Raw genomic sequence first — 57,043 nt, 5'->3', positions numbered from 1 at the left:
CTTCAAGGAACCGCCAGTTTGGACTTGTTCATCCTTGGTGTAGGTCGCATTGGCTCTCGGATCTTTGTGATGGGAACTTGGGCGTAGGTGAGGATGAAGGAACCAGCATTTCTCCTTAGTATGGTTCTTCCTCTTGCAGTGCTCACATCCTCCCTTTGGCTTCCGATCCTCTTGCTTGAAGACACCTTTGTTGGCTGTGACTAGCTCCCCCTTACCACTAAACAAGCCGAGAGAACCTTGTTCTTTGAATCTGTGCGCATACATCGTCGAGGCTGGGAAGCTTGTCTGACCTTAGGATGTGCTTTATGAGGTCGTTGAAGGTTGGGTTGAGGGTGAGAAGCAAGGCGAAGACCTTATCTTGTTCCCTTCGCTCGTTGAGTACAGCCGGATCCATGGTGTTTGGCCGGAGCATCTCGAATTCAGCCCAAAGTGACCTGAATTTCCCAAAATGTTTGTTAAACTCCATATCCTCTTGACTCAGGTCGTTGATAGACTTCTTGACTTCAAAGACTCGGGTGAGGTTGGAGATATTGCCGAAGACATTTTTGAGTGTCTCCCATAGTTTGCTGGCCGTTTCACAATAAGAGTAGGCTTCAAGTATGGGAGCCTCAAGGGAGTTTTGAAGTATGGAGAGGACAGTTTGGTCTTCTTGAAACCACTTAGCTTCTTCTTGATGCTTAGCCTTTTCTTCATCTTCTTTGATGGTTTCTTTTCCATCTCCTTTGGTGACTTGCCTTGGAACTCTTCCACCTTTGATGTGGTTCCAAAGTCCGCGGCCACACAACGCTGTTTTGGTGGTTCTTGACCACATAAGGTAGTTTCCTCCTTTGAGGACAGTTGGTAGAACAAGCGGCTTGGTGTTCTCCATGGTAGAATGCTATTGACCGCCGGATAAAGCTTTTGACCGGTGGGTAAAAGAGAGAAAACGAACGAGAGTAGAAAGCGAACAACAACAAGAATGAAGAATCGGATTTAGAATAAAAGAGAATGAAGCTAGTTTCGTCAAGAACAGAAACCTGGCTCTGATACCATGTTAGAATTGCGGAATTTACTAAAGTAGAATCGAGAGAATACTTAGAATTGATTAGAATTGAATACATCGATTGTTTGTTACAAGGATATATATAGGGAGACTATGAACTAGCCGTTAGGCATACAAAGGGAAGGAAAGAAGATATTCTCATGGGATTAGTCTCAATCTTCCTTAATGGTGATAGCGACCTTTCCTTATTTGGTTGACTCGACTTCACTCGTCCCCAAGGTAAACATGTGATCTTTCCTTGAGATATTTTGCTCTTCTCTTTCTTCTAGATCCTTCTCTTCTTATGGGCTTCTTATTGTTAAGGCCTCTCCTTCTTATACTACTCAACCTCGGCCTCATTGCTCCCTTGTACGCACAACCTTCTTATAGTTGTACCAACAGCCTTGGTTTCAAGTCTCCTAGATCAATACACTTTTAAAAAATCTATATATTTTATACTATATGAAGAAGGAAAAAAAGAAACTTCTAAAGTACTTTATTATGAGATGATAATATGAATTATACTTTTATTACGTAGACTATTTTATTCGATTTGTCAATATAGTAGGTTTACTAGATTAGGAATTCATTTTATTCATATTGCACTTTTTATATAAAATATAATTTATGTGATTGTTTAAAAATGTTTTTTAGACAATATGTGGTTGTCTATAACCGTATCTGTGCTCGTACACGGTTAAAATCTAGTAATTAAAATCAAACCGTGCTCTAGCACCTTGATGACTGAATTTTTTTTAATGATTTTCCAATCCTCTTTTGTGAGAACTTTCTTTAATTTCGTAACATCCTCATTCTTCACTCCTGCTTGGATTATGTTACCCTGTAAAAAGAAGTATAATCGGAAATCACTCTTAATCTGCGGAAGAGTGATTAAGTTTTGATATTTTTTTACCTATCTATGGTTAATTAAATATTCTTTGCAGATTTGATGATATTATTTCGAATATCCTTTTTAAAAGATCTTAAATCGAGATTTAATTAATGATTACAACCTATATAACATATAAACTATCAAATATCAAATAATTAATTTTATAACTCATATTATATAGTCTATAAAAAAAAGTTGTGTACTTTCGTTTTATTATATAGAGAATTAAGAAATCATTCCAAACCAAATGTTAGTTACTACAGAGATGCTTTTTCGATTAGTAAATTAAAATTGGATCCACCATTATAATAAATTAGAGCACACTTTCGATACTACCTGATTGGAAATACTTGGGCTTCATATCTTCCCACGAGCAGTGGTTGGGAAAGGACCCTTCGTGTGTCTCTTCAAATTAACTTACTTCGTGCTTATTCTTTGTGTAATTGCTCAATTTCATTGCTCTTAATTTTGTTTATGTTGTTGAATTTTTTTTGTTTTTCTTTGTACTTCTCTCAGTTGTAATCCTGCATTTCTTTTTTTTTTTTTGGGTTTTTGAAACATCTTAAGTAATCCTGCATTCTATAAATTGAAGCAAACCCTTTAACAAAAAAAAAAAAAAAGTTATTCTGGGGTTTTGTGTTCCACAATACCAACTTTATAACGTGAAAAACCTGAAATAAAAATTTTCAAATATCATTATATAAGTAAGAAAATATATACATACACTTATTTTTACTCTCCTTCTTGTTTTTAGTTTTTTTTTTCTTATACTAGCTAATGAAAATCTCTATATATGTCATAAATTAATATATGTAGATATGAATCCTAGCAAATGTCAGTTTTGGTTTCATATTTTTTTTTCTTTATGTTAGGATTCAGGTATATACATATATAAATATATTAATTTATGAAATGAAACCAAAGCTGAAATGTATTTCGTTTTTTTTACTTGTAAAGAAATCCGAATTGAAATAGCTGAACTCAAGATTGGATTGGAACAATCATACACATCCGTGGTAGGAGATTAGATTTTTTTTACTTTTGCCCCATAAAAGTTTGAATGTTTGTATAGCTTTAGCCTTTGTGACTCCACCATTGTTAAATGGCGTCATGTGTCATCACAAAGTGATAATAGAGCAATGGGTAAAATGTCTAAGAAAAGTGTGTAAACAAAGTATATCGATCTCATGTGTAAACAAAGTAGTTGATAACAAATAGGTCTATGGTGTTTTCGATATATATCGATCGTGTGCTGATCCAATAATTACCGTTTACGTTTATGTTTTGAGAATCGGAATGATCCGGATTCAGTGAGTATACGATTATCGAGAATGTAACCTGCATAAAACCATGAGATTGCAAAACTTTAATGTGTATATATATATATATATAGCCATGAGACATGCAAAACCTTAATGTTTCTTCTATATATATTATATATACTGTAATCAACTTTGTGAAGGTGAACAAGGAATCAATATATCTATCTATATATATAAAGTTAACTTTACTCATTTCTGGTGCTGCCACATCATCAACTCATTTTTTTTATTTGGGCTTAATCTTAAACACTAATCCACTATATAGCTCTTAAACACTAATCCACTATATGGATTTTCAAAACCCACCTCCTCCTCTTCCTTAAAGCTTCTGAGCTGGAACTGTTGTGGGCTGGGGAATCCCATAACAGTCCAGCGTCTCCGGGAGATCCACTCTAAGGACTCTCCGGAAATCATTTTCCTCATGGAGACCAAGAATCCTGATGAGACTGTTTTAAAAAAGCTAGAGTGGCTCCATTATCCCAATAAGCACCTATTCCCCCCTCACAGTCCTGGTGGTGGCGGCTTAGCACTCTGCTGGAACCAGGAAACTGACCTTACCGTACTGTCGAGTTGTCAAAACTTCATCGATACACTACTAAGAGTAAACGGCAAGAGTTTCTTTGCCTCCTTCCTTTACGGCAATGACAGAGAAGATCCTTGGTTTCTAACATGCGACTTTAATGATATTATTGATGCCTCAGAGAAACAAGGAGAAATTTACAGACATGAGGGCACATTTGTTGATATCAGAACTTTTATGACTGAATGCGATCTTTTCGACCTAAGACACTCGGGTAATTTCCTGTCTTGGAGGGGGAAGCGGAATGATCACCTTGTACACTGTAGGTTGGATAGAGCGATGTCAAATGCTGCTTGGGCTGTAGCCTACCCTTCGAGCTGATGCGAATACATGAATTTTGAGGGTTCTGACCATAGACCACTCTTCACTCACCTAGATCTGAGAAAAAAGAAGAAGAGGGGAGTGTTCAGATATGACAGACGACTTAAAGAAAATGAAGAAATTAAGAGGATTATTAAGGCGGCTTGGTCCTTTGATGAAGAGGAAATGGTGGAAGAAAGAATTAGTCGGTGTCGAACTGAAATCATCTCTTGGACTAAAACAAATTACCAAAACAGCAAGAGGTTAATTGAGGAACTCAAAGTAAAATTAGAGGAAACAATGTCAAGCCAAGTCACAGATCAAACCTTGATATCCTCGATCAACAATGAGCTGCTCCTAGCTTACAAAGCAGAGGAGGAATTTTGGCAACAAAGAAGCAGACAATTGTGGTTAGCTCTGGGGGATAGGAATACGAGTTATTTCCATTCCATGACCAGAGGGAGAACTACAGTAAATATATTTGCAGTGATTGAAGACAAGAATGGTCAACCTACCTATGAAGAGGAAGCAATCCTGAAGGTGATCTCTGAATATTTCTCAGATCTTTTTTCATCCCAACCTGGCGAGAGACGTCGACTAGTAGAGGATTCAATCTCTTCCTGCATATCAGATGAAGTCAATAAGAGGCTTATAGCTCATACAACCCTAGAAGAGATAAAGAAAGCTTGTTTTTCCATCCATGCAGATAAAGCACCCGGCCCGGATGGTTTCTCTGCCAGCTTCTTTCAGTCTAACTGGGAAGTCGTGGGTCCAAATGTGATTTTGGAGTTTCAATCTTTCTTTTCTTCATCATGCCTATAGCAGAGTATAAATAAAACTCATATCAGATTGATCCCTAAGATACAAAGCCCACAAAAAATGATGGATTACAGATCTATAGCCCTCTGTTCTGTCTTTTATAAAATCATTTCCAAACTCCTTTCGAGAAGGCTTCAACCTGTGCTGCAGAACATAATCTCGGAGACTCAGTCTGCGTTTGTTCCAAAGAGAGCTATCTCTGCCAATGTCTTAATTTCTCATGAAGCCCTACATTATCTCAAAACATCAGGTGCTACTAAGAGATGCTACATGGCGGTTAAAACCGATATGAGTAAGGCATATGACAGAATTGAATGGGAATTCATAGAGCTCGTTATGGAAAGAATTGGATCCACCAAGCTTGGATACGGTGGATTATGCAATGTTTCTCTACGGTCTCCTATGCCTTTCTACTAAACGGATCTTCTCAGGGATCAGTTCTACCCGAAAGAGGGATTAGACAAGGAGACCCCCTATCCCCCAACCTATATATCCTATGTACTGAAGTACTAGCAGGAATGTGCTCAAAAGCTCAACAAGATGGAAGCTTACTTGGTTTCTGTGTGGCACTAGGTAGCCCCCGATTTAATCACCTCCTGTTTGCAGACGATACCTTGTTCTTCTGCAGATCAGATGCCCAGAGCTGTTGAGTTCTCATGAAGATCCTACAAAAGTACGAAGAAGCTTCTGGTCAGATGATAAATAAAGCCAAATCTGCAGTCACATTCTCAGCCAAGACGGAAGAGCATATCAAACTAGAGGCTCAACAAATCCTTGGTATCCAAAAAGTTGGTGGTTTAGGTAAATACCTTGGGCTTCCCGAAATGTTTGGACGAAAGAAGAGGGATCTTTTCAACCAAATAATCGACAGGATAAATCAAAAAGCCAAAAGCTGTTCCACAAGATTCTTTTCTGCTGCGGGGAAGACTATCATGTTAAAATCTGTGCTGTCGGCTATACCATCTTACTCCATGACCTGCTTCAAACTCCCATGATCTCTATGCAAAAGAATCCAATCAGCATTAACCCGTTTATGGTGGGACTCTTCCCCAGAAAAGAAGAAGATGACATGGATAACCTGGTCAAAAATGGCAAAAACAAAGAGGGATGGAGGTTTAGGCTTCAAAGATATCTCAACTTTCAATGATGCTCTTCTGGCAAAAGTAAGCTGGCGAATACTTACAAACCCAAAGTGCTTGTTGGCACGAATCTTCCTAGGCAAGTATTGTACCAACTCATCTTTCCTGGAATGCCAAGTCTCCTCCACGGCTTCCCATGGGTGGCGTGGAATATGTATTGGTCGAGACCTTATTAAGGCTCAACTGGGGATTGCTTTAGGGGCACAGATCCGTGGATTTCTCTTTCTTCCCCTGTAACCCTAGTGGGCCCACCAACGGAGCATAACAAAGAGATGCTAGTCAATGACCTCTTATGCCTGGAGTCCAAGGAGTGGAACTTAGAGCTCATCCGTAAAACACTTCCCCAATATGAGACTGGGATCTTATCACTCAGACCTAGCAAGCTGGGGGCCTCAGACAAACATATTTGGTTGGCTACAAAGAATGGTGAATATAGTGCAAGGACCGGATACCACTCAACATTAATGATGAAAGATAACTTATCCCAACCATCCCAACCGCCAACCCATCACAACTTTAAGTGGCTTCAAGGGATTTGGAATCTACAGTGCGCACCAAAGATTAAACATTTCTCTGGAAAGCAATGAATAACGGGCTACCAGTGGGAAAGAACTTACAAATCCGTGGCATTACCCAGGCTGCTTTCTGTCCTCACTGCGGCAAGGAGCAATCACTGCTGCATCTTTTCTTCCAGTGCCCTGCTTTCGAGGAGATCTGGGAGCTGGTTCCCGTTGCGAATCATCTCAACCTTTCACAACTATCAAACTTCCAACAGGGACTAGAGGAGGCGAACAAACTGATTAGTCTCCCCCCGACAGGATTGTTGCAGGGAACGATTTCCCCGTGGATCCTATGGGCAATTTGGACTTCTAGGAGCAGGAAAATTTTCGACCAGACCCAAACACAAAGCCGGGAGTTAGTCACTCAGGCGATTAGCCAAGCCCGCAGTTGGGTAAACGCTCACCTCCAGCCCAAGAACCCCATTCCTCAAATCCCAGCAAGCCAGCCAAACACTTTCAACCCATACACGATTCGATGCTTCTCAAATGCAGCGTGGAAAAAAGAAACAAATCAGGCGGGATTTGGATGGATCTTCAAACATCATCTCCCCTATTTTGAGATACAAGGCAAAGCGGTGGCATCAAATGTGAGCTCTCCCTTAGTGGCGGAAGCTTTGGCCTTGCTTCATGCTCTTCGACATGCTCGAGAGCTTGGTTTTTAGAAACTTTCATTTGCTTCAGATTCACAGCAGTTGATCAAAGCACTTAATTCGGAGTTTCAGTCGAAGGAACTCCATGGGATTCAACACGACATCCTTGCTCTCTCTCTCGATTTCATAGTTTGCGATTTCATTTTTGTTAAACGAGAAAATAACTTTCGAGTCGATAAGGCAGTTAAAGAGGCACTGGTGTCTCTCTCTATTGTAACCGGTTGATTAATCTTAATCTATGCTTTGGCAAAAAAAAAAAAAAGAGATAAGCTACTTAGATGCAGCTGCTAAATAGGTGAAAATAAAAAGGGACTTTATTAGTGCCACAATACTGCAAAACAAAACAAAATAAAAAAGGGACTTTAGAGTATTGTTTACTTTGCTTTCAACTTGTTTTGGTCACAAGTCCGTCAATAGCAGAAAACAAAATTTGCAACAATAAAAATAATTTTAGATACTTCAAAATGGTAACATATTATATTATTAATTAGCCCTTGAGGCTTAAACATAACCTAGAGAATATTGTTGGCCTTTTACTTAAAATTGTGGGTGTAAGAACACCAATGGTAATGTGCCCGGCCTGCTTATGACTCGAGAGGTGTACAACTAAAATTTAAAATTGGGCTTTTTAACTATTTTATAAAAATAAAATAAAAAACTTAAGCTCATCTAGTAGTTTTTGTAAAATGAAAATTATTAGAGTTGAGAAACAATGTACAATCTTTTGTATCAGTATAAAATAATATAAAAGATGAAAATGTGATTAAAAAAATCAATTTTTTATTTTTGAAACACTAAAACATAAAAACTAACCAAATAAACTTTACTTTTTTTTTATATTAAATGTGGCCTAAAAAAAATTATGATTTTAGGATGTGGCCTAGGGATATTGCCCAATTTTTCTAGTAAGCAAGCACCACTATGGGAAATGACTATTGAAGTACCAACTAAGGCAATCTCAATGGGGGGTTATATTTTTGGGGCTCTTATAATTTTGAATTATATAAGATATACTTTTAGTTGAATAAGAACTTTGGGAAGCATAATTAAAAATTTTCCCTCCAATAGTGGGTTCTTATTTTGAATCTCTTAATTTGATTTTTTTTTTTTTAAAAAAATTAAAGAAATTAAAGGAGAATATGAAATTATTGCATAGTAAAGTATATGTTTATAAAATTATTGCATTTCATAAAATTTTAAACATTGAAAACATTAAAACATAAAAAAATAGAAGTACAATTCATGAAAAGGGAAAATGGTTAATTGTATCCTCCAAATTTTGCCCAAATATTCTCAACCAAATCATCTTGCAACCGTTTATGTTTTTCTTGATCATGAACACTCAAACGAATGTTCATCATACTGGAGACACATGAAGGCCTGGTTGTTGGTAAGGTGAAGTCCACTTCTGAAGTGCAGTTGGACTCCATGTGTGTGAATTCAGATGCATTAAACTGAGTGTACCCATCTCTTTCATCTTCTACTATCATATTGTGCAGTATGATACACGCTCTCATTATATTTCTAATTTTTACCTTATCCCAAAGAAGAGCTGGATTTTTGACTATGGCAAATCGAGCCTACAAAACTCCAAAAGCATGCTCGACATCTTTACGTACAGCTTCTTGATGTGTAGCAAATAAAGAGTCGTTTGGAGTTTGTGGCATTGGAATAGATTGGATAAAAGTAGACCATTTTGGATAAATACCATCCGTGAGATAGTAAGCCAACTTGTACTGGTGTCCGTTGACACTGTATTTAACTTTGGGAGCTAGACCGTTTAAAATATCATCAAACACAGAAGAGCGATCAAGAATATTTATATCGTTTAATGTACCTGGAGGTCTGAAAAAAGCATGCCAGATCCAGAGGTCTTGTGAAGCTACAACCTCTAAAACGATTGTTGGCTTGCCAGAACCACGTGTATATTGACATTTCCATGCGGTTGGACAATTCTTCCACTCCTAATGCATACAATCGATGCTTCCTATCATCCTTAGAAATCCGCATAGTTCTCCAATATCGAGTAGTCGTTGAAGATCTTCTGGTGTCGGTCTTCGTAAGTACTCATCTCCGAAATAATTTATGATTGCTTTAACAAAATGCTCCAAGCATGAGTACGCCGTGGTTTCAGAAATTCGGAGGTATTCTTCAACCGCATCAGCAGCCGAACGATATTCCATCATACAAATTGCTGCTGTACACTTTTGTAGTACTGAAAGCCCCAACCTTCCTGTAGCATCTCTACATTGTTGAAAGAATGAAATTTGATTTTTTCATCGCTCAACGATTCGCATGAACAAGAGCTTGTTCATTCTAAAACGGCGTCGGACAATAAGAGGAGGGTATTGCATCTTCACTAAAGTAATAGTTCCACAAGTGGGCGTGGCCGACTTCACGGTTTCTTTCAATGAAAGTTCGCGGCTTCTTTGGTTTGGGTGGTTGTTGATGTTGAACAGGTGGAGTAAGAAGATATTGCCCAACTTGATTGGAAATTTGGTCACAAACTTGATTTAAGCATTCATCAATGGTGTCATCAAAATAATTGTGAGAAGAAGATGCCATTTTAGGAGAAAAGTTAAAGAAAAGATAGTGAGTTTTTGATAGGTTTGTGAATTGGTGAGTGTTTGATAAGTCCATCTCTTCATTTTATAGATTTCCATGGTCAAAAATATGTGGTGTTCAATCGTAACAAAGTTTGTGGTATGGTGAGATAAAAGAAAATATGTACTTGTGTGTAACTTGTGGTGTGTGTCACAAAAAAACAAAAGAAGTGTACTTCTGAAAATATATGTGGTAAAAACTTGTGGTGTGTGTCACAAAAAAACAAAAGAAGTGTACTTCAGAAAAAAATATGTGGTAAAAACGTGTGGTGTGTGTCACAAAAAAACAAGTCAGGTACTTGTTACAAAATTTTAAATTACATAAAAGGGAGACTATTGTGTATGGAGCCTCTTGTGTGGAGATTGTTGTGTGTGGTCAATGTGGTTTACAAGCACCATCATGATGCTATATCTTGAAACCGTAAACACAAGAGTACATAAGTAAAACCGATTACATAAGAGAACAAACTTACTTAAAGCCGATTACACGTTTCATAGAACAAACCGATTACACATTTCATTGAGTTAAAGCTGATTACATAAGAGAACAAACTAAAACCGAGTACATAAGTAAAACCAAATAAGGAACCTAATACAAGACTTCACGATTACATAAGACCGAGTACATGCTAACCATCAAAGTCACAACCATCAAAGAAACCGATTACAAGGAAGTGATTCAAACAACTATTTAAACACCAAACCGATTCAAACTGATGACAACATGTTATCAATAAGTTTGTCCTTTAAAGCTTTTTCTGATTTGGTAAGTGAATCTTTTTTTGCAATGAGATTTTCAAGCAGCACATGCTTACTATGCTTCTCTTTCATTGCAAACTCCATCTCTTTCATAGCAAAATCTTTTTGCTTCATCTCATACATCCTCGCAACCTCTTGCATCTGAAACTCCAACCAAGTTTTCGGATCTCCCTCAACCTCCGCTTGTGTGTTGCTGTTTTTCTTGGCCTTTCTCTTTGCAGCCTTAACACCAGGAGGACGGGTCATCATTGGTTCAGCCTCAACATCCACCGGTTAGGAACTTGAAAGATCTGCAGAACCATCTACCCGTGTCCTTTTCACCCTAGTCCCTTTAGAAGATGTGGACAAGCACCACTTTTGATCATATCTAAGCTCTCACCAAGCATGCTCGAAGGTGAATTTCTTGTAGTGATCATAGAAGTAGATCTGGTTTGCTAGCTTCATAACGTCATCTTCATTCTGCCCACTTGTTTTCTCCCTTGTCGCAGCCTCATAGCAACCTACGAACTTGCACACAATGTCGTTGATCTTACCCCACCGCTGCTTACAAAGACAGGACTCTCTCTTTGGTCGGCCTACAACATTCAGACAATCTGCAACGTAATCTGTTATCCTTCCCCAGAAGGCTCCACGTCTTTGCTCGTTTAAAGTTATAGGATCCTTGCTCGTTGTAACATCCGTGAACCGAAATCCTGGTTTGGGAGTTGCGTCGGTCGACGCATATCTTGCGTCGGTCGATGCAAGGTTAAGTTCTTGCGTTTTGACTTAAGTCAAATGCTGCATTTTGGGTGAAAGAAAACCCTTAACAAGATTTTTGTCTCATTCATAGTGTTGTGGCCGTTTTTGAGAGAAAACGAAAGAGAGAAAAAGTTCTTGAGAAGTTTTGGAGATTTTGGGTGATTTGTGGTGTTTCTTGGGAGATCTAAGACTTAGAACGTTGTAGGAGCTTCCTAGAGGCGTTTTCTTCTTGTGTTTAGGTTTAGATTCGTCTTGGCAAAAGTAAGTGCAGGACCATGGCTTATCTAAGCTAGAGAACTCTTTAATCTGCTTGTTTTGTGTTGTTAGACTTGCTAGATCGTTGTTCTGGATGTTAGGAAGCTTTCTTGTGGCTTGGGATCGAGTTTTGTGGTTGTAGGAACGAAGATCCGGTGAGAAGCTTCGAAGGAAAACGATGCTCGGCATTGCATCGGTTGATGCACTTTGTGCGTTGGTCGATGCAGATGCGAGGACGGCGCGTAAACTCTAGGGTTTTCTTGTTATGTCGAGCATGCGTCGGTCGATGCATTGGGAGCATCGGTCAATGCAAGTTAACCTTGCATCGATCGACGCAGATCTTGCGTCGGTCGACGCAACCTCCATTTGGTGTCGGTCGATGCATGTTGGTGTCGGTCGATGCAGAGTCCTGGTTTGTTTATTGTTGTTTGTTGATTGTTGTTGATGGTTAGAGATGACTCTATTTCTTGTGTGTATAGCCCAGTATATGGGAGGATTGCCTTACTGAGTGTTTATAAAATACTCATGCATTGCAATATGTGTTTGTGGTGCAGGTAAAGGCAAAGTGTGATTGTGGAATCAAGGCAATGAAGAGGAGGATGTTCTAGAGACTCGGTTTTATGTTGTCTGGCATTGCTAGGTTGCTAGAGTTGGGTCATTAGAACATTGCTAGGTTGCTGGTTCTATGATTTCAGTTATTTGGTTATTGGATATTGCTGATGTTATGAATATTGGATATTTATATTTATTGGATTATTATTTATTGGATATTGGTATTGTTATTCCGCTGTTGGTTGTGATTGTGGTTAGGTGGCTAGTGGATATGAGGCCACTAGTTGTAGTTTATTTATTAAATTATATTTATTATTTATTATTAAAAAAAAAAGGTCGGTCCTTTCATTTTGGTATCAGAGCCCTTAAGGTTCTAGGTTTGGGTTCACTAGGTTTCTGTAATGATGTTTGGGATTACATGTCTTGATTGATTATGTGAGTTAGTCAATTATGTGTGGCATGGAGTCCTAGAACATCCTCTTCCAGCCGACTGTGTGATTCCACGGTATGTTTATGTTTCTGTGTTAAATAGTAATTGTTTGCTTAGTCTTCTGTTCATGGTAGTGCAGATGGCTAGAGGTGATGCTATGGCTGGTCGTGGTCGTGGACGCGGACGTGGTCGTGGATGCGGACGTGGTCAAGGACGCGGACGTGGTCGTGGTAGGGGCAGAGTCCTAGTGGTTAGTGAGACCGAGGACCAGAGTGTGACAGCTGAGGGTGTTGGCGAGTCGCAGGATATTCCGGGGGATTCCGTGAGTGTGGCAGGAGGGCGCGGTGTTGATGCTCCAGTGGCCGGTGATGCTATGGTCCCGGGTATGGGAGCCCAGCGGGTGGAGTCCCTGGTACTGACATTGCGGCTATGCTAGCACAGTTGTTGGCGCGGTTACCACCTGTGGTACCAGTGCAGGCTCAAGTAGTGCCACCAGTGATGGCGGAGGAGCAGCAGCCAGTGGCTGCGGATGTGGGAGTCCATTCTCATTATATCAGCATGCTGACAGAGATGAGCCGTATTCGTACCAAGCAGTTTTTGGGAGGTACTGATCCTACCGCTGCGGAGGCGTGGAGGACGAGTGTGGAACGTAACTTCCATACTCTGAGATGTCCAGAGGAATTTTGGGTGGATATTGGGGTCCACCATTTGATTGGTGATGCTCAGTTGTGGTGGAGTTCTGTGGCAGCTAGGAAAGTGCAGAGGAAGATGTCTTGGGCTGACTTCGTCTTGGAGTTCAACCGCAAGTACTTCCCTAGAGAGGCACTGGATAGATTGGAGGTGCAGTTCCTTCAGCTAGCTCAGGGAACTCGGTCAGTGCGGGAGCTTGACTTGGAGTTCAGTCGACTTCTGAGGTATGGGGGTTGGGATATGGAGTCTGAGGAGGCTCATATCAGGAGGTTTTTGAGGGCCCTACGTGATGATTTGAGGGTTCACTGTAGAGGGCGGAGTTATGCTACGTGTGTAGAGTTGGTTGAGACTGCAGCAGGGATTGAGGAGGATATCCGGGCACAATCAGTGGCGATGGCTCCAGCTATTCAGCCTAGTAGGGCATAGCAGCAGGGGCGGTAGGCCTGCACAGGGAACCAAGAGGAAGTGGGAGGCTACGCAGACGTAGAGTGGTGCGAGTTGCTTCAAGTGTGGGAGCAAGGATCATAAGGTTGCTAGCTGTCCCAAGAGGAGTGCTCCGACTGCAGGGCCTCGAGTATGTTATCATTGCAGGGAGCCAGGGCACATCAGGCCCTTGTGTCCCAAGTTGCAGCCGGCAACAGTGGCAGCGTTGCAGCAGGTGCAGCCTGGAGGTCAGCAGGTGGCACGGATTGAGCAGGCGCCACGGGTTTACACGACAGCAGAGACTGGTGGAACTAGTGCCGGGGCGATCACAGGTATATTTCTGGTACTTAAGCTTTGTGAATTTTTAGTAGGTTCAGATTTTATGTTTTCCTGTGATTAAGTGGTAGGTTCTCAACACATAAGGTTTGTGTAGGGACCTTGTTGGTGGGCGGGTTTAAGTCCCATGTCATGTTTAATTCTGGAGCTTCTCATAGCTTCATTACTTCGGAGTGTGTAGAGTGTGCGGGGATCAGCGGGGATCCTGGAGAGCATTCAGGAGTTGTCAGAGTTGCGGGAGGCGAGTTCCTGAGAGTGATTGGAAGAGCTAGAGGAATTGATATTAAGATCGCAGGAGAGTCGTTGCCAGCGGATTTGCTTATCAGTCCAGTGGAGTTATATGATGTTATTCTTGGGATGGATTGGCTGCATCGGCATAGGGTGCATTTGGATTGTCATCGGGTTAGAGTGGAGTTTGAGCGCCCAGGAGAGAAGTTGGTGTTTCAGGGTATTAGATCGACTTCGGGGAGTCTCGTGATCTTAGCCATTCAGGCTGGGAAGATGATCGAGAAGGGCCGTGAGCTTATCTGGTTACTATATCTATGCCAGAGTCAGTGGGGAAGTCTACGGTTAGCGGTATTCCGGGAGTGGAGGAGTTTGAGGATGTGTTTCAGCCTTTGCAGGGATTACCACCATCTCGGTCGGATCCTTTTACCATTGAACTGGAACCGGGGACGATGCCGTTATCCAAGGCTCCTTACAGAATGGCTCCAGCAGAGATGGTAGAGCTGAAGAAGCAGCTAGAGGATTTGTTGAGTAAGGGATTCATCCGTCCTAGTGTACCACCGTGGAGAGCGCCGGTGTTATTTGTCAAGAAGAAGGATGGGAGTTTCAGGTTGTGCATTGATTACCGGGGTTTGAACCGGGTCACTGTGAAGAACAAGTATCCTCTTCCTAGGATTGATGAGTTGTTGGATCAGTTGAGGGGTGCTACTTGGTTCTCCAAGGTAGATCTGGCGTCGGGTTATCATCACATACCGATTGATGAGGCAGATGTGAGGAAGACGGCTTTCAGGACGAGGTATGGGCATTATGAGTTTGTGGTGATGCCTTTCGGGTTGACAAGGAAGGATGGTCCTTTTGTTTGGTCAGAAGAGTGTGAGGAAGGCTTTGCAATCCTAAAGGAGATGTTGACTAATGCGCCAGTGCTGGCTTTGCCTGAGCAGGGATAACCCTATGTGGTTTATACAGATGCATCTAGAGTTGGTTTGGGGTGTGTTCTGATGCAGCATGGGAAGGTGATTGCCTACACTTCGCGGCAGTTGCGGGTGCATGAAGGCAACTATCCTACTCATGATTTGGAGATGGGTGCTGTAGTTTTTGTCCTGAAGATTTGGAGATCTTATCTTTATGGTGCAAAGGTACAGGTGTTCACAGATCATAAGAGTCTGAAGTATATATTCACTCAGCCTGAGTTGAATTTGAGGCAGAGGCGGTGGGTGGAGCTTGTGGCAGATTATGATTTGGAGATAGCCAATCACCCTGGTAAGGCTAACACGGTTGCAGATGCTCTGAGTCGGAAGAGGGTAGCTTCGGCTCAGGAGCAGGAGATGGAGTCTCTCGTAGGGGAGATCAGTGCTTTGAGCTTGTGTGCTGTTTCACATGAACCGTTGGGTTTGGAAGCAATTGATAGAGCAGATCTTCTGAGTAGGGTGCGGTTGGCTCAGGAGAAGGATTTGGGGCTAGTGAATGCCTCTAAGGATGTGGATTCAGAGTATCAGGTCTCAGATAATGGTACTATCTTGGTGCACGGTCGGATTTGTGTGCCCAAGGATGAGGAGTTGAGGCAGGAGATTTTGAGAGAGGCTTGAGCTCTCGGCCAACTTTCGAACGGTAGAACTTTCCTCGGCAAAGGTTCTAGGCTTCGGATCTAGGCGAGAAACAAACGAGGGAATCAGAGTTTGAAGTGATTCAAACGAGCCGTTTGGAAATACGGTCGAGAAGCCTCGAGCTGGTCGATCGGATGGTACAGATGCGGTACGAACGACCGATCCATTGCGGTGGAAACGATGAGGGAGACGAGTTGAGATGTTTCGGTGGAGAACTCGAAAACTTGTGGAAGAGGACTCGAGGTTGCGAAGGGGAAATGATGGAAGCGAAGTGAGGGGAGACGAGAGTGGATCAAATGACGACACAAGAGAGTTGATTCTTCTCTTGATACGGTCGCTAACAAGATCGAACCCGGTTCGAGTCTTGCTAGGGTTCTCTCACTTAGACAATCCCGGATTAGACTAATGAGAGGATATAGACAAGTCAAGAATCTCTCTTGAGAAAAGTTTTTATTTTCATTCAAGTCTATTGGAGGAACAAGGGCTTAAGAGGAGTTTAAATAGAAAGGTTTAGGTAGGGGCTTAAGGACACGCGGATTCATCTTGATCCACACATCATCCTTTGACGTGTTTTGTTTGCAATGAGAACACGTCACCTCCTTTTGACTAACACGCTAGCCACAAACTCTCTCAACGTCCATAAGTAAAGCATCACGAGAGGAATATTCCCCAATGTTCAAATTTAAACCAAAATAAAAGAGAGAAGAGAGATAACCGCCTTGGCCTTGCGCATGAAGCAACTTAGCCTTTAGGCGTTGTGCACCAAGCTCCATGCCTCGTTAAAACCTCTCTGGTAAACCCATTGGGAAAAACCCAGAGTAGGGAAAAGAGTACACATCCTTGCTTTGGCGACTTTGGTGTCTTCACTCTTGGGTAAGAGTGAAGACCGGTCGGACCGAGTCTTCGAGTTCTTTTTGGGACGTTGTCCGAGGGACGTCCGATCGTACGAGGAGTTGTTCCGGGGCTGATGATATTTTGGCCACATCGTTGACTAGCGCCTTGGCTTCCTTTAACGCATATTGGTTCCGAGCTTTGGTCAGGTTCGGTGGTCCTAAGTTGTCTTGGGCGTCTTGGTCGGGGCTCCTTGAGGCGATTTGTTTGTGGCCGGTGCATCCTGGTTTGGTGTCTTGGGATCGCTCTGCGTGTCTCGGTGGTCTTGGCTAGGCTCCGTTCCCACGATCATATCATTCCTTCCCCCTTGAAGAGGTTTTGTCCTCAAAACGTTGTCGACTTCACCTGCATTGATCAAGACGAGATCAGTAGCGTCGAAGCGAGTAGAAGTGTTATGCTTACCTAGGGGTTCGGATTGATAATCGTGATCGCTGAACTCCTTGACGACTTGGAGTGGATCGTCTTCGCGCTGAATGACTAGGCTTCCTCTCCTCGGTTGGAACCACTCAGGCCTTAAGCCCGTCTTAACCCATTTGCTTGACTTGGAGAGCAAAATCGCCAGCCGCTCATCGCTATGATTCTTGTCGCATGGTGTGTCGTTCGCCATCTCCATTAGCCGGCCTTCCATGCTTCTTGAACTGTCCAGGAATCGACTATCAACTTTGCAGATCAGCTCCGATAGTGCTCCCATAGCTCCTATAAATCTTTCAACCACAACATCTTGACAACCAGTTAGTAAGAATTGGTTTGAGTCCTTAAGGGACGTTCTAGCGATATAGGGTTGAATTAAGAGGTTCGTTTTACGGTCCGAATCCTTAGACAGTGTTGATTGCATCTCATAGACTTGTGTAGGACTCAAGGGTTTCAAACAAATGCGCATATTATCATGGACAAAGGAATATTGGTTGGTGTGGCCACAGTGAGTGGTCCTTTTGTGAGACTGCCAAGGACGCCCCAATAATAGGTGGCCAGCCTGCATAGGAATCACATCACATAGGGCTTGGTCCTTGTAGGGTCCGACCCTAAATGGGACTGTGACCTGTTCCTTCACATGGATCACAGCCTTATCATTCAACCATTTCAAGCGATAAGGATGAGGGTGGTTTGTTGTCTCTAGAGACAATTTCTTGACAAGACTAGAGCTTGCAACATTGGTGCAAGATCCTCCGTCTATAATCAAGCCACACACTCTTCCACTTACAGTGCATCTAGTGTGGAAGATGTTTGCGCGCTGGTTGGTGTTCTCGTCGGCCGTCGTGTTGGTGTTGTGGACGCGTATGATCATCAAGAGTTCCCCAACCTCTGGCTCGGCTACGGCTATTTCTAGCTCGGCTTCGCCTTTAGCTTTCTCCTCGGTCGCCTCATCTTCAAATTCGATCTCACCGGCTTCGGTAAGGATCATTGTGCGGGCGTTCGGACATTCGCGCGCGTAGTGGCCTCTCCCTTGTCACTTGAAGCAGACTATATCGCGGCTCCGAATGTCATTGAGGTTGCGTCGCGGGTCTTGTCGTTCGTTGGTGGACGGCTCCCGGGTCTTGAAACGTGAGTCAGCACTGATTGCCTTCGACTTCTCCAGTATTCGGTTTGAAGGAGATGCATTAGGAGTCCAGGTCGAAGCTCCTTCAGTGCGAGCACGAGGAGCGGAGGCGCTCTTCTTCTTGATCTGGCTCTCTATCTGTATCGTGAGGTGTAGCAACTCCTCGAACACTTGATACGGTTGGATTTCGACCTTGTGTGTGATACGCTCTTGCAACCCGTCCAGGAATTGAGCCATGAGGGACTCTTTGGAGTCGTCGACTTGCAACCGGTTGCGTAGGTGTTCGAACTCCTCATAATATTCTTCAACCGATCGGTTGCCTTGTGTGAGTCGCTGGAATCATTTTTGTTGCTCTGGGTGATAGGTCGGGGGCACGAAGCGTCGACGCATCTCAACTTTAAGAACTTCCCAATTGGTGATAGGTTGTTCTCTGTTGCGACGCTGCTCCGCTTCAAGGCGATCCCACCAGGTGAGGGCGTGATCGGTGAACTGAGCCACGACATATTGCACCTCGAGTATGTCTGGATAGGCATGACACAAGTATAAGTGCTCCATTCTGCTCTCCCAGTCGAGGTAGGCTTCGGGATCAGATTTGCCAGCAAACGTGGGCGCGACCATCTTGTGCGCTGGCTCAAGGTGCCTCAGAGCTTCATCATAGCGATCGTCTCGCCCGTGGCGTTGTATAGGCTTCAGCTCGTAACCTTTTTCGGAGTGATTGCTCTCCGTCTCTTGTCGTTGACGACTTGCGGGTTGAGGATCTTCCCTTGGAGGGTTCAACAGCTCAAGTCGGTTCATGCGCTCTGCCAATTGCTCTATGCCGTTGCGTAGGGCTGCAAGCGTAACTCCTATTTTGGGTGGAGGAAGAGGATTCGCTGGATGTTGCTGTTCGGCCATTGATCGGGCAGACTATGACGTGTCGCGTGTCGCGTTTGGATTTGAACCTCGTAAGACAAAAGTAAACACCACACGCGTGAGTATCACTCATTCTAGGACCACACACAAGCTAAATAATTGAGTCATCAACAAAAGGAATGTTGCTGACAGCTAATGATTAAATCAAACCTATGACTAAAACAAAAAGCAAAAGCAAAAGTGCAAAATGACAAGACTACTTTATGACCGGAAACAAAAACGCGTAAACAAAAACACACTCCTAGCTTTATCGATCTAAAAGTAAACAAGCAAGAACACGGATGAACAGAGCTATGAATGCGAAGAACGAATTCACAAACTAACAACCTAGGAAAGCAATGAACAACCGCAAACATGCACCAATTTAAACCAAATGAGCAAACGGAACCTATGGAACTAAGAGATGCAAACTTTACTACTAAAAACTCAAGATTAAAACTTTAAACGAAATAAGAAAGTTCTGGAAAGAAACAACCTCGTAGGAGCTTTGAAGCTCTGATACCAAGCTGATGTGACCCAGAGACGCTGTCGCGGTACGGTCGCGGTACAGTCACGGCTTGAACTCTCGGCCAACTTTCGAACGGTAGAACTTTCCTCGGCAAAGGTTCTGGGCTTCGGATCTAGGAGAGAAACAAACAAGGGAAACGGAGTTTGAAGTGATTCAAACGAGCCGTTTGGAAATACGGTCGAGAAGCCTTGAGCTGGTCGATCGGATGGTACGGATGCGGAACGAACGAACGAACGATTGGTTGCGATGGAAACGATGAGGGAGACAAGTTGAGATGTTTCGATGGAGAACTCGAGAACTTGTGGAAGAGGACTCGAGGTTGCGAAGGGGAAATGATGGAAGCGAAGTGAGGGGAGACGAGAGTGGATCGAATGACGACACAAGAGAGTTGATTCTTCTCTTGATACGGTCGCTAACAAGATCGAACCTGGTTCGAGTCTTGCTAGGGTTCTCTCACTTAGACAATCCCGAATTGGACTAATGAGAGAATGGAGATAACCGCCTTGGCCTTGCGCATGAAGCAACTTAGCCTTTAGGCATTGTGCACCAAGCTCTATGCCTCGTTAAAACCTCTCCGGTAAACCCATTGGGAAAAACACGGAGTAGGGAAAAGAGTACACATCCTTGCTTTGGTGACTTTGGTGTCTTCACTCTTGGGTAAGAGTGAAGACCGGTCGGACCGAGTCTTCGAGTTCTTTTTGGGACGTTGTCCGAGGGACGTCCGATCGTACGAGGAGCTGTTCCAGAGCTGATGATATTTTGGCCGCATCGTTGACTTGCGCCTGGGCTTCCTTTAACGCATATTGGTTCCGAGCTTTGGTCAGGTTCGGTGGTCCTAAGTTGTCTTGGGCGTCTTGGCCGGGGCTCCTTAGGCTCGCTATGACTCTGGTGAATTCTTTCGAAGCCTTGGCCGCGTTCGAATGAGGCGATTTATTTGTGGCCGGTGCGTCCTGGTTTGGTGTCTTGGGATCGCTCTGCACGTCTCGGTGGTCTTGGCTAGGCTCCGTTCCCACGATCACATCAATCAGGTTCCTGGCGATTTACTAAAGAGTTTACCCATTCCTGAGTGGAAGTGGGATATGATCACCATGGATTTTGTGGTAGGATTGCCAGTGTCACAGACTTTTGATGCTATTTGGGTCATCGTGGACCGGTTGACTAAGTCAGCACATATTCTGGCCATTAAGAAGACTGATGGAGCAGTGGTCTTGGCTAAGAAGTATGTGAGAGAGATAGTCAGATTGCATGGGGTGCCAGCGAGCATTGTGTCTGATAGGGATTCTAAGTTCACTTCGGTGTTCTGGAAGGCATTTCAGGCAGAGATGGGCACTAAGGTGCATATGAGTACAACTTATCATCCCAAGACAGATGGACAGTCTGAGAGGACTATTCAGACGCCGGAGGACTTGCTGAGGACGTGTGTGTTGGATTGGGGTGGCCATTGGGCAGATCACATGAACCTGGTAGAGTTTGCTTACAACAACAGTAATCAGGCGAGTATTAAGATGGCTCCTTATGAGGCTTTGTATGGGAGACCATGTCGTACACCATTATGCTGGACTCAGGTGGGGGAGAGGAGCATGTTTGGTGCTAGTTTTGTTAAGGAGACCTCAGAAAAAATTCAGGTTCTCTGCTGAACATGAAGGAGGCTCATGATAGGCAGAGGAGTTATGCCGATAGGAGGAGGAGAGATCTTGAGTTTCAGATAGGAGACAGAGTGTACCTCAAGATGGCCATGTTGCAGGGTCCGAACAGGTCATTGTCAGAGACTAAGTTGAGTCCGAGCGGGTGGGACCAGTGGCATATAGACTGGAGTTACCAAAGGTTATGCGTGCATTCCATAAGGTTTTCCATGTGTCTATGTTGCGGAAGTGTCTCCGTGAGGGTGAGAGAGTGTTAGCTAAGATTCCTGAGGATCTTCAGCCTAACATGACTCTGGAGGCGAGACCAGTGAGGGTTCTTGAGAGGAGGATCAAGGAACTTCGGAAGAAGAAGATTCCTTTGATGAGAGTCCTGTGGGACTGTGATGGTGTTGAGGAGCAGACTTGGGAGGCTGAGGCAAAGATGAAAGCAAGGTTCAAGAAGTGGTATGAGAAGCAAGCCGCAACTTGAGCTTGTTTAGCCTGGTTCCATATGTAATCCGTGGCTGGAGCGGGAATGGAGTATTCCAGCCCATCTCTCTTGTTACTCGGTTGCTTGGGGTGGTTGGTTGCGCGACTCAGTAACAAGATGAGGTGGTGCTCGGGGTACAAAGTTTCCGTGAGGCGGAGTTTCTGGAGGAAAGTTTCCTGAAATAGAAGTTTCCAAAAATGGAAGTTCCAAAATGGAAAGTGCTAAACAGTGACGGTCCTTCTGGACTGATGGTCCTTCGGGACAGACGGTCCTTCGGGACAGATGGTCCTTCGGGACAGACGGTCCTTCGAGACAGATGGTCCTTCGGGATAGATGGCCTTTGTGGCGGGCTGTTTAGCCAGAGTGCCTGTTTAGGCGGTCCTCTTTAGGACATTTGTTTGGCCTTGGTGGCGGTCCTCTTTAGGACATTTTTTTGGCCCTTGTGGAATGTATATGATCCTTGTGTGGTCATGGGGTATTCCAGTGAGGGGATATGTGGTTGGTAGGACATTGAGATGTTTTACGCGAGCCACGGGAAGGAAACCTGGATAGGGATAGGACTCACACGCGTTCAGAATCGTTTGCTCGCGACTCTTGGGGAACTTTGGTTCTCCTAGTACTGCCATATTCGGAGACTTTGTGACTTGGGAGTATGGTTGGTATATCGACTTCGGACGACGGTCCGGAGGCGCGCTGTAGGGTGACGACCCGAGAGACGAGTTGGATTTTTCCTTATATATTATGGCATGCGGGCTTAGGCCCGATGAGGAGCCAACATTTGGCATGCAGACTTCTGATAAGGAGCCAATAAAACTCAAGGTTTAGGCCCACGAGTAAAGGAAAGTCCAAAAGTCGAGAGCAAATGAGGCCTGGAGCGCGAGTCTATCGCCTAGAGGTGACCTTCTGTAGATCGGTCGGAGGAGTGTGGGCCGTGGAGACGGTTGCACGGGAGTCCTTGGCTGATGGTTGTTCAAGATTCTAGGATGAATCTAGATTGGTGGGGGAGAATTGTAACATCCGTGAACCGAAATCCCGGTTTGGGAGTTGCGTTGGTCGACGCATATCTTCCGTCGGTCAATGCAAGGTTAAGTTCCTGCGTTTTGACTTAAGTCAAATGCTGCATTTTGGGTGAAAGAAAACCCTTAACACGATTTTTGTCTCATTCGTGGTGTTGTGGCCGTTTTTGAGAGAGAACGAAAGAGAGAAAAAGTTCTTGAGAAGTTTTGGAGATTTTGGGTGATTTGTGGTGTTTCTTGGGAGATCTGAGGCTTAGAACGTTGTAGGAGCTTCCTAGAGGCGTTTTCTTCTTGTGTTTAGGTTCAGATTCGTCTTGGCAAAGGTAAGTGCAGGACCATGACTTATCTAATCTAGAGAACTCTTTAATCTGCTTGTTGTGTGTTGTTAGACTTGCTAGATCGTTGTTCTGGACGTTAGGAAGCTTTCTTGTGGCTTGGGATTTCACCACTAGTTTACTTTTAAGACAAGTGGGTTTAGGTTTTCAAATTTAAGTTTTTACCTAAACTACAACAACCACACATTTATCACATTATAACAACCAACAAACCCTACACCATCAAACAATAAATATGATGTAGAAGCATTCATCAATGACTGACTCGACAAGTAACTCCCTAAACAAGTACTAACCGTATTTATCACAACCAACAAACAAAAAGCAATCATCAATGACTGACTCGACTCTTACCTAAACTAACACCAAATTAATTAAGAAAGAAGAGGATCATATATAAAACAAAACATATACAAATTTAAAATAAGTTTAAAGACCTCAAACTGACCTGCTTTAATGGCATCGGAAACAGCTTCCTCAGGTGACTTTGTGTATCCTTGGTACTCAAAAATGGTTGCCACAGCATCACACTCAGATGTAATGTACCTATAAGGATACAACAATCTTTTGATACTTTCCTCGCTAAGTACTTAGCCACGGAGACAGATGAATGAATTGTATGGTAACGTATCGAGATCCCAACTACAACTTTGGACACAGAACACAATTTTGCGTCTCTAACTTGAATCTTTCGAGAAGAATAACCCCGGGATAATTTCAACTTCAACTCCACCTATTCAACATTTCCAAGTAGTCACATTAAAGACTGTTGAATTTATTCATCAGCAAAAAAACAAGAATAAAAATAGCATGACTTTAAATATCATACATGTTTCAAATTGCAGAAACCTTCATAGACTTCAAGAACAGAGTCAAAACTCTTAACAAGAGAGATAAGCGAAGAGTTCAACGATCTGAGAGAGAGAGAGAGAGAGAGAGAGAGAGAGAGAGAGAGAGAGAGAGAGAGAGACTTCTCAAACATATTTATTGTAGCTTCCAAAAATCGTAGCTTTAACAAAAATGCCCAAATGAAAAAACACACTTCTCAAACATATTTATTGTAGAAACAAACTTCTAATTAATCATGCCCAAACCCAAACAAGAACACAATCAGACCCAATGAGAGAAGATATATCAAACAAGAACACAATTAGACCCATCAAAGAACCTAATTTACGAACACAAACCCAAACAACCTTAATCCGTATAACTAATCGCGAATTCATACTATTAAACTGATAATCTTACCTTCCGATTCCAATTGCTTCAATCTCTTCCGAATCAATCGACTCCAAAATCAAATCCATCTCAATCCTTTGTTAATTTTGGATTTCGATCGAGAGAGACAGAGAGATGAAAGAAAGAAAGAAATATTCGACCCGTAAAAAAAAATCCTACTTCTATTATTCTTTTTGGCCAACGAAAAATTGACACGTATGGTCTCTTATTCCATAAACGAGTCTACTAAATAAGAGGCTCTCTTATGTTTTTTTTTTTTTCTGATTTATTTTTTTTTTCTTTTCAACTACAACCCCTCTTAAAACCCCCCATTGAGGATGATCTAAGACTAAGAGAGAAGCAAAGCTGGTTGTGATCTTTTACTCTGTGACTGTGCTACGTACAAGTCTTTTGAAGGCAGCGATAGAAAGAGAGAAACAGAGGAAATATGATTATTGCTGGAGTGGGGAAAGATTTTTAGCATCAATCAAATTTAATAATTAAATTCCAAAATTCTTTTTTAAGTATCAATCAAATATATTTTCTATAAAATCATATGAAATGCAATAAAAATCCCAAAGATTAATCTTTTTATATTCACCTTAATTTAAGCTATACTGTTAGGTTAAATTCTAATGATTTCCTCTTTGTAGTAAAATTTTAGAAATGGAATATCAAATTATTTTTTATATAGAACATCATCAAATTACAAAATTTTGAATTAAAAACATTATAATGATCTTTATATAATTATATTTTGGATCACAAGAACTAAATATAATGATGAGTATACAAAAAAATGTACTACAAAATTTTTGGAGGTAAGAGAAAGTTAAAATTTTTGATTTAATGATTCTATTATGATAATTTATTTTGTTAAAACATTGCATACTTTTAAAAATAAAATAAATATACATACATGAATGAAGATGATTTCTTTAGCTTAATTCCCTCATTGGGCTTTGATCGAAATTAGTGTTGTTGAATCTGTATCGGTAATTGAAAATAATAAGAAGACAAAGAAGAAAGGAAGAAATACATAAAAACAAAGAAATAAATTTGAGCAAAATATAAGATAAATCTAATAAAATATATAATCACACTCTTACTATGAGTTTTGAATCCATGCAAAAACATAAACAAAACAAAGAAATATTTAGAATTTGAGATATGATAGATGATGATGTGAGAATTGTTATTTATAGGATTTCAAGGGATGAAAGTTACATTTCTAAAATATTATTATGTAATTGAAAATTAAAAATCATAAGAAGACAAAAGAAGGAAGTGTAAGAATTAATAGGAAAAGATTTAGTGTTTGATGATGAGATTTGATGAACAAAGAGAGAGAGTGTAGGCGTATGAATAGTAGAGAGTGCAGAGAGAGTAGGAGAGTAGAGTATTGTGGAGAAAGAGATATTATCTCTTCTTACTTCATTTAGAACCTAGTTACATCCTAATTATAGTCATATACAAGAAAAATATAGTAAGAACAAGTTTATTTTGAGAATGAGTCCCGATACTTATTTATAGAAATCATGTCCGTCGGGAATCCGTCGATATGCCGTCGAAACACGGTCGGCCATTCTTGACGTTCAAACGGCTAAAACAACGGTAACAAAATGGTAACAAAAGACCGATGGATCACCGACAACTTTCGACGACTATAATAACGGTAACAAATGACCAATGGAATACCGACGGAGTTTTGACGGAAGTGTCTGACAGACATAGTCTGTCAGGATTCCGTCGGGATTTGGTCCAGAATTCCCAACGGAACAATTTCCGTCGGTAATTCCCGACGGATTACCAACAGATTACAACGGTTCTATTTTCGTCGTAAATCAGTCGAGAACCCATCAGAAATAGCCAACGGGATATTGTCCGTCGGGAACTCCGTCGGAAATCGCATTGTTTTCTTGTAGTGAGATGCTATGCACAATTACATATATTGAAAGTGACATCTCCTTAATCACACATGTGACTCTTCCTTAGTCTTCCCACTTGCACAATCTTGTCAACGGCTAGATGAAGAAGATTCTCGAAGACTTGTGACCGTTGGAGGCTGGTCTTCATGGGTTGGACTCGCAAAGCCTCCAAATAGTACGGACGGCCCAATGTGGTGGTTGTACGGTCGTACGGACGTACGGACAGTGGTGTGTGGTTTCATACTCCCCCTCAAGCTTGATCATGAGCATTGATCAAGCTTGGACTCATGCACACCCACCTCATTAAAAACCTTAGTATAGAAAACCACTTGGGAAAAACTATACTCAAGGGAAAAAGAGTGTAGGTGTCATGTGAAGACAATCTTGGCCGAGTGAAGTCTTTGAGGCCAAGTTTGGAGTGAATGTACTCACACACTTGTGGACTGGCTGCCTTGGTGAAAACATCGGCCAACTGCTCGGAGCTTTTGGTGTGACATGGTAGAACAACTCCAAGTTTGATTTGTTCTCAAACCTTGTGATAATCAACTTCAATATGTTTGGTCCCTCATCGAACACCGAGTTAGTTGCAATGTGAATAGCGGCTTCACTGTCGCAATGCATGGTGATAGGATTAGGTGACTCGATTCCAAGATCCTTGAGGAGTGCCTTGAGCCACATCAACTCGGTTGTGAGTTTTCTTATGGCCCTATACTCCGATTCTGCACTTGATAGTGATACCACCTTTAGTTTCTTGCTCTTCCATGTGATTAGGTTGCCACCTAGGAATGTGCAGTATCTAGTAGTAGAGCGACGGTCTCCATGATCTCCGGCGTAATCAACATCGCAATACCCTACTAGTTTAGTGCTTTCATTTCAACCCATCCAAATGCCTTGCCCCGGCGAGCCCTTGAGATATTTGAGGATTCGGTTCACCATGTTCCAATGGTGCACGGTTGGGTTTTGCATGTGTTGGCTCACCTGATTAACAGCAAAACAAATGTCAGGTCTTGTAATAGTAAGATATATGAGCTTACCTACTAGCCGCCGGTATTGCTTGACATCGTGAAATGGAGCTGCATCAAGCTCCCCCTTTCCTCCAGCTTTATAGTTTTCCTCAAGAGGTGTTGATACAGCTTTTGAACCTAGTTTACTTGCTTCACTCAATAAATCAAGAGCATATTTCCTTTGTGATAGAAACAAACCTTCATATGACCTATATACCTCTATCCCAAGGAAATATTTAAGTTCTCCAAGATCCTTAATATCAAAAACTGACTTTAGATAGGTTTTAGTGTTTTGAATACCTACCTTGTCACTTCCAATTATGATGATATCATCAACATATACTAGAATGACTACAATACCTTTATCACTTGGCAAAGTGAATAGAGTGTGATCAGCCTCTGATTTGCGAAATCCTTTCTCAAGCAATGTGGTACTTAACTTATGGTACCAAGCCCTTGGAGACTGTTTTAGACCATATATCGCTTTGTTCAGTTTCAATACCTTTCCCGGTCCAATGATGTCTTCTAAACCTGGTGGCGGTCGCATGTAAACTTCGTCTTCAAGTTCTCCTTGCAAAAACACATTCTTAACGTCCATTTTCCACAATTCCCAGTCTAGGTTGGTTGCAAGTGAAAGAACTACTCGAACAGTATGAAGCTTGGCCTAAGGTGCAAACGTATCAAGGTAGTCCTCCCCATACATTTGTGTGAATCCCCTTGCAACTAGTCTTGCTTTATAGCGTTCAATCTCCCCATCACTCTTGTACTTGATAGTAAATATCCATCTTGATGTCACAGCCTTCTTCCCTTTGGGTAAGTCAGCCTCATCCCAAGTATGATTCTCCTCCATGGCTGTCTTCTCGGCCTTTACAGCATCACGCCATTCTTTGTGATTCTTGGCTTCTTCATAGTTTTTGGGAATCCAATGAGCATCAATCTGGCCAAGAAACACTTGATGTTTCAAAGGAAAGTGAGCAAGAGTGCAAACAGCTTGAATCGGATGAGCTACGGCTACATTGTTGTAGTAGACTCGAGTGTTCCGCCAGTTAGAGGGATCAAACTTGAGACGTTCACTCCTTCTAAGTGGTATAATTTCTTGTGGACTTTCCTCATCATTGTTGTCTTATTCGGTGGGTACATAGTCTTCATCTCCAGAAGCATTGTCAACTAGTACTGAATTTAAACCATTTTCATCATCGGACTGCTCATCAAGTTCCGGCGAGTTGTCAAGAGTTGGCGTTGGTGATGCATTGACTATAGGAGTTGGAGTGGTCACGCCCATCGTGTGAGTGTCATTGTCAACGCCGAGTCCCTCAAGAAGAACACGAAGATTGTTGGCCCGGTCAGACGGTGATGTGGACAAGTCTTTAAGACTTTCCCAGTTCTTTTCCTCGTAGAATCCTTTAGACTCCACAAACTTTACATCACGAGATACGAAGACACTTCAAGTCTGGCTCATAGCACTTGTAGCCTTTTTGTGTAGTAGAGTATCCAATAAACATGCTTTTAACACTTTTGGCATCAAGTTTGTCTCGCTGTTCTCCTGGTTTCAACACATAACAAACACAGCCAAATACCCGTAAATGATCAAATGAGGGTTTTGCTTTGTTTAATACCTCAAATGGTGAAATATCTTGAAGAATTTTTGTTGGTGTCTGATTTATGAGATAGCAGGCCACAAGAACAGCATCTACCCAAAACTTCTTTGTGACATTTGTGTGAAACATCATGGACCTTGCTACTTCCATGAGATGCCTATTCTTCCTCTCAGCTACACCATTTTGTTGTGGTGTGTAGGGACAGCTTGTTTGGTGGATAATTCCATGGTTTGATAGATATTGTTTGAAGGCATGACTTGTGTACTCCCCACCATTATCTGATCTCAAAATTTTAATCTTTGCATTATAATGGTTAGTCACATATTTTTGAAAATTAGTGAAAGCCTCAAGAACTCTATCGTTAGAGGGAAGTAAAATTAACCAAGTATATTTTGATTTTTCATCAATAAAACTAACAAAATATTTTTGATTATCTCTAGACATGCAAGGAGATGTCCAAACATCTGAATGAACTAAATCAAAACAATTCTCATAAATAGTTATAGATTTAGGAAAAACAGTCTTGCAATGTTTACCAAGAATACAAGCCTCACACTCATCATTTTTAAAAGAAATATTAGGAAACACCAATGCTAAAGCTCGAGTGTGAGGGTGTCCTAATCTAGCATGCCAAATGGAATCATTAGGTTTAACAACAACCAAATTAAAACAAGATGCAGAAGAAGAAGATAGGTTCAAGTCCTCAAGCACATAGAGATCATCCCTAGTATTTTCTCTAGTTTACGAAATTTTTTTTTGTAATTATTAGTCATCGACCTATAATATATTCAATTTTTACAAATTTATCGATAAGGTTTCAACCTTTTTATTTATGTTAAAAAATGTTACACATTTTATATATACAGCTCTAGTGAATCTCAGATTCTTTTTAATTTTTTTTCTTTGATAATGAAATGTTGTCATAGAAACATACTAGTGACATATCTTTGTTATTTAGATAAGAACTTTATTAGTGTGACTTAGAGTTTTTATACATTAAAAATAAAATATATTTATATGTCAAACTACTAAAAATAGTTTAATATATTTAAAACTCTATATATTTCAGTTAGTATATAACCTCATATTAAAAAAATTGGCCTAAAAGGTTGCATGATTTAAAACAAAATTACAATGTTCTCCATTTAAACAACCTTTACTTGTATTAAATTTGTCACTATAATTAAAAAAAACAATAATTGAAAAGAGAAATTTAAACGCTCATAGTGTATTTATTTACCGAGAAAATAAACTCTTTCTCATTAATTATTTTAGTTTTCTAATATGTTATGATAGTTACGTTGGGTTTTCAATTACATATAAATAGTGTATGTAGCTTTGTGTCTATAATATCAAATACAAAACACACTTTATTACATTCTTTTCATATAAGAAATAATAGTCGGTAAATTTCACGTATAAGCACATATGGCTAAATTTACCTCTCAGATTGCTATGTTATTCATTGTTGTAGCCTTGGTTTGCGCCTTTGTTCCTGTATTTTCGGTCGATGAATCTGAAGCAAAATCGTTATGGGATACTTGTCTTGTTAAAATCTCTCCTCACTGTGCCTTGGATATAATCGCTGTTGTTTTTGGAAATGCAACCATCAATGATTCATGCTGCCACGATCTTGTTCAAGAAGGAAAAGTGTGTCACGATACTCTCATTAAATATATTGCTGACAGACCAGCCTTAATTGCCCGTGAAACACTATATCTGAAGAAAAGGGACGACTTGTGGAGTCATTGCGTTGCAATATCGAAAACTGCTTAAATTATTTTGATTAAAAACTTGATAGTTTTGGTGTAACATTTAATTTATCGGAAATATCCACTTGATTACTTTTACAAAAGATAAAGACAAAGTAAAGCTCTTTGAAGATAAATAACATAATTTGTATTTCTAACAAATATGTGCTAGTTATCCTCAATTCAAGTAGATAAATGCAGTAAACACAAATATATGCTAGTTACAATATATTTTACGTTTTCATTTTAGTAGATTAAAAAAACAAGAAAATAGTTGACCACTTGATTTACTTAGAAGATATCAAAATGGTAATAGTGTGTGATCATGCTCGAAAAATGATGTTGGCAAAAAATAGACGGAAATCAAGTGTTCAACTGCTTTCATGCTCGAGAAATGATGTTGGCAAATGGTAACAGTGTTTGAATTAATTATCATTGTAACATCCGCAAACCAAAAATTGGTTTTTGGGGATGGGTGTCGATCGACACCAAGGGGGTATCGGTCGACACCACTAAATTCTGGTTCGACCAGATTGAGTTTTTAATCGATTTGGTTCGGTTTGGTTTTAGTAAACCATTGAACCGGGTTATTTAAGCGAGTTTCGACACAAGAAGATGTCCAAACATCTGAATGAACTAAATCAAAACAATTCTCATAAATAGTTATAGATTTAGGAAAAACAGCCTTGCAATGTTTACCAAGAATACAAGCCTCACACTCATCATTTTTAAAAGAAATATTAGGAAACACCAATGTTAAAGCTCGAGTGTGAGGGTGTCCTAATCTAGCATGCGAAATGTAATCATTAGCTTTAACAACAACCGAATTAAAACAAGATGCAGAAGAAGAAGATAGGTTCAAGTCCTCAAGCACATAGAGATCATCCTTAGAACCTCCTTGGCCAAGAACTTTACTTGTCTCAATATCCTGAAAATGAACCTTGTTAGGACCAAATATTGCATAACAATTTAAATCAGTGGTAGCTTTCTTAACTGATAGCAAGTTAGATGTGAAATTTGGCATATAAAAGGCTTTAGTTACTTTATCAGATAATTTCAAATTCCCAATGCCTTTAACCGGTACCTTCTCACCATTAGCTATGATAACATTTCCATTAGCAGGTTTAATTTCACTAATTAATTTAGGGTCACTAATCATGTGATGAGATGCACCAGAATAAACAATAAGAGGTTTAAATTGGTTTAAAGCAAGAAAGGATTTACCGGAGGCCTCCTTGAGAGCTTTGATGAGTGCATCAAGGTCTGATTTCCTCACCAGCTCGGAGGAGGCAGCTAGTGCAGTTCCATTCCCTCCGGTAGCTTGTTGGTTTGGTTCGGGAGTGGGTGTTTCTCCCACTATAGTTGCTTGATGAGCTCTCGGTGGTCCTCCACGGCTTGGTCCTCCACGGTTGATACGAAGGTGTGGGTGAAGGATCCATCAACGAATCTTGAAGTGGCCAACCTTCTTGCAATGATCACATACCGGTGGGTTTTTGTCATCCGGTTTGTAGTAGCCTCTGTTTGCGGAGGCTATCTCCACTTTGTTGGCGGTCACTAGCTCCCCTTTGCCGCCAAATAGCCCCATGGAGCCATGTTCCTTTTGGATTTGGTTGCATACGTCGTCAAGGCTCGGGAGCTTGTCTGACCGCAAGATATGTTTGATGATGTTGTTGTAGGAAGGGTTTAAGGTCAAGAGTAGGCCAAATACCTTATCTTGTTCACGCCTCTCGTTTAAAATGGCCGGATCTATTGTCGCCGGTCTAAGCATCTCCAGTTCAGCCCAAAAGGACCTAAACTTTCTAAAGTGCTTGGTGAACTCCATATCTTCTTGGTTGAGATTGTTAATGGCTCTTTTAATCTCAAAGATTCGGTTAACATTGGTAACATTTCCAAAAACATTTTTGAGAGTGTCCCATAAATCCTTTGCAGTTTCGCAATAGGAGTAAGCTTCAAGGATTGGAGCATCAAGAGAGTTTTGAATGATGGCTAGAACTCCTTGATCTTCTTGAAACCACTTGTTTCTTTCATCCGCGGCAAGATCCTTGCCGTCTTTGGTGGTTTCACCACTTGGAGCTTCGCTCGTTTCAACATGGGACCAAAATCCTCGGCCACATAGGGCTGTTTTCGTGGTCCTTGCCCACAGTAAGTAGTTCTCTCCTTTGAGAGTAACCGGAACAATCATGGTTTTGACACTTTCCATGACAAAGTAACCGTTGGGTAAAGCTATTGTCCAACGGATAACACTACAAGAAAACATGCCATTTGTGACTACCATTTGTGACTGATTGTTTAGTCGCAAATATTTGCGACGGTTTTGCGACTATTTTAATACCGATTAACGACCATACAAAATACGGAAGTAAAACCGTCACAAATTTACGACGAAACAGTACAGTCACAAAAACGTCTCACCTTTGCGACCAAATACATACTCTTTTGTAACTGATGTTATTTCGTTGCAAAACAAGATGCATTTTGTGACTACTTTGCAACTGCAATTTTGGTACGTGAGTGCCGTCGCAAATAAGTCGCAAAATAGAGACTTATTTGCAACGACTTTTTGGAGTATTATTTAGTAGCAAAGTCGTCGCTGCATGTCGGCAAAAAACGTTGAGAATGTGGAAGATATTGTACTCAACTTTTGCGACTACATTGAAAACGGTCGCAAAAGAGTCGCACCATGTCGGCAAAAAACATGCTTAAAGTGTGTTAGGTGAACTGAAATTTTGTGACTCTTTCTATAATAGTCGCAAAACAGTGGCAAAATTTCTCTTATATATATATGCCACCACTTCTTCTTTCATTTACATCGACTCTAAAGAGAAAAAAAACGGGAGAAAGAAACCAAACAAAAAACGTGAGAAAGAAAAAAAAAATCTAGAGGAAGAAAAAAAAAAAGAGAGAGAAAAAAAAAAATAATAATGTGGAACAATCCTTCAAGAGCATGGATGTACAATCGGATCGATCCGTTCACTAATCATATCTCATCGGATTATTCGGCGGGTGTGGAAGAGTTCATCGATTTTGCCTGTAGCCATGCACAAAATAGCAGAGGTAGGTTTTACTGCCCTTGTGTAGTATGTCACAATTCGAAGTCTTTGAAAGCTGCCTCTGTTTCGAATCATTTGCTAAGTAGGGGGTTTATGCCTAACTATTATGTATGGTATGAACATGGTGAAGATTATGATGTTGTTGGGGAGGGAACTAGTAGTCATTATGCTAAAATACAGATTATGCTAGTGCTAGTGCTAGTGCACCAATAGGATTTGATGGGGAGAATATATATGCTGGGATGGTGAATGATGCATTTCATGGTTCTGTACCATATAACGAGTATCATGAACATGAAAGTGGAAATGATCATGTTCATGAACAACCCACCCAAGAAGCAAAACGGTTTTATGATATGCTAGCTGCTGCAAACACGCCACTGTATGATGGATGTCGGGAAGAGCAGTCGCAGTTATCGTTGGCAGCTCGGTTCATGAACAATAAGGTCGACTACAATTTGTCTGAAAATTGTATGGATTCATGGACAGGACTGTTTACGGAGTATTTACCAGAGGGTAATCAGGCAACCGGTTCATACTATGAGACGGAGACTTTGATGCGAAAGCTAGGATTACCGTGTCGTACATATGATGTATGTATAGATAACTGTATGCTCTTTTGGAAAGATGATGAGAAGTTGGAGCATTGCAAGTTCTGCGGTAAACAAAGGTATAAGGCTAGTGAAGGAAGAACAAGAATACCGTTCAGTAAGATGTGGTATTTACCGATTGCGGAAAGACTGAAGAGAATGTACCAATCTGAGAAGACTGCAGCTTTTATGAGATGGCACGCTGAGCACAGCTCTGAGGAGGGATTAATGTATCATCCTTCAGATGCGGCTGAGTGGAAGAATTTTCAGCAATTGCATCCCTCATTTGCAGCAGAACCGCGCAATGTTTATCTTGGATTATGTACAGATGGTTTCAATCCTTTTGGGATGTCGAAACACCATTCATTATGGCCAGTGATATTGACTCCATACAACTTGCCTCATGGGATGTGCATGAACACAGAGTATTTGTTTCTGACGATTTTGAATTCAGGACCGAATCATCCACGAGCTAGTCTTGACGTTTTTCTCTAACCATTGGTCGATGAGTTAACAGAGTTATGGTATAATGGAGTGGAGGCATATGATGTGTCCTTAGATCAAAATTTCAACCTTAAAGCTGTCCTTTTGTGGACTATCAGCGATTTCCCAGCATATGGCATGTTGTCAGGATGGACAACACACGGAAGATTAGCTTGTCCAATTTGTATGGACGATACAAATGCATTTCAATTGCCAGCTGGTAGGAAGACATGTTGGTTTGATTGCCACAGGAGATTTCTTCCTGCTAATCATCCAATGCGAAAGGATAAAAAACACTTTCTCAAAGGCAAACACGCAGTGAACGACTATCCACCGCAATATTTGACGGGTGAACAGGTCTTACATGAGCGTATAAGAAATGCCGAGCCGCCAAAGACTTCTGACTGCGGAGGAAATGGGCATGAAAATAAAGTGGATGGTTATGGAAGTTGGCATAATTGGCACAAAGAAAAAGTTCCCGTATTGGACCGATCTTAACTTACGACACAATCTTGATGTGATGCATATTGAGAAAAATATTCTCGATAATCTCATGTACACTGTTATGAATGTGAAAGACAGATCAAAAGACAATGTGAGGTCCCGATTGGATGTTGCAAGATTTTGTGATCGAAGTCAATTGCATGTTGATGCTGGTGGGAGAGCTCCTTTTCCTATTTGGAGATTGAGTGCGAAAGGGAAAAAAAGCCTACTTCAATGGGTCAAAGAAGATGTTAAATTTCCAGATGGGTATGTAGCTGATTTAGCTAGTTGTGCAGACATAAAGGATGGAAAGTTTTCAGGAATGAAAAGCCATGATTGCCATGTCTTTATGGAACGATTGCTTCCATTTGTGTTTGCAGAGTTGTTACCACGTGACGTCCATCTTGCAATATCAGGTAAATATTTGATATCTATATATAGCAATTTAATTTTTTATATATGTCAAATTAATTAATGATTTTATTTATATATTGTAGGGATTGGATCATTTTTCCGTGACTTATGCAGTCGATCATTGGAGATAAGTCATGTCCAAGTCCTGAAAGCGAATATTGTGATGATTTTGTGCAATTTGGAGAAAATATTCCCACCTTCGTTCTTTGATGTCATGGAGCACCTTCCTGTACATCTACCATACGAAGCCGAACTTGGTGGTCCAGTCCAGTATAGGTGGATGTATCCCTTCGAAAGGTTTTTCAAACGCTTGAAAGGGAAGGCGAAGAACAAAAGATATCCAGCGGGATCAATCGTTCAATCATATATTAATGATGAGATATCATACTTCTCAGAACACTACTTTGCTTCAACCATTTCTACAGCTAGTAGAAGGAGGTATTTCATACTTACATTATAATATATAATAGTCTTTTAAATTAACATGTAAGGCTACTTAAAGTTTTAAATATTTTTCAGGTCATTGCGATATGATGCGGGTGAGGTTCATGTATATCTAGTACCCGTACCAGATATATTCACTCAAATCGGTCGTCCTAGTGGCCAAGTTACAGAGTTTTGGCTGTCTGATAAAGATCAAAAATGCGCACATGCATATGTATTGCGGAATTGTGATTACTTTCGTCCCCTTGAGAGGTATATGTTTCAGATTATTTTTATAGCAATTTCTCTTCAATATATTTATGGATTAATTGTCTTCTATATGTTGGGAAAAACAGTGTGTTGGACGATCAAATTCGGTATGAATATCCAGAACTCACTGATGATGAAGTCACATCGAAAAGAGATGAAGATTTTAGCGATTGGGTTTGCCAATATGTAAGTATATGTAAATAGTTTAATATAAAAAATATTTTAATGAATGGGTTCACTTCCGACAATTTATATTTATTTCTTCTGTAGGTGTCTACAATGAAACATATCCAAAGTTTTCCTCCATGGGTTCATGAATTGGTTGATGGTCCAGAAAACAAAGTCAAGTCGTGGCCCATGTATTTTACCAGAGGTTACATGTTTCACACGCGTGAACACGGGCAGACGAAAAAGACAATGAATTATGGGGTATGTGTCCGAGGGCAAAATTATTCTGAAGCATCTATGGAGGATGATTTTTTTGGGACCGTTGAAAACATAATCGAGCTCGAGTATCCTGGCATTATTAACCTAAAGAGAACACTTTTCTACTGTGACTGGTTTGACCCAACGGTTGGCAAAGGTATCCGCATGACAAATGGAGGCATCGTAGACATGCTTCCGTCAAGAAAATACCGAAATTACGAACCTTTTATTTTAGGTTAAGTTTCTTTTCACTAAATATTTTAATTAATTTACTATATAGGTTCTCAATCTAATTAATTAATATGTTCTGTTTCTTTATATAGGTTCTCAAGCTGATCAAGTGTGTTATCTGTCATATCCATACACTAAACGACCTCGCAAATCGTGGCTTACAGTGTGCAAAGTTAATGAAGTTTAACGATGATGATTTGGTTATATTGCAACAAACTGTTATTGAGGCAACTCCGACTTTGGTTGAAGAAATCATCATTGAGAGTTTAGTCGACGAGAGTCATCAAGATGAACCAATCGATTTTGAGATAGAAGATGGTGAAGGAGAAGACGAATTTCAATGTAACTTGTCAACATCCGAAGATGAAGATGAAGATGAAGAACTTGCATATGAAGACTAAATGTGCATCTGATTTGTAAAATATTGTCTCTATGTTAAAATCAAATAAACTTATTTCAATTATAGTAAAACTTAATAGCTTGATTAATCTGGAAATTTGCAAGTAAAATTAGTATCTTAAAGTAAAATATAGTCACAAAAGAGTCGCACATTAGCGACCGTTTAGTAACTAAACAATATAGCAACGTTTCGCTTTGCAACCGTATTGCAACGAATAAGCGACTAACACCTGAATTAGCAATGTTTGTGCGACTCTTTTCCCACTCTTGTTATTTTTGGGAATTAAATTTCATTTTTGAGATGTATGTACATCCTTAGATATACATTTATACTTGTATTTGACTGAATTTAGTAACTAAAACTTTTTTAAGGTTATAAATTTCAATGTTAACAATGAATACATGCATATGTTCCAAAGCCATCTTTGTAAAAACATGTCACCATGGAAGAATGTGTAGGACTTTAGGAAAATGTAATTCTTATGTTTTAAAAGCAATGTTTTACATGCTCTTCCTATTTTAGATACTCTTTACTACTAGTATGAGTGATGTATGGATGCAAATAAGCTCCTAATGTGTGAAAATCAAACTTTTAAATTGACTAGTAAAATACAGTCACAAAAGAGTAACACTTTGCCACTACTTTGCAACTGTCTTGAGACTGCTTTGAAACCGTATTGCGACGAATAAGCGACTAACACCTGAATTAGCAACGTTTGTGCGACTCTTTTCCCACTCTTGTTATTTTTGGGAATTAAATTTCATTTTTGAGATGTATGTACATCCTTAGATATACATTTATACTTGTATTTGACTGAATTTAGTAACTAAAACTTTTTTAAGGTCATAAATTTCAATGTTAACAATGAATACATGCATATGTTCCAAAGCCATCTTTGTAAAAACATGTCACCATGGAAGAATGTGTAAGACTTTAGGAAAATGTAATTCTTATGTTTTAAAAGCAATGTTTTACATGCTCTTCCTATTTTAGATACTCTTTACTACTAGTATGAGTGATGTATGGATGCAAATAAGCTCCTAATGTGTGAAAATCAAACTTTTAAATTGACTAGTAAAATACAGTCACAAAAGAGTAACACTTTGCCACTACTTTGCAACTGTTTTGAGACTGCTTTGAAACCGCATTGCGACGAATAAGCGACTAACACCTGAATTAGCAATGTTTGTGCGACTCTTTTCCCACTCTTGTTATTTTTGGGAATTAAATTTCATTTTTGAGATGTATGTACATCCTTATACATTTATACTTGTATTTGACTGAATTTAGTAACTAAAACTTTTTTAAGGTCATAAATTTCAATGTTAACACTTTGCCATAAAATCAAACTTTTAAATTGACTAGTAAAATACAGTCACAAAAGGGTAACACTTTGCCACCACTTTGCAACTGTCTTGAGACTGCTTTGCAATCGTTGCTACTGTTTTTGCGACTGTTTTGCCACCCTGTTTTGGCGGTTTATGTTCCCACCAATAATTTTGGGAAATTTGTCTAATTATTTACGCGTTTTTTCCCCCCCAAAAATTTAATACTGCGACTCTTTTGCGACTACATTGCGACGTTGTTTCGTTAATAACTAGGCAAACACTTAAACGTTTTAACACTTCTTATTTTCTTTTTCAATCGATCTAGGGTTTTTTCTCTCAAACCTCTTCACTCTCCTTCTCTCTCAAACACATCGATCTCTCCTTCTCTCTCAATCTCTCAATCATCTATCGCTTTCTCTTTAAATCTTTTTCTTCTTCTCTCTCTCTCTCTCAATCGTCGATCCGATGCCTCCTAAGACCAAGGGTGCTTCCAGAGGTCGCGGTGGCAGAACCGCCACCGGTGTCCGAATCTTCAATGGTAGCAGAACCTCTTCTCATTCGTCGAACCCTTCTGAACGCACACACTCTGCGACACAGTCTGCAACCCATTCACATCAAAGCCGTCCTTCACAATTTCCCCCGACTAATCCAGCGCCAATAAGTAGTCCATTGCCGACTACAGATCCACCGTCGTTCACAAATCAACCGTCGAGGACAAACCAACCGTCGAGTAGTCATCCACCGTCGAGGACAAACCAACCGTCGAGTAGTCATCCACCGTCGAGGACAAATCAACCGTCGAGTAGTCATCCACCGCGGAGGATAGTTACACCGCCTCCGATTCCTCAACAAGCGCCTCTTCCTGTTCCTCACCCTCAACCGCAACCGGAGCTTGTTCAGGAGGGAGATAACGGCGAAGAAGAAAACGAGGAGGAACAAAACCCTAATCAAAATGTCGATCACTACCAAGATCTGTTAGATGGTTTGCTAGCTCTTCCAGGCCGAGAACATCTACCACTCCTGTCTCAGCATCCTATCCCTGGAGTCGAAACTCTATGGTATAAACACTCTCTCCTCTTGTAATTTTTCTTTAAGTATACACGGTATGTCACAAAGAATCTTAAAGCATGAATGTGTTCAATAGTTTGATCTTTAAGTATACTCGGTAACACTCTCTCCTCTTGCGGTAATAGGTTCACTAATCGGTTGTTGTTTGATGTTCAATAGTTTGATCATGTTCAGTAATCGGTTGTTATTAGATATTCAATAGTTTCAATAGGTTGTTGGTTCATATTTTCAAGTAGACTTACTCAGTTAATGTAACAGGTTTAACCGGCACAAAGGAAAGCTTACTCGAGTCATTGCTGGAATCTTAAGGCGAAAGTTTGATGGGCCTTACTACAGTTGGAAGGTTACTCCACAACGCATTCAAGAGCGATACTTCAGGACATTTGCGGTAAGTCAAATTATAGTTTTGACAATGCTTTAAACACTTAACTCTATATATATGAATTGGTCAGTTTGCTAACTTAAATGTTTTGTGTTATTGTAGCGGAAGTATAATTGGGATATCGGGATTACTAAGCTAGTTAAAGAAGGTTTCTTGAAGATAGCAAAGAACAGGATGAAAGGCATTGTCAGTCAAGTTAGGAGGAGTGGTGTACAACCACCATGGATTGGTGATAAAGTATGGCCTATTATGTGCGAATATTGGAACACCCCTGATGCCATTGAGAGGAGTGAGAATTCTTCTCAATGCAGAAACTCGGACCGTGGAGGCCTTGGAGTGCACAAACACTTAGCTGGTCAGAAATCATATGTACAAATTCATCAAGAAATGGTAACACTTCTCTTTCCATCCACTTCACCTCAAAGTTTTTCTAAAATTTTCATAATTTAATGTGTTTCACTATCATTGTAGGAGGAAGAGCTGGGGCGTCCTCTATCACTGGTCGAAGTGTTTCTTAAAACACACACTCGGCCAGATGGATCATTTGTGGATCAAAAAGCCAAACAAGTTGCTGAGACCTATGAGAAGACCATAGAAGACAGACAAACTGACACGGACAATGATGGTCCAGATGGTTCAGAGAGTTCAACACATCGAACTCTTTCCCTTGAAGAAAGAAATGAAATCTTCCTTGAGGTAATTCGTTTGTCTTTTGTGTGTGATTTTTCTTTGTCAATTTTGGTTTCTTAATGTGAATGATGATTGATGTTTATTCTTAGATTAACAGTCTCCTGGTTTTCTTAAATTTTTTTAATGAGCTATGCTTAGGAACCTAGAATATTTGATGTTGATTCTGCATTTGGTTTTCTGGTTTGTGCTGATTAGCGAATGTTTATCTTTTGGTTTAGTGTACTCAAACAGATAACAGAGGTAACCCATTTGGCCTTGGATCACTTGTTGAGACACTAAGGAAAGGAAAAAGGAAAGAGAGTTATGCGAGCTCTTCTGCAGAAACTCTTGCGGAGCTTCAAGATCAACTTCGGCGCAAGATATCTGAACATGAGTCTGAGAATGCACGACGTGATCAGGAACACCGAGAGTCTCAAGCTGTGATCAACAAGCTTGTCCTCTTCATCTCTGAAAAAATTCCTGAATATTCAGCTTTTACGGTTCCTCCTCCTGCAGCCACCCAACCAGCTATCGCCCTTACAACCACTGCACAACCCATCGATCGAGGCACCACACCACCCTCCAGTCCAGCTGCACAAGCCACCGATGGAGGCACAACACCAGATGCCAATACCCCTACCTCTAATACTTCTTCCAACTAAACTTCTAATTCCCCTTTTCTTTATGTATGAACTTGCTTTTGAATATTGTTTCTTGGATGTTTAGGATGATCTTTTTGTTTTGGATGATAAGTTTGCTTGTGTGGTAGTTTCAATCATCATTCCTTTTGATTATTAGCATTTGAAATTCCCAAATTAATCACAATTAGGATTGCTAAAACGTTTCGGATTTGTGACTAAACCAATTAAAAAATGTGACTCTTTTGTGACTATACCAATTCAAATAATGTGACTATTTTGTGACTAACCCAATTCACAAAATGTGACTATTTTGTGACTAAACCAATTCACAAAATAGTGGCACAATAGTTACTAAACACGAACTCTTTAGCGACTACAAAAACAGTCTTAACATAGTCGCAAAAATAAACGACTAATTTGCGACTCAACTGCTACTAAACTAAAACACACTTTGCAACCCTTTTGGGACTAATACGTCGTCCTTAATCCATCGCTAAACCCAGACTCTACCGTTAATCCCAAAACGGTCGTAAACATACGACTGTTATACGTAGTCACAAAACTATCCCTAAGTAGACTTTGTTGCAGTTTAGTCGGAAATGTACAACTACCAATTCTAGTCACAGTTTCGTCACAAATATACGACTATATAAAAGAGTCTGTAATCCGTCGCAAATAAACGACCATGTTGCGACCAACATATTTTGCAACCATTTTTTTGCGACCATCAGAATGAGTCGCGAAGTAGTCGCAAAACCCTTATTTGCGACTAAAGAGCGACTATAGTAGGAGTGGCAAATGGTCTGTTTTCTTGTAGTGTAAAGAAACTTGACTTTCAAAGTCGAAACAGAAAATGGAAAGAGAGATGAAGCGGAAGTATTTGGTGGGTGTGAGATTTAGAATGAGGAGCATAATGGCTCTGATATCATGTAAGAATTAATAGGAAAATATTTAGTGTTTGATGAAGAGATTTGATGAACAAAGAGAGAGAGTGTACGCGTATGAAGAGTAGAGAGTGTAGAGAGAGTAGGAGAGTAGAGTATTGTGGAGAAAGAGATATTATCTCTTCTTAATTCATTTAGAACCTAGTTACATCCTAATTATAGTCATATACAAAAGAATATTCTCCTAAGATGCTATGCACAATTACATATATTGAAAGTGACATCTCCTTAATCACACATGTGACTCTTCCTTAGTCTTCCCACTTGCACAATCTTGTCAACGACTAGATGAAGAAGATTCTCGAAGACTTGTGACCGTTGGAGGCTGGTCTTCATGGGTTGGACTCGCAAAGCCTCCAAATGGTATGGACGGCCCAATGTGGTGGTTGTACGGTCGTACGGACGTACGGACAGTGGTGTGTGGTTTCATAGGAAGAAAGAAATACATAAAAACAATGAAATAAAATTGACAAAACATAACATAAATCTTACAAAATAAATAATCACACTCTTACCATGAGTTTTGAACTCATGCAAAATGCATAAACATAAACAAAACAAAGAAAATATTTAGAATTTGAGATATGGTGATTGGTGGATGATGATGTGATAATTATTATTTATAGAACTTCAAAGGATGAAAGTTATATTTCTAAAATAATTTAATTAAAGGAGTTACAATTATAATTTATAGTGTGTTTGAATGAAAATGAATGGAAAAAAATAGTCAATTTATAATTTATGTAATTTCAGTTACAATTTAGTAGTAAAGTGTGGATTAAAAGTATAGATTAATGTACCCTATTACATTTTTATTTAATTAATAATAAAATATTATTTTTTAGAAATTAAATGCTAAATGGACCAATAAGAAAAGAGTAAAACTTTACTTTTATATATATATATGATATGTTTTTCTGTGTCCTTGTAATTTCTGGTTTATGGTGAAATGCACCGTATCTGGTTATCCTTGTAATTCGTTTGGTTCGGTTCAGTTCATTTTAGATTACTTCACTTCAAGACGATTCTGATTCTCGTTTCCCAGTTTTTGTTTTGTCTTTGTTTTGATAATTAAATTGACGGAAACTTATAAAAGAATCGTTGGTACTATCTGATATAGTTCGACATATATATTGTTTACGACATTGAAAAGTTTGGTAGATGTGTATGTTTAAAACCTGGTATACAAAACATGCACAAGACTGTTTTATAATTAGCACATTGTTACAGTGCCATTATTGGAACTTGGAAACAACATCAACTAGGAAAATAGAAAAAACAATAAAATGCCAAAAGACAAACATCAAACCCAAACTATCAACTCAGAAACACCACACACAAGAGAGGTATTAGTAGCTCTAATAGTAACATTCATAGAGTTTAATATCCATTTTGACACGGAAATACGTATTGCCTTCAACGGCCTCGGACGTGAGCGTAGCAATTCCACGAGTCATGATGAAGTCACCAGTCCCACCAACGACGGTTACGTCTCTAGTCGACTCCATAATTTGATTTTCACCCATCATGTTCAATGTCCCTTTGTGTTGTGTTGAATTGAATACCAACGACCAAGCGAACCAAGTGTCGAATTTTTTCTTACCGTGAACGAACCAGAGGCCTTGAACACGAGCCACCGGTTCCGAGAGATGGTTCTCGTCCATTGTCACAGGGCTGTCCGTGATCACAAACTTCCCAAAATTGAAGTCTCCTAGTCCTCCTATAGGGTTCACAATAGCTGCTGAAGTGGCATTAGCCGCGTTATCACCATTGTAGGTAACATCATGGAGGTGTAGGACGAAACGCTTGCATGGTTTCGCTAGGTCGAATGATTTACGGAGAGCTGTGACGGCATTGGATTGGTAGAGTAAAACAGTGAAGAAGATGAAGGATGAGAATACTTGTTTGTAGATTTGTTTTGCCATAGTTAAAGTGTCTAGTAGAAAATGAGTAAGTACTTGATTTTGAATTTGTGAGTATGTATGAAAGAGAAGGCATTTTTCCCAAAACAATAACGATGGATGCTGCTATGGTCTGAAGCTTCATACAGAGGCTTTTCTGACGAATTCAAATAATTCAGCAGCAGATCTGGATAGGGATCGTTAATTGGTGGCTGTGACTTCGACGGATCGTTAATTGATGGCTGCAACTTCGACGGTGCAGCAGACTTTGGTAACCGGTGGTTGTGAATTCAACGATATCGGCACCGGTGGTTGTGAATTCAACGATATCGGCTTTGGAAAAAAAAAAAAACTAAAAAAAAAAGTGTTGGTGGCGGGGGTCGAACCCGGCATTCACATGATGTAAAATGTACCCTAAACCACTAGACTACTTTAACATATTCAATCATTTAAGTTAACATATCGTATATATCAACTTTCGAAAATGTGTGACTATATATCAGTTCGGTTTAGCGATTCCGTTACTGAAGTTAACGTCTGTTTAGTCATATGTTCGATTCAACCAATCTTTAAAAGATAAGGTTTTATTTGACACTAAATTAATATATCATGTATTTTTATTCCAACCAAAAACCATTGGATATTAAACGTCCAAATTAAAATAACATCAGGTTTTTTTTGGCATTTTTCCCCTTTTTAAATTATATGCGTCTTATCCCCCCCCCCTTTTTAAATTATCTTTTTCTTTTCTTTTTTAAAGAGTGATTATTTTAATATCACTTTGTAATAGTTTGAAAGAAAATCGTGTTAATTTCTTTTTAGTTAATCTCAAAAATGATCAATGAATCTTTCATAATTTTGTTTTCTAAACATCGTTGTTTCTATTTGGTCTATTTTTAAAAAACTATGAAAGTCACTTTTAATCTGTTATTATATTATTTTAAATACTACTTTATGTTGCAAAATTTTTTAAAATGTCCATTGTTAATTACTATTATTATTTACATAATAATTTTTTCGAAAAAACTACTATGGTTAACGTATAATTCTTTTTATTACTATTAAATTTGTAATAATTTCATATTATTAAAAAATATATATATTTATAATAACACACATACTGCAATTTATATCACATAACATTTACCAGTCAATTCTTTTAAAAAAATACTAACTCATATTCATACATCAAACATACCACATAATTCTACACTTTCCACCACATAACTTTTACTACCACTTACCTCAAAATATAAAAGTTACTGCAGTTCAATCTTAAAGCTACATGTTAGCCCAAGGAAAACTTAAAACTCAAAAAGCTTGTGTTTGCTTACTTGGATCGAAATATAGATATTGGCTGATTATTGAGGAAAAATATTGGGTTTTATTCCTCTCGTCTAAACAAATCTAAGATATGATTGTTTAAGTCCAAAGCAAAAATTTGATGATTACCCTCCTAATTACGTCAGCGTTGAGATCATTAAAAATATAACATAAACACGAAACTGAACCAATTTTTAGTTTTACAAGGTTTTATAAAAAATTTTAAAAATATATAAAATAATTTAAATATCCATTCTTACTGGTTTAAAATATTATATTATGATCTAAAAAAATTATAAAGAATTTCAAAGGTTTAATGAAGATTTTAAAACTATTTAAGAGGATTTAATTACTAAAACTAAAATATAATATATCAGTATTTAAAAATAAATTTAAAATTTCTATAAAGATACAGGCAACGCATGTATAAAGTGAGATAAAAAATCTTACCATAAAATAGGCCATGCATCGTAGGAGCCGCCATAGTGCAATATGTTTGTAAAATAATTATTAAATCAAATCTAATATATTAAAGGAGAAGTCGAGAGGGCTCACACCTAATCTCACCAAATTTGACCTTCTTTGCCCTTAATGAAAAGAACAATACTTGGGTTCACCCCTAATAAAATCTGTATATATTATTATAAAATTAAAAAATTTAAACCGCTTTTTAATAAACTCAAACCGACATATATAAAATCTAAACCCTAACCATCTCATTTGTGAATCCAAACCGATATATAATTTTGTTCTACTTATAAAATCTAAACCCTAACCATCTCATTTGTGAACCCAAACCGACATATAATTTTGTTCTAATTGTGAAATCTAAACCCTAACATCTCATTTGTGAACCCAAACCGACATATAATTTTGTTCTACTTGTAAAATCTAAACCCTAACCATCTCATTTGTGAACCCAAACCGACATATAATTTCATTCTAATTGTAAAATCTAAACCCTAACCACCTCATTTGTAAACCCAAACCGACATATAATTTCGTTTTAGTTGTAAAATCTAAATCCTAACCACTTCATTTGTAAACCCAAACCGACATATAATTTTATTCTAATTTTAAAAATCTAAACCAATCCAATATTTAAATTTCCTTAATTAAAAGTATACAGAATTTGTTTCCTTAATTTGATTTGCTTTTTAATTTAATTTTGATTTATTTTTTAAATGAAATATTAGATGGAAGATTCTGATTGGCTGAGAGAAGAGGGGGTGAATGGAGAGGTTCACCCCTAGGGGTGACCCTAAGTATTTTTCTAATGAAAAATACCCTTAAAAATATTTCGGAGTAGCTTTTTCTCTCTATTTAGGTTGCTGAAACGCACCACATTCATCCTTAGACTTAAGATTACTAATTTGCCATTAATGAGATTTCAAACTGGACCTTTTTATCCTTTTCTAATTTAAAAAAATTAAAAAACAAAAATTTAAAAAAAAAACGAAATTTGTTTTACGTAATCGGAGATCTAATATATTTAGGCAATATCTCTCTTTAAGAAAATGGAAGATAAATATTAGAATATATTACAAATATTTTGTTTAAAGAAAATTACTATTTTAAAAAATATTAAAATTGTAAAGATAATTATGACAATTTTCCTTCTAAGCTATATATATATATAGGCTAAGCCAAAACAGTAAAAGCCGGATTCATTTAGCTAAACATATAGTTTTGAGAGTATATAATTTTTCTTTTGTATTATTTTGGTTCTAATGAATCAACTTTACTATTGTATGATTTTGTTTTTTTTTCATGTTGATGTACTATCCATATGCTTTGGTGCTTTGCATGATTAATTTTTATGCTGCCATAATTTTAAATATTTTTTTTTGTTGAATCAAATCAAAAGTTTTCATTTTGTACTGTTTGACTGTGTTTTAGGTGTACCTGGCATGGACCATGGATGTTTTTTGTATATCAAAAACACGATTGGACGAACAAGTTGATGAAGCAAGCAAAAAAATCAAATTGGTCAAGCATTATTAATAATTGTGTTTATTTGTTTTTTTAGTGGTGATTGTTATTCAATTTTATTCTCTTGGTTAAACATGATCATATTTTTATTTGATGATTTTTTATTTTATAAGCAAATGAGCAAAGACAACTTTTGACAATTTTATATGATTCATCGGATTATGATTTTTATGCTTTTTTTTGTAGTGGTTATTTGGCATCTTTTAAAACATATATTTTGTATTATTTTCTATATTTTGTTTTGTAGTTTAGTATTTTGAAATAAACTTTTATATGTAACCTAATACATATATTTTTTTTGTTTAAGTTGAATTCATGGATGATCATTGATCATAATTATAGATCTACAAAACTGAATATAATAAAATTCAGGTATTAATTTTTGCTAATCTGAATCTTTAATTTTTTAAAATGATCAGTATTTGGTTTTTTCTTTCTTTATTTATTTTTGATTTTATTGTTAGATATTGTTTTTTCAAAGATATTGGTATATTCGTTTTTGTTTAGCTAAACATATAGTTTTCAAAGATATCGGTATATTCGTTTTTGTGTATAGACAACAAGTTATTTGTTATTCGCATATAATCGTTTCTTATCATCTCGGGCCTTGAATAAGATTTGGCCATATATCGTTTTATATATTTAAGAATATTTACATATTTCCAGAGAATCAAAACTATGGTAGGATTTTGTTGTTTTGTGACTACTAACATGTGTCTTTGTTGTATCATTCTTCCCAGTCCTTAATAATTTGAACAAGTATATACATATTCCATATTGTTAATTAAGTCAAACATATTTCTAACGTGAGAGATCCAATTTATCTTTTTAATATATTTGACATCGTATAATTCTTACAAAACTATTTTGGAGTGGCAAAAGTTTTCTATTTAAAGCTTCTAGAGATCAACTTTTTGGAGTCGGTGAAAAAAAAAAGTAGAAATCTGATATATTCACTATTCCACCAAAATGATGGAATAAAAATGTAATGTAACGTACAAAACACCAATAGCTAGAACACCAATAATGTTTGAAGAAAAAATTGAAAAAAAAAAGTACTAATGAATTAGAGGCGAGGAAGCAAATTTCGTAAGGCGAAACTAGCAACGACAGAGTAAGCCTTCTGTGAAACGGGGAGTAGATATCAAAGTAAAGAACCTTGGAACCTCTAAGCCTCTTACTAAGACGGAAGGTTAGACTCTGTAGCTTTTGATTGTAAACCCTAGAATCAGCGTTTTGGTGTTCCTCAATAGCTAATTAAAATAATATATTGATACTGTAAATATAGTGTTAAAAGTATATATATATATATAGTGTTACATGTGTGTGCATATTATATTTTTGTCGACATGTGTAATATATTAATAAATATATGTATATACGTACACACATGACATATATGTAATAGTGTTATTATAGTGACCTCATGATAAGAGAGATCACTTATAATTTATAGTCGCAGAAAAATGATGTGGATTCTGTTCATAACAAATTTATAGTAATTTTCTAAAAATTTGATTTTTTCTGTTTATAAATATATTTAAATTATAATTCTAATTATATGTAACATATTATATAATTTTTTTGTTTCAGTTGAATTCATGAATGTTCATTGATTATAATTGTGGATCTACAAAATTGAATATAATGAAATTCAGGTATTAATTTTAGGTAATCCGAATCCTTAATTTTTTTTAAAATAATATTGTTACTAATATTTTTTGTAATGATTATAGTTGCATAAAAACTATGGTGGATTCTATTCATAAAAAATATGGTAATTTTCTAAAAACTTTGATTTCTTTCTATTTACAAATAAATTAAATATTTTTTATGACTAATATTTTCTTCATAAATATTTGTGACTAATATTTGTTTTCCTCTTAAATTGATAGAAAGATTAGGGAGAGTTGATTTTTAAATGCTAATCAATAAAATATAAAAAATAATACTTATCTCGATGAAGACTTTATCAGAAATCCAAGACGGAGACTGGAGACATTATTGGCAATGAATATTGCTTTGTCCTTCTACTCATGTTGCAACAGCAAAACTTTAGTTCGACTCATCAACTGAGAGGTCGGCTACGACATTCAAAGAGATTCACCGACTAAAACCAGCCTCAACTGCATACATATATATATATATATATATATATATACAATAATTAGTCAAATAAACGAGTATAAGTTATCTCGGTAAATAACAAAGCAATAATAAAATATATAAGCAATAAGTGGTACAGCTTGAATCACCGTTTATGTATTCTTATAATTCATACTCATATATGATATAGTTGTATACATACGTAAACCAACGAGATATTAGACCAGCTATAAGCATGAGTCTTACCTCGGCAAACTAATAAATCAGTATATAAACATGTCTTGATCAGAAATCAAACATTATGTAATGAAATACACGTTCGTGTACTTAGGAAAAATTAAAATATTATAATGAAATTAGATCAGCATATATTTAAGCAATAGTGACCAAAGAAATCGAATTAAATCAACCGAAGCATGGATATGTGGGCTTAGTTGCTTCAGTAATTGTGAAACAATAATCAATAAAGCATAATAATGAAGAGTTATTCATACGAGGATAAATTAATCATTAATTGATGTATATATTATGTCTTATTCACAATTGCAGTAGCATATTATCTAATGTTATAACTGATTCACAAAATAAACATGAACGGAAAATTATTACAAATTAGACGCAATACTAATCAGAGGCATAAGTCGATTATAAAGGAAAGCAACAGAAAGAATAAGGAGAAATATTATAAGGAAAGAATATTAATTGGATTCGGGACTTTATCTCAGAGGTTTTCAAGAAAGAAAGAGATAGAAGAAGATTAGAAAAAGTTTTTTTATAACAATTTACAATTATTGTTTATTTGAAATTGCTTTAGATGGATAAATAATATATAATAAATTGTAAATTTCTCATTTTGTTTAATAAAAAAATCAGAAATCTAAATTTTATATCTCATTTAAAATTTAAAAGTAATAGAAAATAAATACTAGAATATATTACAAATATTTCTTTGAGAATATCTCTATTTCTAAAATTATTAAATTTCTACAGACCGTTTGTTTTACTTTTAAAATTATTTTTCTTTTAAAAACGAAAATTAGAAAAAAAAAAAAAATCAAATATTCATATCCCATTTATTTTTATTTTTAAAATAGAAAATAATACTAAAATCTTTTGTAAATTACTAAATTTCTATAGATAATTATAACGGTTTGATTTGGATAGAAAGAACTGAAAATCTCGAGAGGATATACTAGAAATATCCATTTAATTTGAAGATATGGTACAATCTTTTGTAGTCTCGACAAAATCTCATAAGGTTGCTGTAAATCTCCAGAAACTCCATTATTCCGGCTAGGTATTCTATCACCAAAAAGAAAAACAAAGATTCTAAATAAGACAAAAGGTCCTGACAATTAAAATATATATATATTGAAACTATAAACGAGTAATGTTCTCTTTCACTTTAAAAAAATAAAATGTTTAAAAAAACGAGTTATTATTTTTAAACAAAAATTAGAAAATCTTAGAAATAAAATAATCATATTCCATTTTAAATTATTAAAAAATGGAAAATAAATATAATTGATGAAGATTAAATTATAGCTTCTCTTTTGGTTAATATTTTTGTTGATATCCTTTTGAGCTTTATAATTAATTTACTTTTTGGTTTGTTAAATTAGTTGAACTATTATTTAAAAATATATTTGCCCACACAAATTTATAAAAGAATTGAATTAGTGATATATTTGACCACAAAAAAGTTTAGACAATAATTGTTTTAAAAAAATTTTGCCCGTACAAGTCAAATTGTTATTTTGTTAATTGAATATAATTTATTTTTTCGCAAAACAAAAAAGTATAATAAGTGTTTAACTTTACAGTTGTAGATCTAATGTTGACACATGCTCAGATAAAAAATATATGTTTAACTGAAATAGAACTGATGTTGCAACCGAATGGGACGTCTCTTACGGCCTTTGAGAAAATGCCTAAACCAGATAATAGTATGGTGAACACAGGTGTAAATAGGCTTAATGCATATGAGAGAATATATAAGCCTCATAAACAACAGGAATTGTACAATGAGTTGTTACCTGTTCTAATTGAGGAGTAAAGACGTGTTTATGAAGAAATAATTCACTCTGTGAATCACGACAAAGGTGGTATGTTTTTTGTTCATGGATTTGGTGGTACTGGGAAAACTTTCTTGTGGATTATTCTTGGTGCTGATTTAAGGTCTAAAGGTAATATTGTTCTGAATATTGCTTCAAGTGGTATAGCTGCTTTGCTTTTGGAAGGTAGTAGAAAGGCTCATTCAAGAATTGCTATTCCAATCAATCTTAATAAATATTCTGTGTGTACGATCGATGCCGAATCTGATCTTGCTGACTTAATTAGAGAAGCAAAGCTCATAATATGGGACGAGGCTCCAGTGATGAACAAGCTTTGTTGTGAAACTCTGGATAGGAGTTTGTTAGGAGGTGATTTTAGACAGATTCTACCGGTTATTACAGAAGGAGGAAGAGTAGCGACAGTTTTAGCATCTATCAACTCATTTGTTCTTTGGAATAGTTGTAATGTTCTTAAACTTACCAAAAATTTGAGACTTCACAAGGCACGTAAAAATATGGATGTGGGTGCTCTCTCCACTTTTTCAAAGTGACTTCTTGATATCGGGGATGGTAAAATCAACGAAACAAATAGTGGAGATGTGGAGATAGAAATTCTGGGTGATTTATTAATTAATATAAATGAAAATTTTATTCAAGCAATAGTTAAAGAAATCTACGGTGAAAATTTTGCAAGAAGAACTGATCCAACGTTCTTTAGGGAGAGAGCTATTCTAAGTCCAAGAAATGGTGATGTTGATAAGATAAATCAATTTATGCTTAGCAAGCTACCAGGTATGCAAATTAAATAGGATATGGAATAGGGATAATGAAGTAATAATTTAAAAAAAAATACTAATATTAAATACATATTGATGTAGTATTTTTCTATCAATTAAATTATCTGTCTACAATTTGCATTAATCAACTCACTAAGAATACACAAATATGCTTAATATATTCTTAAACAGGAAAATGTTCTTTTGTAACAATCTTAACTAACAAACTGATTCAAAGAAAGAAAACAAGACAATTCAAACAATGCAAACTCAAAGACACAGAACACAACTAGCAACAAACTTTAAATCAAGATTAAACAAGTGAACCTTAGGCAAGGTAATTGACTTAGGAGATAGCTAACAATTCCTAGATGTCTAAGCAACAATCAAGAACAATCCTATGGCTAAGAACACTTATGCAAATCAATTCATTTCCATGATAAAGATTCCTATGCTAATCAAGTGATAATCAACAATTTCTAAAGGCAATCACAAGGCAAGCATGCATTAAGAACAAGTCTAAATACCATTAAGCACCCTAATCATCAATTTCCATTGGCTAGGAATACAAAGCTCTTCATTAATTTGGTTCGAGAATTTCATCAAACATCTTATGGGTATGGAAATCCTAATGGCTAGATTAAAGCATGATCAAGGCTATCTAGCATTATTAACACTAATCAAGATAGGAAACACATAAATAAAGCCTTAGACATCAAAGATCAATCATCTATCTCCTTAATCTACCTAGCCCAAAGTTCTAAGGATCTACTCACTCATCATCATGATCACACAAAGGAAAGAGTTTGATCTTTGTGAAATCATAATAAGAGATTATAGATTAAGAGATTTAAAGAAGAAATTGCTATTAAAGACTTAGAAATACTCAATCATTCAACAAACCAAGAGTAGATAAGCTTAAGAACCCTAAATGGCTGCTAAACAAAATATAAGATAAAGGATAAAAGGGAGCCGGGTCAATCCAGTTCAAACCGGTTTAAACCCGGATCAAAACTAAAACAAGTAAGGAGCCTGGCGTCTCCACGCGGGCAGGATTTGGCCGATGGGAGGTGGCGGATGGCTTCACGCGGTCAAGGTTTTGCCGATGGGAGGTGGCCGATGGCTTCCCGCGGGCATGGTTTGGCCGTGGGAGGTGGCTGCTGGCTTCACGCGGAAAAGGTTTTGCCGATGGGAGGTGGCCGATGGCTTCCCGCGGGCATGGTTTGGCCACGGGAGGTGGCCGCTGGCTTCACGCGGAAAAGGTTTGGCCGCGGGAGGTGGCTGCTGATGGTGGCAATCAAGTGCGTCTCCTGTTTCATCGGCTTGTGTTTGGCTGCTGGTCTTGACCGCTTGCTTCACGCGGGCAAGGTTTTGCCAATGGGGTTGGCTGATGGCTTCACTCAGGCATGGTTTGGCTGCGGAAGGTGGCCGCTGGCTTCACACGGAAAAGGTTTGGCTGCGGGAGGTGGCCGCTGATGGTGGTGATCAAGTTCGTCTCCTATTCCATTGGCTTGTGTTTGGCTGCTGGTCTTGACCGCTTCACGCGGGCAAGGTTTGGCCGATGGGAGGTGGCCGATGGCTTCATGCAGGCATGGTTTGGCCGCGGGAGGTGGCCGCTGATAGTGGCGATCAAGTTCGTCTCCTATTCGATCAACTTGTGTTTGGCTGCTGGTCTTGACCGCTTGCTTCACGCGGGCAAGGTTTGGCCGATGGGAGGTGGCCGATGGCTTCATGCAGGCATGGTTTGGCCGCGGGAGGTGGTCGCTGGCTTCACGCAGAAAAGGTTTGGCCACGGGAGGTGGCCGCTGATGGTGGCGATCAAGTTCGTCTTCTGTTCCATCAGCTTGTGTTTGGCTGCTGGTCTTGACCGCTTGCTTCACTCGACCACCGTTTGGCCGATGGTCTTGGCCACTGATGGTGGTGATCAATTGCCTCTTCTCCACTTCACTCTTCTTTGCTTCTTTGCATCAAAACAAGTCCAAATGCTCCAAATGTGATGATATTACTCCAAGAACCTGAGAGGTAGCACACTAGATGCATATGCTCCTAAAATAACCTAGAATGACAAGATTATGCAACAAAACTAACCAAAAACAAGGCTTAAAACCCAACAAAAAACAAGATATCACATATCTAAAATTCCATCTTTATTTTTTTATTTACAGGTGAGGAGAGACGATATATTAACTCTGATAGTATTGAAACGTCAGATAAAAGTGCTCATGATAAATGATCTACACTCAGGATTTCCTAAACAGTATACAAGTTTCTGGATTGCCAAGCCATGCTTTAACGTTGAAAATAGGAGCACCTGTCATGTTGCTAAGGAATATAGACGCTAAGGGAGGTTTGTGTAATGGTACGAGGTTAATTATTACTCAGATGGCCAATCATGTAATCGAAGCAAGAATCGTGACAGGAAAAAAGGTGGGTGATAAAGTACTTATCCCTAGGATGTATATTAGTCCACCTGATGCAAAGTTTCCCTTTCGTATGAGGCGATGAAAGTTTTCTGTTACCGTGACGTTTGCAAGTACTATAAACAAAAGTCAAGGTCAGACGCTAGAACATGTTGGATTGTTTCTACCAAACCGGTTTCACACATGGACAGCTTTATGTTGCCTTCTCTCGAGTCACAACCAGAAAATGCTTAAAGGTATTAATTACAGATAAAGATGGGAAATGCCAGAATAAAACACTTAATGTTGTTTTCAAAAAGGTATTTGAGACTGTATAATTATGGTTTGTAGTTGGATAATTGTTTTGGATATTTAGACTTGAATTACATTTCTTCTCTTAAATAAAGTGATTTTTAATATCTTTAACACTACCTCTATTTAATAGTCAAATATAGACTTCACATTGGAAAAAACCATTTTCTAATTTTGACTTATTCTATATTATAAAATAATAAATAAATATATTGTAGATCGTCTAAGAACATTTTATTAAAAAATTTCACATGATTATATTTTATTTGGTTTCAACAATGTTGTTTGAAAACATATAATTGTTAGCTGTGTCATAAAATGTATATATAATTTTACATCATATCTATTAACTACAAACTTTACCTTTAATCTGTAATTATATATATAATTATAAATATTAAAAATATTTAATAGTCAAACAAAAGGTGAGACACTAAAACAATTAAGACGCAACGTTTAATTGTGACTGTTTGTATTCTTACAAATCTGGAATCCCCTTTTCGTTTTCGATAACAAAGAAGAAATAGGAAAAACCCTAATTGGAGAAAATCATGAGATTCGATTAGCGCCAACGTCAAGGTCTAATTGATCTTCTTCCCGGAAGAACTAATTGGCGTACACACGCCAAGGTCTTACATTCTTGGAGTATCAGCGAGTTCTTTACAAAAAGAGTACTGCTTCTTGTGGATGTAGAGGTTAGTGTCGTTAATTGAACATCATTCTTACTTAAAGTTCAATTTTTAACAATTCTTATATATACGACTTCCTACACAATTGTTATTAAACTGTGAAGAGTAACACAATCGAAACTACTTTTTTACCAAACACACTCGCCAAACTCCGGAAATATATCGACGATGGTGAATGATATGATATTAGAACTTTCAAAGTAATCAATCCAACCCTGAATGAGAGGAATACTCATCATCCTTATCAAATTAAATTCACGGACAATACCACTATGACGCTGGTCCAACAATTGAGTCCAAAGAATTAATTTTGATTGTATTATTTGGATGATATATATCGTGGAAAAATAAATCATTCCATCTCTTTCGGTAAGTGTTTCGTTAATTAATTTAATATTGATATGGTACAATATGTGAGTATAGTTAATTGTAACTTTGTGTTTGGGAATCTAGAATCTTTATATGATCTGGTGTAATTTTGTGTATTGGTCCCTCCCTTAGAAAAATATGAATTAAGTTTTTACCAAATATAGATTTGCAACACTTTGGAAAACTAAATTCTGTCTTTTTCCCAAATTAGATGTCTGTGAGTGTATAGTAGATGTGGAAGATAAAAGAAGACCTGAGAGTGCCAATAATAGTAATGATGTTCTGAAACGACCGACTTTTTTTTTTAAATAATAAATAATAAATATAATATGATAAAATAATCTACAGCTAGTGGTCCCATACCCACTAGCCACCTAACCACAAACACATTCAACAGCGGAATACTCAATACCAATAACCAATAATAAACCAATAATATACCAATACCATAGCATAAGCAATATCCAATAATCAATCATCAGAAAACATGAAACCAGCAACCTAACAATGTTTCTAATGACTCAACTCTAGCAACCTAACAATGCCAGACAACATCCAATCAAGTCCCTAGAACATCCTCCTCTTCATTGCCTGGATTCCACGATCACACTT

General features: G+C 38.2%; 4 protein-coding genes and 3 pseudogenes across 6 annotated transcripts; 4 read left to right on the top strand and 3 right to left on the bottom strand.

Annotated features, from left to right (window-relative positions):
- Nucleotides 1-7,600: 7,600 nt before the first annotated feature.
- Nucleotides 7,601-9,466, bottom strand: LOC147948570 (uncharacterized). The gene is made up of 3 exons (XM_087467621.1): nt 9,259-9,466; nt 8,992-9,120; nt 7,601-7,614 (listed from the first exon to the last, which is right to left on the bottom strand). The coding sequence occupies exons 1-3, from the start codon at nt 9,464-9,466 to the stop codon at nt 7,601-7,603; spliced, it is 351 nt and encodes a 116-aa protein (XP_087323747.1).
- A 6,869-nt stretch (nt 9,467-16,335) lies between these two features.
- LOC147948569 (uncharacterized) lies at nt 16,336-24,831 on the bottom strand. Of its 2 annotated transcripts, none has more exons than XM_087482903.1 (3): nt 24,458-24,831; nt 23,658-23,942; nt 16,336-19,267 (listed from the first exon to the last, which is right to left on the bottom strand). In XM_087482903.1, exon 3 carries the CDS (start codon nt 18,189-18,191, stop codon nt 16,950-16,952), a length of 1,242 nt encoding a protein of 413 aa, XP_087339029.1. In that variant the 5' UTR covers nt 18,192-19,267; nt 23,658-23,942; nt 24,458-24,831; the 3' UTR covers nt 16,336-16,949. The 2 variants fall into 2 exon arrangements, with proteins under 2 accessions (XP_087339029.1, XP_087339033.1); XM_087482907.1 differs by lacking the exon at nt 24,458-24,831 and adding an exon at nt 24,039-24,235.
- Nucleotides 24,832-30,336: 5,505 nt separating this feature from the next.
- LOC104773098 (uncharacterized) lies at nt 30,337-30,870 on the top strand. Its single transcript, XM_010497647.2, has one exon. It carries the CDS (start codon nt 30,386-30,388, stop codon nt 30,731-30,733), a length of 348 nt encoding a protein of 115 aa, XP_010495949.2. The 5' UTR covers nt 30,337-30,385; the 3' UTR covers nt 30,734-30,870.
- Nucleotides 30,871-34,592: 3,722 nt separating this feature from the next.
- LOC104719133 (uncharacterized) lies at nt 34,593-36,450 on the top strand (annotated as a pseudogene).
- Nucleotides 36,451-36,485: 35 nt separating this feature from the next.
- Nucleotides 36,486-37,479, top strand: LOC104719137 (uncharacterized; annotated as a pseudogene). Its single transcript, XR_756523.3, has 3 exons — nt 36,486-36,607; nt 36,692-37,082; nt 37,171-37,479. The product of XR_756523.3 is annotated as an uncharacterized LOC104719137 (transcript).
- A 1,792-nt stretch (nt 37,480-39,271) lies between these two features.
- LOC147948568 (uncharacterized) lies at nt 39,272-41,587 on the top strand. Its single transcript, XM_087467612.1, has 5 exons — nt 39,272-39,864; nt 40,133-40,262; nt 40,359-40,646; nt 40,728-40,952; nt 41,165-41,587. Exons 1-5 carry the CDS (start codon nt 39,272-39,274, stop codon nt 41,585-41,587), a joined length of 1,659 nt encoding a protein of 552 aa, XP_087323738.1.
- A 2,273-nt stretch (nt 41,588-43,860) lies between these two features.
- Nucleotides 43,861-44,446, bottom strand: LOC104719144 (dirigent protein 13 pseudogene; annotated as a pseudogene).
- Between the last annotated feature and the right edge of the window lie 12,597 nt (nt 44,447-57,043).

The sequence above is a fragment of the Camelina sativa genome, chromosome 2 (assembly GCF_030686135.1).
Source record: "Camelina sativa cultivar CO46 ecotype springtype chromosome 2, ASM3068613v1".
Classification (NCBI taxonomy): Eukaryota; Viridiplantae; Streptophyta; class Magnoliopsida; order Brassicales; family Brassicaceae; genus Camelina; species Camelina sativa.
The sequence above is the reverse complement of the archived record's forward strand: the minus strand, read 5'-3'. Positions and strand labels throughout refer to the sequence as shown.

Coding starts and splice junctions, on each gene's coding strand:
- LOC147948570 (XM_087467621.1), bottom strand. CDS start 9,466: ATGGAATATCGTTCGGCTGCTGATGCGGTTGAAGAATACCTCCGAATT. Junction 9,121..9,258: donor GATGATAGGAAGCATCGATT/GTATGCATTAGG, acceptor TCAGACCTCCAG/GTACATTAAACGATATAAAT.
- LOC147948569 (XM_087482903.1), bottom strand. CDS start 18,191: ATGATCCTTACCGAAGCCGGTGAGATCGAATTTGAAGATGAGGCGACC.
- LOC104773098 (XM_010497647.2), top strand. CDS start 30,386: ATGGCTAAATTTACCTCTCAGATTGCTATGTTATTCATTGTTGTAGCC.
- LOC147948568 (XM_087467612.1), top strand. CDS start 39,272: ATGCCTCCTAAGACCAAGGGTGCTTCCAGAGGTCGCGGTGGCAGAACC. Junction 39,865..40,132: donor CCTGGAGTCGAAACTCTATG/GTATAAACACTC, acceptor TTAATGTAACAG/GTTTAACCGGCACAAAGGAA. Junction 40,647..40,727: donor TACAAATTCATCAAGAAATG/GTAACACTTCTC, acceptor CTATCATTGTAG/GAGGAAGAGCTGGGGCGTCC.